Consider the following 72,089-nt stretch of genomic DNA (forward strand, 5'->3'; position numbering starts at 1 on the left):
GTTAGGTATATTTATTATTACCTTTTCTTTCAAATCTTTTTTAGAAAAAATCTTAGATTACATGTCAGAGAAAGAACACAACAAATATAACATATATGTGCATCAACTTAAACACAACATTTAACAAGAAAAGAAAACATCATTACATCAAATTATATTCACTATACACAGCAAAGCATCTATATCTATTTCAGACTGTTCCAAAAGGCGAGTTACAATTTTCTAGCCTCTTTAACCATCAGTGATTTGGAATCTCAGGAACAGTAGTAGACAAAGTCACAGTTAAACAGGAGATATCACGACACATTAATTCTACGAGTCAGTGATTATTGATATTATTAAATTGTTATCTCCTTTCTTGCCGACGCGTTTCGAACTCCATACAACAGTTATGGGTTCTCCTCAGGGCCTTGTCACTTCTATCTGCATGTGTGTAAAACATATGATGATGAGGCATTATCTTATGTCGATGACATCTATCTTACAGATGATGACTTGGACAGGCACTTGACCAGGGTGAACACCATAATACTTGGATTCGCCTCTGAAGGGTACAAATTCAACTTTAAAAAATCAAGAATTGCCCACCTCAACGTCCTATTCTTGGGATACAAACTTTCAAGTGAAGGCAAAAGCCTGGCAGCAAGCATTTTAGAAAAATGTGCGCTGCTCACACCTCCAAAAACGCAGAAAAACTTACAGTCAGTTCTAGGATTCCTGAATTTCTGAAGAACTTACATTCTAAATTACGCAGAAAGGGTTAAACCTCTCAGCGAATTAATCAAACCTGATTTCAAACAAACTAATTGGACTCAAAAACACACAGATATTTTGCGTTCAGTGCAAACAGACATGTTAGCAACAACCCATTTACAGACACACATAAACCAACGCAACCTTGTAATCCGAATCATTCCAGGGAGATGCAGATTCACGTACCTAACCTTTAATGAAGGTGAAAAGGTGCCATTAGCTTACAAATCACACTTGTAAACACAAGATGAAATTAAATTCACTTCAACAGAAAAAATTCTGACAGCGGTTTAAACTGCAGTAGCAAAAGAGAGAGCCCTCGCACAGGGTAAAAGTCGTTACTCCTGTACCTGCCTTAGAGGCAGTGACAAAAGCAAGCATTCCAAATGCAAAAGCTCTACATCCAAGATGGATACAATGGGTTAATTCTCTTGCTGCAACAGACGTTGAATACGTTTTTGACCCCTACTTGAAGACACAAGAATTTCTCCAATACGAACAAAAATGTCCTCCGCCCACTGATATTCTGCCTCTAGAACATTATGGATATATAATTTATACAGACGGATCAGCACAGCCCGCAATTGGGGGAAAACAAGCTTATAGTGCGGCGTGCGCGATTGTTAAAGGTCGCTGGCACAATGGTAAATTCAGACCTATGGTCACAAAAACTCAATCTCTCGGAGACTGTACAGCTCAGCGAGCTAAGCACCAAGTTTTAAAAATGGCGCTAGAAAATACCGATCGCGAATTCCCCACACTCATAGTGTGCGATTCGTATTACTGCGTTCAATCTTACAATGAATATTTGCAGAACTGGGTTCAAAATGGTTTTAAAGACGCAAAGGTGGCACAATCAAGCATAAAATGCTTTGGGAACAAGTAGCTCTTTTACAGAAAGAACTACAAAAGACTCACGTGATCCATACACTGAGTCATCAGCGTGATGGCGTTCACGTTGAAGGGAATTCCTTGGCTGATGAAGCCGCAAAGGCAGCTGTGCAAACGGCTTCTGTAGCTACAATCACTTGTGCAAAAACAAGAATAGATGGCGAAACGATGCTAGCTGTCAATGCCACAAGCAAAGGCAGTGGAGCAGCATTACCTCTAAACTATCCACTCGAATATTCATACATAAATGATGCCAACTCCGTTCCTTTTGCTCGAATCCCTGAAGTGGGGAATACAGTAATCCCAAACAGGAATTGGAGAGGTGCTTTGATTCAGGAAGCACATATGGGAGAGGGTCTGATACATCAAGGGATCTCTAAATCTCTACTAGAATTACAAGAGATGTACTGGTGGCCAGGGATGAATGCCCACATTTACGAATTTGGAATTAATTACGATGTCTGCTACAGAGATCACAGCTTGAAGCGCCACCAGATTCCTGACTACAGTGTAGCCAGCCCAGTACAGACACCATTGTTAGATAGCATTAGACTGTCCATGCTCAGACATCCCTATGGCCAAAAGCAGTCCCACAAGTATTAGGACAAGATTCATTTGGATGTGGCCTCAGCGCTCAGCTGACGCCCGAACTGAAATAAAAGATTTGCGAGCCTTTATCGGCACATACGCAATCGGCACGCTACATTCTGACCAGGGTCGTGCTTTTAGCTCTCTGGCTTACAAGGAAGTCATGGCCAGCTTGGGTGTTGCATTGCGGTACTCAAGTCCATTCCATCCTGAGGGAAATTTGGTTGTGGAAAGAAAAAACCGAGACATAAAGCAATCTATAACAGCAAGGGTATTAGGTTCGGGTGACGGGTGGGTCAAACATCTAATAAGTGTCCAACGTAGTCTTAATAACTTGCCAAGAAATTCTCTTGGTGGAATCACTCCATATGAAATCCTTTTTGGTACTAGAATGATGGTCGAAGACCTCGATCATCATACTTCAGTGGTAGAACTAAAACCATTTGATTTCAATGACTGTTTGGCTGTTTTACAGGACTTAAATGAAACAAGAGGAAGTCTAAGCAACACAATACAAAAGCCAACGACCACTGAAGAAAACCACCTTTCCCAGCAAGACCTGTCTGGATTCCAAAGATTGGGGATCTGGTCAGAGAGAAAATAGTTGAAAAGAAGGAATTTGGGCCTTCTTACAGAAAACCAGTAGCTGTACTAGCAGTCCACGGGTTAAGAACAGTGTCACTGCCGCCCCTTGCTGGAAGAAAGGAGAACCCATCCTTATCGATTGACCTGGTAAAACCACACCATGTGGGTGATAATAAGTAGTAGGCCCAGTGGACCCCAAAGATGTAGCAGACGACCAAATCTTGCTACCATCCAAGAGGTTCAAACTGAAAGACTCATCACCTTTGAGGAATCTGTAGTGAGAAAAGAAGGACTATTAATGGAACTTGTGCCTCTTGAAACCCAAATTCTTGAAACCCAAATAACAGTTTGTCAAGAAACTCCCGTCTACAATGATGTAGCATCTGACTATACTAACATGTCAAGGGAACAAGCAGCTCCAGCGATTTCAAATAATCAGAATATAATACTAACCTTTGACAGAACTGCCTCTGGCTATTTCATTAACTTTGATACCTTTTCTGAGGATCCCAGTGAGCCTGAAACAACACCAAAAAACAAAACTTTCAAGGAACAAGTACCAGAACTTTTCACCAGCTTACAAATACATATCTGGTTTCACCATGGGTTGAATTTTGGATTGTGTTAGGTGTACTTTTTCTCCTACTATGCCTCATTCTTGTTTTAAGTTTGGGAATGCTGATAGATGGAAAATATAGTAAAATGGACACAGCAAGTAAGAACATCAACTTCAATCATCAACCACACAATCATCTCATCGTGAACAAAGAGACCTGTCATCAGTAAACATCACAGCTGTTCCTCTACCTGGTGGTATAGCTTGGGATAGAACTGATTATGACATTTACGGCCCTGTCGAGCTGCTGAAGATTCCACACTAATTTAAGGTTTCCTTGAGTGATTTTGTTTCACCAAGTACATTTTCTGATGATTGGGACTTTGAAACTGTTAATAACATGATGGCAGACTTAGAAATGTCAGCAAAATTTGCAAAACATGAATACTAAGATGCGTCATCAAATTATGAAGAAATGTATTATTTTAATCATTTTGGTCATTATTATTTGCACAAATCTGCAAACCCCAGAAATGTTTTAACTTATAATCAATTGAAACATTGTCCAACGCCACCAAAGGGTAGCTCAAAAACATTTCATGAAAAATGTCCATACTTCTCAGGTTTTAATGTCACAAATCCAGAAACATTTTACTTTAAAAATGTTAATAAGACACTAATTAAATGTATGTTGACCAATACTAAGCAAAATTATTCTGCTGCCTTTTATGCTCAATTGTCCACATTAGGTTTTGACTTTTGGAAAGACAAAATTGAGACAAAAACTGTCTGGGGCACAAAAGAATGGCAGGTACAAGGTTTATAAGCATTATTCAGAGCCTGTATCATCCCAGAACAAATAATGTTCTTAAATGAAACTGTTCAACAGACATCTTGTCTTGGCCTGGCTAAGATAAAAGATTTAAACAAACCGTCCATACCTAAGCCCACACCTGATAGTAATGGAACTACAGCTGAGGAGGTAGCCATAAATTATATTTTACAACAAAACAGAAATAATCCTGATTGGAAAAAATGGTTAATCTGGCCCACAGACACGGATAACTGTCAAGATAGATTCCTGAACAAGACACAATGTTTTAAAGTAACTAGGCCAGATCCAGGATATGTCCAGAGACAGCATCCAGGGATAATAACAACTTACAGTGAAGGAAAACTGTGCCTTGAGTGGCTATAAAAATCTGCGCTCCCAGATATAAAACAACACTTAACTTTATTTAAAGTCCGGTAACGGCTCATGCATTGTGTTGCCCCCAACGGCTACCTATCCTGATGACGGCATTCATTGAGGTCTCACCGGCAGTTCCAGCTGAGGGTAAAATACGCGGACCAACAGGCACACAGGTAGCATCTACTGCGAACATTGCTAATGCGACTGACGCTGCCGGCGATGCTTCTCATCTGTGTACGATTGATCTACTTAATGAAGTGGTTCAACTTTCATCTACTGTGGTAGACGATTTCTTTGCCAGCCTAGACAATTTAATGTTTCTCCTGACACCGAGAGTAACTCTTGAAGTTAGCACACAGTGTTCTTTCAAATCTGAAATTCGACCTTTGCTTTTTCAAAACAAAAACTTCTAACTTTGGAACTCTATTTTTCTACGATTTGATTTGACTTTTTCCAAAACAATGAGCTTTGGCACAAAGCAATCTGCTTAAAGTAGAACTATTCTTAGAGAACAAGAATTCTTTGAATACTTCCTAGAAACAATATTGACCTTATCAAGAAACCAAAACAGTTTATATATTCTGCTATGGGATGGTCTCGACCTTTTTTCTGTATTTAGAGCCATTTCATGAATTTAATTTTCATGATTCATTCAGCCAGCATTGCCAATATCATACTATATGCTTGAAATGAAATCATTGCTTTTAAATGCGTTCAGTACAAATGCTCATTTTCGTGTGCAACCATTTAAAATGCATTTTTGTATATTTTTGGGTGGGATTGTAAACACATGCTTTAGAATATGTTTTAGTGGTTGAAATTAGTAATATTGAACATAATAAAGTGGAGTGGGTGTTGTATAGCATTTTAGGACCCTAGTGTAATTTTCTCGATTCATGCCATTATATAGGTATAAATCACCATATCCTTATATAGGCATAGAAACCATAACCATATTTAGACATAGCTCATTCAGTCCAAATACGGCATGGCTACTTCCACTAGTTCCGAAAATCCACAACGATTTCTTGGAAAACTCGGCTTCATCCGCTAGGGACTTCCCCTTGCTTGAATATTGATTTGTCCAAGTATTCATGGAGTTTTCAAAGAACTGAGACTCTTTGATGACGTTATTATGTCCACTTTTATGTCAAACTCGGCACCTCAAGGCCCACACTTGCCATAGCAAACACACGGTGGTTTGGAGCAGTTCGACTATCTACTGGCCCGACGCATCCTGCTACAGTAAGTGCCGAAGGAAGCCGACCCTCCAGCAAACACACCGAGAGAGACGCTGTCTTTTCTCTTGCCGAAAAATCCAGCTCCAGTGTTTCCAAGCTACTCTTGCAGGTTGTTGGGAAATCTAGTCCTGAGATTGGCCTCCTTCATTCTAAACCAAGGTACGGAGCTGATTAGACCCTAAGAGAAATCTTGGATAGATTCTTGGCAAAGAATACTAAATTTATGCTACACCTCACTTACTTCTTCCCCCGTACCAGACTTAGGTTAGGTACATCGGGGTAGACGTATTTTAGAAGCACCAGTTGAGTACTTTTTAGCCTTTGTTATTTATGTATGTATTTATCTATGGTCTAGGAATCATACAATGCTTTTACAGTATTATTTTATAATACTATTCTTACTGTACGCATTATACTTTACAGCCGGTATTACGATTGTAGCAGTTCATTTCTTCTGTTGAGAAAGAAGACTGTTCAATAAATACTTTTATATAAAACGCCCGACTATCTATTTCTCTGCACCTCTGGTGAAACGAAACATGCACGAATGACTGAGTGTTGGACAGGCCACATGACGGGCCGCTCTCCCCCGGCTCGACCAGGCCCGAGCCCAGTCACGCAAGCACCACACACCACCATTGCACGCCCTACGTCCCCTCAGGGACCCCTGCCCTCGAACATGATAACCTCGTGGGTCCGATCCACTGCCGGCCCATGCACCCAGCCCGGGCCGCCATCTTGGACGCCTCGCCACGAGGCCGCCTGGCCCCCGATCGACCTCAACCCTGGGCCTAGCCCAGCCTCAGACAATCCGGCACCACCCTCCACCCAGGAGGTGAGCGGGCTACTTGGCAAGTCAATGGGAGAGAGAGGTGCCGATGGCTCTCCCCCCGCCCAGTGCCGCTCGCCCATCGCCTCCCCGGGCGCTGGCTCCACCCCCCTGCTGGGTGTCTGGACTCCCTCATCCCGGACCTCCCGACCTCCAAGTGCGAGGGTCCGGACATCAAAGCACGCCAGCCCTATAACTGGGACAGCTCCAGAGCAGGAAGTCAGTTGTATCTTGGAGTCGAGAGACGTAAGAGGAACTCATCCTGGACGGACTACTGGCGCTGCCGTAGCTCTGTCCTGTGCACCATCGTCCTGCCTGTTGGCGCTGCCACAGCCGTCGTAACCTTCATTCTTCACCGTCGTCCGGATCTGCTGGCGAGGCCGCGGACCGTTGTAACCATCATCTTCATCGGGACCTGCTTGGCTTCTCCACGGCCCGTCGACCATCCTTCATCCATCTCGGGACCTGCTTGGCTCCTCCACGGCCCGATCAGCAACCACGCCGAGCTCGAGGATTGAGAGCTATTTAACTCATTGGTAACTAAGACTGTCCCGCTACCCTTTCTCCTCAACCAGAGATCAGAACCGAGGGGACCCCTGAGTCCAGACCTCCTTGTATCATAGCGACGTAACCTAAGAATTGCATATAAAGTCTCGTTAACCTTCAATCTTGTGTGGTGTCCGTCTGTGGGGGGGAAGTTACTTACCTGTACAGTCGTTGGAGACGGCTCTCCCTGGAGACCTCTCCCCGTAATCTCGGCCGACCCTCCCGGTCCGTCTAACATTGGTGGCAGCGGTGGGATCCGAATCACCGCATAACGTACAGAGAGTAGCTCACCCCACAACGAACAACAATGTCGACTAAAGAGAGCGGATCAACTGAGAAGTTCCAAATGGAAAAACTAGAGGAATACAGCCATCGTGAACTAAAGCAGTTCTGCATCGAACTAGGTATCGCTACCACCGGACTAAGTACCAAGGACGATTTTAAGCATGCCCTAGAATCTTGGGCAGAGACCGGGGATGTCGAAACCCCTGAGCAAAGCACCGCGAAAAATACCAACACGGCCCCTGAGGGGCAAAGAACCAGTCTCTCGCAAGACGAGATCCAAGAAAGAGAAAAAGCCCGACTACACGAACTCGAAATGGCCCGACTCAAGATGGACATAGAACTCAAATTGGCCGAGCAAAAAATAAACTTAGAGCACCTTCGCCTCCGAGAAGAAAGAGAGGAGAAACAGAGGCAAAGGGAGCTCGAGGAAAAAAGACTAACGTACGAGCACGAACGGAACCTAGCCGAGATCAACCTGCGCAAACAAAATAAAGAGTTAGGGGTGCCCGACAGACCGTCCACCCCAGGGACCGCGGAGAAAAAAGTGCACATCCCCAAGGATGTGGTCCGAGAATATTTTCGAGAAGACGACATCCAGCAATGGTTTAAGGCCTATGAAATCGCGATGACTGCGCACCGGATCGATAGAACCGACTGGGGAGCCGGCCTATGGGGCAAATTCCTCAATGAGGGCCGCGATACTCTGTTACAGCTCCCAGACCACCAGATGACCTCCTACGACCATATGAAAGCGGCCCTCCTCACCCGCTATGGCCTCACGCCCGAGATGTACCGTCAGAGGTTCCGAGACTGCACACGCATTCCAGGTACAACTTGGGTGGACTATGTAACGTACTTTAGCCGAGCCTTCGAAGGCTGGATCAGAGGGAACAACGTCACGACCTACGAGCAGCTGTTCAATCTGATGGTATGGGAGCATCTGTCCAACAATTGCTTCATTGAACTACGCCAACACCTCCTCGACAGCAAGTTAACCGATCCCCGGCAGCTCGCAGCCGAAGCTGACCGGTGGGAGATCACCAGAGTGGGCCGGAATGGGTCCTACGAGCAGAACAGGAACAACAATGGTCACTACCGACCCAGAGGAGGAGGAGGGGGCCAAGGACGAGGAAGAGACAATACTCCGGCCGCCCCCGCTACCAGCACCACCCCCCCGGCCAACCGGGGCAGCACCCCGGCGCGACCGGGATACAGAGCCAATGTTACATGTCACCGATGCCAACGAGTCGGCCACTATGCAAACGACCCAAGCTGCCCGCAGTATCAGAGTCCAAGACCCCGCCAGGTGGCCGCCGCGGCACTAGGGGAAGAACAGATCTCCGAGGAACAAGAAACAGGCGAGCAAGAGTATCAAGAGTGGGAGCCAGCCGCCATGACTCTCGCGTGCTTAGGGGGAAGAGACATGGTCCCGCGGGTCCCCCTACCCGCTAACACCCAGAAGTACAGCCAATGGGTGAGCATCAATGGACAACGGGCCGAAGCCCTTCGAGACACCGGGGCCAGTGTGACAGCCGTCCGCTGTCATCTGGTGACCCCAGAACAATATCTACCGAACGTTCTCTGCCCTGTGCGATCAGCCGACAACTCGGAAAGTCTGTGTCGGATGGCCTGCGTCCCCTTTGAGTGGGGAGGGGTCTCCGGCATGTTGAAGGTAACGGTCCGAGACGACGCCCCCGTGGACTGCCTCCTCGGAAATGACCTGGAAAGCTCCCCGTGGGCAGCCGTGGAGCGAAAAGAACACTTGGGGATGTTGGGCGTCCCAGACTGGGCGTGCGTCACCACCCGGTCCATGGCCGCCCGTGCCAACCATCACCCGGAAGAACCAGAATGGCCGGCGCCACCGCCTCCGGTCGCCCCCGCCGAGACCCCCGACCATGGCATCCCCCTCGAACTTGCTCAACCTTCCGACCTCGCTAATCTTGATCAGTGGGCTCAAGAAGGGGGACCCACACAAGAACAATTTCGTCAGGAACAGAAGACCTGTCCCTCCCTTGAGGGACTCCGACAACAAGCGCTCGCCCAAAGCGCCGGGGATACCTCCGGAACTCATTGGGTCTACTGGGACAATGATCTATTGTACAGCGAGCAACGAATCGCCGAGCTGGGGGCCAACCGAGTACTAGTGGTGCCCCTCCGCTTTAGAGACTTCCTGCTAAACCTGGCCCACGATGCCCCCCTGGCAGGGCACCTGGGACAGGATAAAACCTACAGCCGCCTAGTGACCCACTTCTTCTGGCCCAAAATGAGAAACGATGTGCACCAGCATTGCCGATCTTGCCCCACGTGCCAAGCCAGTGGGAAGAGCGGCCGCAAATTAAAGGCTCCCCTGCAACCCTTTCCAGTAGTCACAACCCCATTTGAGAGGGTCGGGATAGACATTGTGGGACCCCTGGACCCGCGTACAAGACAAGGCCATCGCTTCATCCTGGTACTAGTGGACCACGCCACCCGCTACCCTGAGGCTATTCCTCTCCGGACCGTGACAGCCCCAGTGGTCGGCCGGGCCCTGATGGGGATCTTCTCCCGTGTGGGGTTCCCCCGAGAAGTCGTCAGTGACAGAGGCACGAACTTCATTTCTAAATATATGAAGTCCCTCTGGCAACAGTGTGGGGTCACCTACCGCTTCACGACCCCCTATCACCCCCAAGGAAACGGACTTGTTGAGCGGTTCAATCGCACGCTAAAAGGGATGATCGGGGGATTGGAAGAGCCCCTCCGTCGCCAGTGGGACGTGCTGCTGCCGTGCCTCCTCTTCGCCTACCGGGAGGTCCCACAGAAGTCCCTAGGCTTCAGCCCCTTCGAGCTGCTCTATGGGCACCCAGTACGGGGGCCACTCAGCCTGATCAAAGAAGGCTGGGAGATGCCTCCGGCCAAGAGTCCTCCAGATGTCTTCCGGTACCTCCTCACCCTCCGCAACCAGTCCCGGCGGTTCAGAGACCTAGCAAAAGCCAACCTAGAGGCCAGTCAAGAGGACATGAAGAAATGGTATGACCAGAACGCCTCATCCATTGAATTCGAGCCGGGGCAACAGGTCTGGGTAATGTCCCCCACCGAACCGTGCGCTCTCCAAGACAAATGGACGGGACCCTTCAAGGTAATCGAGCGCAAGGGTCCTGCCACCTATCTGATCGATATGGAGTCCGCCCGGAATCCGCTCCGAGTCCTCCACACCAACAGACTGAAACCCCACTTTGCACGAACAGAACTCAGCCTCTTGATGGCCACAGACAATGGGGTTGAAGACGACTCCGAGCCTCTCCCTGACCTCTTGCGGACCCAGGAGCAAGACGGCTCCGTGGATGGGGTCCAACTCTCGGAGACCCTCACCAGAGAACAACGGCAAGAGTGCCAAGCCCTCCTATCACGGTTCGCCAGTCTGTTCTCCCTCACCCCGGGTGTCACTTCCTGGTGTGTGCACGATGTGGACACCGGAGACAGCCCTCCTATCCGCCACCGGGCCTACCGCGTACCTGATCGGGTACGGGCCTGCATCCAGGCGGAAGTAGCTAAGATGCTCACGCTCGGGGTCATCGAGCCCTCAGACAGCCCATGGGCCAGCCCGGTCGTACTGGTCCCCAAAGCAGCCGCCCCCGGGACCACACCAGAACTCCGGTTCTGTGTCGACTACCGGGGTCTGAATGAAGTCACCAGAACGGACGCACACCCCATCCCCCGGGCAGATGAACTGGTCGACCGAATGGGCGCTGCCCGCTACCTCAGCATCTTCGACCTGACGGCAGGTTATTGGCAGATCGGCCTCACACCCCGAGCACAAGAACGCTCTGCCTTCTCCACCCCCGATGGCCACTATCACTTTACGGTCATGCCCTTCGGCATGAAGAACGCCCCAGCGACGTTCCAACGGCTCGTCAATCAGGTCCTGGCGGGGCTCGAAGAGTTCAGCGCCGCCTACCTGGACGACATCGCTGTGTACAGCCACCATTGGACCGAGCACCTCCACCACCTCCAAGCAGTGCTGCAAGCCCTTCAGCGAGCTGGCCTCACGATCAAGGCCAGCAAATGCCAAATTGGACAAGGGTCGGTGACCTACCTCGGACACCAGGTGGGAAGCGGCCTAGTGGCCCCCCTACAGCTGAAAATTGCCGCCATCCAGAACTGGCAACCCCCTATCACTCAAACTGAGGTGCGAGCCTTCCTGGGCCTCACGGGCTACTACCGAAGGTTCGTGAAAGATTATGGTACCATCGTGGGGCCTCTCACCGAACTCACGTCAAAAAATCAGCCCAAGAAGGTGAACTGGACCCCAGAGTGTCAAGCGGCATTCGAACAGTTAAAGGCCGCCATGTGTTCCGCTCCTGTGCTCCAGGCCCCAGACTACAGCCGGGAGTTCGTCGTCCAGACGGACGCCTCCGACCAGGGCATTGGGGCGGTCCTGTCCCAAGTGAACACCGAAGGCCTCGATCAACCGGTGGCCTTCATCAGCCGGAGACTCCTACCCCGGGAACAACGCTGGAGCACCATAGAGAGGGAAGCCTTCGCTGTGGTATGGGCCCTCAAGAAGCTCCGGCCCTACCTTTTTGGCACCCACTTTCGGGTGCAGACTGACCACCGACCCCTGCAGTGGTTGATGCATATGCGGGGGGAAAACCCAAAATTGCTACGCTGGTCCATCTCCTTACAAGGTATGGACTTCACAGTCGAACACCGGCCTGGGTCCGACCACGCCAACGCCGATGGCCTGTCCCGGTTTTTCCGCCTCGACGAAGAGAGTCCCCAAGAGGATGGGTAACTCTCCCCGCCTTCAGCTGGGGGGGACGCATGTTGGACAGGCCACATGACGGGCCGCTCTCCCCCGGCTCGACCAGGCCCGAGCCCAGTCACGCAAGCACCACACACCACCATTGCACGCCCTACGTCCCCTCAGGGACCCCTGCCCTCGAACATGATAACCTCGTGGGTCCGATCCACTGCCGGCCCATGCACCCAGCCCGGGCCGCCATCTTGGACGCCTCGCCACGAGGCCGCCTGGCCCCCGATCGACCTCAACCCTGGGCCTAGCCCAGCCTCAGACAATCCGGCACCACCCTCCACCCAGGAGGTGAGCGGGCTACTTGGCAAGTCAATGGGAGAGAGAGGTGCCGATGGCTCTCCCCCCGCCCAGTGCCGCTCGCCCATCGCCTCCCCGGGCGCTGGCTCCACCCCCCTGCTGGGTGTCTGGACTCCCTCATCCCGGACCTCCCGACCTCCAAGTGCGAGGGTCCGGACATCAAAGCACGCCAGCCCTATAACTGGGACAGCTCCAGAGCAGGAAGTCAGTTGTATCTTGGAGTCGAGAGACGTAAGAGGAACTCATCCTGGACGGACTACTGGCGCTGCCGTAGCTCTGTCCTGTGCACCATCGTCCTGCCTGTTGGCGCTGCCACAGCCGTCGTAACCTTCATTCTTCACCGTCGTCCGGATCTGCTGGCGAGGCCGCGGACCGTTGTAACCATCATCTTCATCGGGACCTGCTTGGCTTCTCCACGGCCCGTCGACCATCCTTCATCCATCTCGGGACCTGCTTGGCTCCTCCACGGCCCGATCAGCAACCACGCCGAGCTCGAGGATTGAGAGCTATTTAACTCATTGGTAACTAAGACTGTCCCGCTACCCTTTCTCCTCAACCAGAGATCAGAACCGAGGGGACCCCTGAGTCCAGACCTCCTTGTATCATAGCGACGTAACCTAAGAATTGCATATAAAGTCTCGTTAACCTTCAATCTTGTGTGGTGTCCGTCTGTGGGGGGGAAGTTACTTACCTGTACAGTCGTTGGAGACGGCTCTCCCTGGAGACCTCTCCCCGTAATCTCGGCCGACCCTCCCGGTCCGTCTAACACTGAGTAAAATATCTATCTATTGTTTCCACAACTCTGAAGATCAGTTTTATCTTGGGGAAACAAAGTTGTCATGTTTATGCGGTTGTCAGAAACTAAATTCCTTCTTGTGAACTTGAGAAAGTTTCTAGTGACCTCTGAGCTAGCTCGCACTCACAACTAAGTTTAATATATTCGATAGCAACCTAGTAGACATAAGTCCTACGTCACATCTACAGGATATAATATTCCAATGCGTATAGCCTATTGGGAATATAGGAACTACACTACAATGACAGTCCTTATTCAGTAATGTATCTATGAGTTGTAGGTTTCCAAGGACGATATAGTTCACAGGATTGGTCTGGGAGAATCTGCTAATATTGCAGCTTGTAACGTAAAAATGGAAAGGACAATGGAACTTCTGATGGTGTGAATAAGGGGTTTTACCAAGGAAAATGTGTGAAGTTAACTGGTGTCAGGTAATCAACTCCGCTTACACCACTGTGGTGGTGCCTTTGTTATGGAAGCAAGCTCGGATGGTCCCATTGCTGAAAAAACCTTCACTGGACCGACAAAACCGGAAAGCTTCCGGCCTACATCTATACTGCCTTGGGCTGCTAAAGTTTCTGAGGCCCACACCAATAACATCCTCTTGGGCTTTTTGAACAACACTGGCGTCTTGGATTGTTCCCAGAATGGTTACAGCCCTGGCCACAGTACTGAGACTGCCCTCTTAGCTGTGAACGAACACCCGCGGACCATTCTGGATGAGGGACAGACTGCGGCCCATATACTGCTCGATCTAAGTGCCGATTTTGATACGGTCTCTAACCGGATCCTCTTACGACGCCTAGAAGCTGGGGTGGTAGGTCTGGCCTTGGATTGGTTTTGATCTTTTCTGTCTGACGAACATTCCAGGTCACTGCCCCCCCTTCCTCTCCCGCGCCCATTCCATCAAGCAGGGGGTCCATCAGGGCTCGGCATTGAGCCCCGTACTGTTCAATCTGTACGTTCAACCCCTGGCTGCGGTGGCGAGGGACCATGGCTTGACCATGGTCTTGTATGCTGATGACACGCAGCTGGTGGTGGCTCTCTCCGATGATTCTATGTGGGGCGCTACCAAATTTAGGAGCGGCATAACGGCGGTCGCACAATGGATGACCACCAACTGCCTTCAGCTTAATGCTAGTAAGTCAGAAGTGTTGCTGGTGGGGAGAGATACAGGGCTCTGGAGTACAGCATGGTGCCGGTGACCTTGGGCAGAGCCCCCACCACTAAGTCAGTTGTGAAAAATATTGGGGTCTGGCTTGATTCTAATCTTGGGTCCCAGGAACATACTAAGAAGGTTGCAGGCACTTGTTCCGGCCTACTCCGGGGACTGAGGCCCATGTTGGGTTTCTTTGATCCACTCACCCTCCAGCTAACAGTTCAGGCGACTTTTTTGTCCAGGCTTGACTATTCTAACTCACTCATGCTAGGCGCCAATAAGGCACAAGTGACTCGTTTTCAACAAATCCAGAATGCAGCCGCGCAAATCCTGTTGAGACTCCCTAGAACATGTTCTGTGACGGGTGCAATGCTTCGCCTGCATTGGTTTCCCATGGCTAAAAGGATTGAATTCAAAACGCTACGCCTGACTTTCAAAATACTAAAGTTGGCATCCCCTGAGATTCTGTCCAATCTACTGGTTTGATATGTGCCCGCCAGCCAGCTTCGCTCTGTTGAGCAATACTTGGCTACGGTCCCCCGAGTGAAGCGCCTCAGAGCGGAGGGCCGTTACTTCCGGTACCTTGCTGCTAAACTATGGAATTCCCTCCCTATTCAGATCCGTCGCATGGATTGCTTGCTGTCCTTTCGTAAGGCCACCAAAACCTACTTGTTCGCCATGGTTTAGTCTCTAGCCTTCTTCTGACACTGCTATCAGCACCGTGACACCTCTTCGCTGAGGCAGCTGTGCGCTATATAAGAATACTTAACATAACATAACTCCCTTCATCTCTCAGTCAACAAATAAAAGACCCATCGGAAAATTAATGGTAAGACGTTGGCCCAGCGCTGGATCATCAGCCTCAAGTCTTGTAATGAAGACCCACATCCCACATATAACTGAGAATCCCTTGAGCACTACATTCTACATATTGGGATATGCTCATGCACCAACATGAACTGTACTTCAGAGACTCAGGCATACATGCAGTGGGCGAATTGGTCGGCATCAAAGGGGCACGGCGTGCCCATGCTTTTTTTTATTTAAAGAAAATAGTTCCTCTGCTTTCTTAACCGTCCTAGATGGTTAATTCCAATCGCTGAAATGCTTCTGCTTAAGTGGAAGGTTGAGAGTCTCCTGTGCTGTGAAACCAAGTGAAGGGAAGACAGCTAAACTAACCTTCTTGCCAGGGTGCCTGCTTACCTGAAAGAAATGTAAATGTGCACCACGGGTCAATCTGCAAATGCAAAGGGAGCTCGCCATTGGCTTTAATTAATGGAATCCCTTGATGCTTTCTGATGACAGATTTATTCTTTTTGAGTGGTATTGGGAAGGAGTTACCAGCTGAGCTGCTAAGTGTGCTTATTAAAAGGGCATAACACAGGCCCCCTGCTCCACAAGGGTGTGTGTTACTCTCTGAACAATTCTCCACTGCTCCAATTAGGAATCAATTCCATGGCTCTCTGGTTACAGACACAGACCTCTGCAGTGAATTTACTAATAGAGGTTTCATAATGTAGGAGAGTGCATTTCCCTTTGATTAGCTTAACGTGCATTTATTTTACTTTTAAGCTATGCATTATTTTATATAGTTACCTGAAGGTGAAAGACATAAAAAAAAGTTACAGAATATGTTGTTTTTATTCACGCCTGCCTCCCCGCCCCCCCTCCCCCCCTCCTATTGTGGACAGCATCCGAGTTCCCTTACTTTTTTTGATGCACTTCCATTGCCAGCATTTTAGAAGAGGTAAGTGGAAATTAAAAAAATATATATCGGAGAACATCATTCTCAGCCTTTACAACCAGCGTTTCAGAGGCGCGGGCTTTTAAGGGTTACTTTCATTTCTTTTGGGTCGGTCTATGTTACAAGTCTTCACGCCAAACGCCAGGGAGACACGGTTGCGTCGCTGCCCCGTGGAGATGACCCGATCCGCTGACACTGCGTCACAGGTCGAGACTGCGCGCGCTCCTTCTGTGGGCGGGGCCGCCTGGGCTTCAGCCGTCAGCTCTCGTCAGGTGGGCGTGTCCCAGCCAACCGAAACAGCGCTCGATTTTTTTTCATTATTTTCAAAAAAAGCTGAGGAGGTAAAAAAAAACGGCTTCTGAAGGCAAGGAGCGGTGACTGCGGCAGCTGATCCTGACAGCAACTTGTGACAGCTGGAGAAGGTGAACTGGAGCTGGGCAGAGATCGAGAGACTGCAGGGGCTCGGGCGGGAGAGGGTCGCATGGGTGGATGGCTGCGGCAAAAGCATGTCGCCCCGTGTGCTGCTGTCATAGCCCGGATTGTGATGCGGATCAGAGAGCTGTCAGACCGGTGACAGGGGATGCCGCCGACATCTGCAGCCGTAGCCTGTCACAGCAGTCCCGGGGATCTCCTGCCAGGGAAAGGCTGCTCCGAGGGGACTCTCCAGTACGATGCATGGTGGGTCTGCTGCCAGGGACAACCTTCTCCGGCTTGGACTCTTCAGTGCGATGCTTCGGAGGTCCCATCTGAGAAGTGGTGTGCTTTACCTGGAAATGAAGGTCGCACGAGGGTCAATGGAGCCCTGTGGTGCACCGGCTCACTATCACACCCTCCAGCCGTCCCTGAGGGGTGAGGGGGGAGACAGCGAGGGTGGCTGTCACTGTCTCCGCGACTCCAGGGCACCTCAGACCATGCCAGAGAGGAAGGACACCTGTGACTTTAGTCACCTCAGCCCAGGCTAGAAGGGAAGGACAGCTGCTTTTTTGAAAAATAACGGTGAGGCGGAAGAGACTGGCAGCCAGCGCGGCAGTCCGGATTGGGCGGGAAGACGGGAGCCCGTCGTTGGCACTGCTTACCAGGCTCCCCGGTGTGCCCAGGCGGCGAGCTGCCTCTTCTACCCCCTCAGCAGTGTCGCCGACACACCGATATCGCTATCTTCACAGACGCCGTGCACAACATTAGGGCTGCAGATCATGGCACAGGCTGGCAAAGCCCAGCGCCCAAACCCCTTGCGAGGACACCTGCGTTCACCATCAGTGGCATACGGCCACGGCGAGAAGTGTAATCGCTACAGGAGCGACACCTGCTCCCATCTGACATCTGAGCCGCGCTCACCGTTGTAACGCGGGTCCGATCTGCTTGAATTCTCAGCTGAAGCGCATAGGATTGGGGCAATATTCGAGTGGTCACAGCATGAACCTGTCCAACTTTAGAAAAAAAAAATATATATACGTTTGATTCTTCCACTGAGCTGAGCCTCTGCTGACGGTTAAGGATCGCTGCCCACTGACTCAGTGACACTGCTTTTCACAACTGACACTGGGACACATCGAGGCTGGGAGAACTTGTCTTGAGATGATCGGCGCAGATTTGGTGAACTCCGAGTGCAGTTTTTGCTGCGGCACCGGGCTGCGGGACCACCGGCTGGCTTGTGACATGCAGAGATTGACAGGCATACCTAGCTCATATTGATTCTTAAGTCCCAAACTGCGCGTCAGATGCCATTTCCTCAGATTTGGGAACGTGTCTTTCCAGTGCACGGGGGTTTTGCCTGTGTGCTCGGGGTGGTTCTTCTTCACAAAGAAAGGAACTTCCAGAGAGGATCTATTCGAGCAATGTCATCATATCTTGAACGTTACTGAGCAAACTGCAGATCGTAATCCGCAGACAGCGTGTTGGCGCAGTGAGCCCCGTCCCCTCGGTCTGCCTCGGTACACTTGCCCCTCACTTGCAGTCTGAGGTGCCCAGGTACGCACCGGAAGCGGCGGCACTGCACTCGGCCGGTGTGCCCCTCTGACAGCGCCTGTCTGGGCCCCGCGGGTCACGTGTCCGGGCCGGGGCGGCTCCCTGGCAGCGGCTCCTTACGAGTATTTACTAGCCGCGGCAGTGGCGAGCCTCCAGAGCCGGAGCAGCCCTCTGCGCCATGCCTCGCTAGCGGCTGAGATGGCCGAGCCGCTGGGGGACGAGCTGAGCTCGGCCGCAGCCCTCGGGGACCTCCAGCGGGTCCGCGGCCTCCTGCAGGACGGGGCCAGTGCCGACGCCAGGAACAGCTTCAACAGGACGGCGCTGCAGGTGGGTGCGAGGTGCGTCACCGGAGGGATGGGGGCGGGGGCGCCTGAGGGCCCGGACTGCGGGGTTCCCTCAGGGGGCTGAGGAGAAGGAGAGGGTTCACCTGGGGGTCGGTGCTGCATAAGACCGGGAGAGCGGGGGTCACCTGTGGGCCGACGTCTGCAGTAACCCGTCTGGGGGTTCAAGGAGGTGGTTAACCCATGGACTCGAAGCTTCAGAAGCCAAGGAACCTGTCTAGAGGGGCTGTTTTGAAGGGGAGGGTGCCCATCTGATGGCTGGGGCTTGCAGAGCTGTAGCCCCCCACCAGCGTCCAGGTATCCCACTATCTGGCGCTGTATGACGTACGTAAATGGAAAGGGCACCCCTTGTCCATGGATAGCTGACTCCAATATTGTCACCTGTCACCCACACATTATGTATCACTGCGAGTGTGTGTTCCACTGAGGTTAGCCCCCCGGCCCCCACCCCTCCGATGGACAAGGGTGGGCCTACTGTAACTGCGCAGTGGCATGGCTGCGAAATTCAGCGCCTCCTGCCAGGCAAACACACGAGATATTATGTTATTATTCAAAAGACGAAAGAGCAGAAAAAAAGGCAAATCTATGCCCTGACCCGCCGCACTGTTGATAGCAACAGTGCGGCGGGTCAGGGCATAGATTTGCCCTTTTTTCTGCTTTATCACTGGTGCCATAGGGTTTAGGCACTCTACCCGACCTGCACGCTAATGAGTATCATTATTCATATCGGTTTGAACATTTGGAAACTGGACAAACATGGAGTGCTCCTCACACCCCCTAATTTGTGATTATTCAAAAGACCACACGGTCACTGTTTTTAACAGGACACATATAAGTGCACTGTACCAACACGATTTCCTTCCCCCTTTATATTACATGTCATTTCCATACATAATGGTAGACGAGGTAATAAAACAGCAAAAGAACACACAATTAAAAACAACAGTACATCACATTTGTATTGTAACCTTTAGGGGAGTGGGGTGGCAGACGTAGCTGTCGCAGTAAAGATGCGGAGCCGCAACCCAAGCTCATATCCCTAAAGCCGATGAAGTTAAACAGATCAACAATTGTCTGGTGTGTAGTTATCCATCCCATGGACTGGATTAACTAGAAATGCAAACTTGGAGCCATCTTGTATTACGTACTGCAAATAGAAGATATTTTATTTCTTAACATAGTATCTAACTTTTAATGAACTACTCGTTCATGAGCTATGATTATAGTATACCTATATAACTTCTCATATTTGCATGCACTGCTTTTTCACGACCTTTGTTTTCCTTAGGATACCAGTTTTTTTCAGGAAAGTGTCCAAATTAAACAATTAGGGCGACATTAATGCGTACACTTCACAAAGAGTGACACATTGTAAGCGAAACCCTTTATTTTAGGACAGCTGCACACCCCATGCGCTCCATTTCGTCTACGTGCCATCTAGAAATTGTAAACCGCGCTGGCTACGGATTAGAGAAATAATCTAGATTTTCATTAACTATTCTTCGATGCTTGACTCCTTCCTCGGGTGATATTTTGGAGGCTAGGTAGAGGGAAGTGATTGGGGATTCTCGTACAGGTCATGCCAAGTCTAGAGCACAGATCATGGCGGCGAGTGATAATCGTCCTATTGGCGGCAGGATGCAGGGTGTGGAAGCAACCTGCGCTCCCACATCCGATGGCGAGAGCATGCACCGGGGAGGCGAGCCAACAGGCCTTTACACGAGTAATTGACCGGCACATAATCGGAGCACGTGTGTGTGCCCGTCCACAGGTCCAAGCAGTGTGGAGGGTTTCACCTCCCATGGTGTATTATGGTCAACAACTTAATTACTCGTCGTAATTCTTAAACGATTGGGAAGTAACTGAGGAGCCACCCCTTTCCGAAAGAGGTCTTTTCTCCATGATGTGCCCACTGTACCACAGGACGAGGCCCTCTGCCTTTATTTTAAACTGTGTTGAAGACTGAGAAATATATATATATGACACACATCGTTGTCTAACGGATTTTAAATATAGGCGCAGCCTCGATTCTCATACTGACGTTGTACAGCTCTGCGTGCCCCCTAAAACGTACATGCATCTGATGTTACAGTTTATTGAATAACCCTGCCCTGGATTTGGCTTACTTTTTTTTCTGCAGGCTAGACTCCTCCTACATACACACGCAACAAAATAAACAACTGGGTATGCACAGAATTGGCGTTACAGTGTCTCCCCGGAGGCCGGTGACTATCCGATACATTTATTGTAAAATGTAAAAGTGTTTCCAAACGAAAGACAGCGAGTGGGACTGATGTGGGAGGAGCAGATCCGTCAGATCTCTCTATGGCTGACCGAATGCACTAAAACACGTCCACTCAACAAGTGATGTTTCAAAGCAAAGGACAGCTTCCTTTTAACGCTAGATAAATCAGTAGAGAACTAATTGAGGTTCTTACCACTGAGATATATATAGGTTCTGTTTTGCTCCTAAAATCGTGTTATCAATCACTCGCACATACCAGCCACTCTTCCACCCACACGCCGAAACGTGATGCGTCACTGTCGCCTCATGCAAACCTCCGTCTTTCCATACATGCCACCCGTTTACCTGCTGAATACATTTTACCCTGAGAAGTGCGCATGTTTTAGTTCATTCCGGCTGAGCAAAGTCTCTGTGCGCTCCACCATGAACCGAGGCCATATCAATAAACTAGAACTTGCTTCACAGTAGCACAGTTTCCAACCAGTTTGTGAGGTAAATAGGTCGATGCACAGAACTGTATAAAATATTCACCCTGTCTTTGAATACATACTCCCACGTTTCAGGAAATACATCTAAGAATTGCACAGGGAACGACAGTAAGAGGATGTTACCTACTGCACAAATAGATTGTCATGAATTCTATACACACTGTGTTTTCAAAAAATAACATTTCTGATCACAAGTTTGGGTTTATGTTGTCATTCGCTGAAGTGTGCATTAATTGTGATGTTGTGATATGTAAAACATTTCTTAGACAACTGTAACAAGGGAAAATAGCTACAAACCATGTGTTGGCAAATACCTAACCATTTTAAGAGCTCATATTCAAACTGCAGTGAAGATGGTGGATTGGTATGGTGCCTCATTTGACGAAAAAGCTGTTTTTTTAACCACATACAGTGAAAATGATGGCACTACCATTTTATTACAAATTTAATAAACGTGGTGGATGAGTATATATATATATATATATATATATATATATATATATATATATATATATATATATATATATATACACTATTCCAACAAATAATTTTGTCAGTTCCTAGCATGTTTAAACGAGGGTTTGCCTGTTTCCTGTTTTTTTTTAAGTATGTTTTAATAGTGTTAGATGTCAATTACCGATTTATTTATTGAAGTAATTAATATTACATGAATTTTACACTTTTTTTCAGCCAATAAAATGGTATGCACACTGTAGAATGCTGTCGCTAACAGGTCCATTGGTGCTTCGGTGGACTTCTCACCCTCTTTCCTACTACCACCTCTGCTCTCCTTGTAAAAGTCGCTGGGCTCTTCAAGACCATTATTAAACCCTGATAAATATAGTAACAGTTATTTAGGTCTATATTTATAAAGAAGTGAGGTATTTCTTGGTTGAATTAGGGAACTAAGCCATAATTATGACGGCATTCCCCTGCCAACGAGATGTTGAAACCGCTGCTGTAAGCATTATAGACATTTCAAGACTAAACTCTCACTACATTTTTGAGGCCTCGTTTGAGGTTTGGCCACTGCACAAAACCACATAACATAACCTGTAAACTCCACGGTTCCTTTACTCTGTGTACAGCATTTGAAACAAGTTATTTTGTTATTTTACACACGTTTTGTAATAACTGTACTGCCATTTTAATATTTAAAAGGATATGACGGACTGTATGAGTCAGCAGACGCTGTAATATACGTTTCGTTCATTTGCTTGATGAAGGAATAGGCTGCATGGATGCTGCTTGGTTTGCTCATGGCATAAGCCGTGCACACCATTTTACGGACAATTATATAACTAGATTAAAGCATGCTTTTATTTATTATGATGCAAATGTAATTGTTTGTGGCTGAGCTACACTGTAGGGGAAATAGCACTCCAAGTTGAAGTACCAAATGAAAATCGTTCCATGGCTGTCTAAAAAGTACCCCTTTCAGATGAATATAGACATTTTTTCTAAAGTTCACATTCACTCACACCTGAATATTTTTTGCCAGTCCCCCAAAATGTTGGCTAATGAGGCAAACGTGATTATCGTGAGTACATACATGTTAAGGCAAGTATAACATTATTGTGTACATTTTATGCTGTAATCTAAATAATAATCTATAGCAAACTTCAATGCAAATAAATACAAGTTTGGCAAGAAGATAGATCTTGGATTGGAATATGGCCCTTTGTGGTGTGGTGTAAATGTTTTCAGACTCTTTTGAAAGAAGAGAGTTTAAAGTTGTAGAGATAGCTGATGGGACTTAGAAGTGAGTGTACTTTTACTCTGACTTCAGACATCTCAAAAGTGAGCTGAGGTTTACTCCAGTGGTCATAGCCGAGTTCAACACCCAAATCACGGCTGTAGGGTCTCCGGCCGAAATCCCAAAAGAACATATTTTTTCATTCGTGTGGTTGCAATGCGAGCGACCCTTCCATCGACTATTAAACCCATAAAACCTTATTCAAGAGCCAACAAATGATGTCCAGCAGGAAGGGTTTACCTCCTCCCCCTCCCTCGTGAAATATGTGAAGACTTTGTTTGTGTGTGTCAGAATCAAGCAGAATCTCTGGCAAAATGGGCGCTAAAACGTGGTTTATGTGACGAAACCTAAGAACCGTCTCTGCAATTGGCCAACTGTTGTGTCGTCTCCCTCCCCACCCAATTTCCAGAACGGGCACCAACTGTCAATCTGCAGCAGAGAAGCTTGGGTTTAGGGGGTTCGGGAGGAGGTATCCAATGTCAGAAGTTTCCATGTGTACGGCGTAACTTGATTTTACTGCCTCATATACTACTTATAGGCCGAGAGGGTGGCAGTATGGCAATATCAATCAATCAATCAATCAGGGTATTGTAAGCGCGCTACTCACCAGTGGGGCTCTCAAGGCGCTGAAGGGGGGGTCATTTAAATTGAGACAGCTTCATTGGACCATGCTTACCCAATGTATGTTCTACATTTTTTAAGGGTTTTCACCCATTGTTCCGCGTACTGTACCAATGCACAGATACAGTACATGAAGTAAAACGTTTCCTTCTGCTTTAGAAAATGCTTTTCAATATTACTTTATTAAAAAAAATAAAACGCTGGGACTTGCCAGGTGCACCACAGAATGGTCCCAGACACTATTATGACGCAGTGCCACCATGGTGAAGGTAGGGCGTGCAGCAGCCTGCACGAGCTGTCACGCTGGCACCCGCATAGCGCCTACACTCGTCTTCTTGTTTAGACCACGCGCCCTGGTCTTAAAAAAAGGGTGTGTGTCTGTGTAACTGTAAATGCAATTTATGATTTGCTTCAGACTGACATGTCGAACCCTAATCAAGCTCATGTTTTTTTTTGGTACATTCTCCTTAATACAAGAGGCACGATTTAATACGGACGGACACCCTTCATTTTCTTAGCTATTTTAAATATTAACCCACGCAACCATGAGATGTTGACCTCAGTTTTATATTTCCAACTCAAACGAGCCGTAAAAAGGAAGGGATAGGTATTTTTGAAACATGAAGAGGTGCTCCAGTCCTTGCTGTTCTTTGGCTTTTTTGGTGTGTAATGTTGTAATGGCAGACCGGTTTGCACTCTATACAGCATTTATAGGTGCGCACATGAACTTTAATTAGGCTAAGTTGAGTGGTAGTAGCTTGGCGGTGCCGTCTAAGTCATGAGTACGAATTTCAGTAAAGCAGGCTCAGCCTTTCCGCCTTCTAAGGACGGTGAATTGATTACCAATTAATAGGCTAACGGTAACGCCTGTTATGGCAAGCACCTAGGAACTACAGAAATGCGGTACTGAGCGCTACATGAAAGCACTTTAATATTGGGACTTTTGTCTTTTCAGATATGTTAGCAGTAAATAAGTCTATACTTTTTGTGTTTTGTGAGACATGCCCAGATCATTAAATCTTTCTTATTTTCCCAAGGTCATGAAGCTCGGAGTCCCAGAAATCGCCGAAATCCTTCTGCACAGTGGTGCTGACCCCAACCTGATGGACCCCACCGGTTTTGTCGTCCTCCACGATGCGGCCAGAGAGGGCTTTGCGGATACGGTCCGGACTCTACTGCTCTTTGGAGCCGACGCCAAAGCAAGGGACAGGGAGGGGAACCTGCCGTTGCACCTGGCCGCCATGGAGGGCCACCTGGAGGTGGTGGCCTGCCTCCTGAAGCACACGGACAGCACGCTGACACAGAACGGGCAGGGCCACACGGCCTACGACCTGGCCAGGGCCCACAAGCGGGAGGACGTGGTGAAGTGGATGGAGGAGAACCCCCGAGCCTAAGGCAGCCATCGCTGCCCAGTTCACGTTTCACATTTCATTAAATGCAGCAATACTGTGACAGGTTAGCTGTGCACATGGGCCACAGCAGCCTTGGCTTCGCCTCATCTGTAGGTCTACGGCTCTACGCTATAACCCTTGCCTCTTCGCTATCTATACCGCCTTCCAAGCGTGCTTTTTATTCCTCTCTCGCATTTTTTACTTTTCAAAGCCGACTGTTTCATTTGTTTTATCTAAATAAGCAAAACATTAAACATACTGTGATGCGCATCCCTCAGTTGTACCAGTCAGGCCCACAAGAGCCACTGGTTTATGACACTATCAGGAGCTGTAGAAACAGGCTAGTCCGCATTCGAAATATCCCACCCAATGTTGCATTTGCGTACTCGGAAAATGAAGGCTGGAGACCCCACTGCAATTTGAAGAAATAAAAGGGAGGAGCATGTAATATACACTGTATATACGAATACAATGTTTAGTTCAGGTAGGGGGATGCATATTTCTGCTGTACTGAGTTGTGTAAATATTCCCGTCTCCTCGGAATAAATCACGAATTTGTCTCAGTGTAAAAAGTTGTGTCTGTTAGAGAGACTGACAAAGCAAGATGTTGGAAATAACTGTTTAAATCTGTATGTAGCAGTTCCAGGAGATTCGGAAACGACGTGTCTATCCTATACAATAAAAGGGTCGCAATCTACTATTTAAAATAAAACCCCTGTGTGTCTCTTTAATATATATTGTTAGGTGTTTGTCAAAATGTATAGTCAAATATGATGTTGGGATTTAAATTATATTTAAGCCTCAAAGCAGATCAAGGTCATGCCAAGGATTCCGCTTTTTGTTCAACAAACACCGAATGGACGAAGATAATTAAACAATTGCTAAAATGGTGTGCTTTTTTTAAACGCATGTGGTTCCAGTGCCTTTCTTTTCACTTAGGCGATATTGTGTAATCCGGTCATCACACATACGCAAACAGCATGAAGAGAGCAGGCTAGCACACCTACGAGAGCCCATGTGGCACATATGAGGGAATGAAACTACTTATGTATATAATCGTATTTTGTAATTTAAATACTTAAACATTTCCCTTAGAGGAGCAGCACAGAAGGTAACCACCACCGATCGTTTTCACGAAGTATGTATGGGACAGTCACGTCTTCTATTCTTTCACGGGCCAGGCGACGGAATTGAATTATTGAAGCACCATCTCTATTTCAGTGTGGCATCGCTCAATATTAGAACTATAAATGTGGGTGCACGTGGTCAGCTGCCCCAGAGTAGTGTCCGACTGACGTGACGTGTGCATCTCGAGCCCTCCCTACACGCCCTGACGTCACCCAATGGTCACCATCCTATAATCACATCGACTTTAACTCTGGCTAGTAAAATGCAGCAACTTTACACTCATGTTAGGTTTTAACACCACCACCACCGTAAAAAAAAAAAATCGCCCTAGATGGTTTATTGAATTCAACGCTAGTGTAGTAGGTGCGTGACCAATTCAATCAATCAATCAATCAGTCATTTGTAAAGCGCACTACATACCCGGGAGGGTCTCAAGGCGCGGGGGGGGGGGGGGGGGCACTACTGATCGAACAGCCAGGTCTTGAGCATCCTCCTGAAGGTCAGCAGGTCTTGGGTCTGTCGTAGGCTCAGCGGGAAGGTGTTCCATGACTTGGCGGCGAGGTGGGAGAAGTATCTGGTGGTTGTTCTTCGGATGCGTGGGTCGGTGGGTAGTGAGAGGTCGGCGGAGAGCAGCTGGCTGTTGGGGATGTAGAAGGAGAGCCGTCTGTTGAGGTAAGCTGGGCCGGTCTTGTGGAGTGCCTTGGGTGCGTGGATGAGGTGCTTGAAGGATATCCTCTTGCTGACGGGAGCCAGTGTAGGTCCCTCAAGTGGCGGGTGATGTGGCTGTAGCGTGGTACGTCGAGGATTAGTCGTGCCAAGGTGTTATGGATGCGTTGTATGAACAACAGGAGGGGACAGAAAAAAGGACAATATTTATTGGGGTCCAGTGTACCTGTCCTAAGAACATGTAACCAAGAAGTTGTACAAAGTTCCCCTGGGAATAATACCAATTTTGTAACGGAGTCTCTCTCTCTGAATTGATTTGTGAGATCGACAGTCAGGGAACCAGGCAGGTCCCTTGTCGGAACTAAGAAACCTCACACAACTCATAAGCTGGATGACATGTTTCATTCAGCCCTATGGTTGTCTTGTCTCATCATCGGTTTCCTGCCCCCAACGTCAAGCTGGCGCTGCAATGCCTGACGGGTAACAGCGGGTGTTACACTTTTGTGGAGATCTTTTGTTCCTTGCCGTGGTTTGAGAGCGTGTGAGGGACCTAGGAAAGTGAAGTAGTGAGCAAGGTGTGTTAAAAAAGGTTGGTTAATCCACTAAGTATCCTTTATTCGTGTGGTTAACCGCCTTATTAAAAAGTAAAATGAGGGGTACCGAGAACCAAAGTTAAATTAGTATGGCCTCATTCAACCCTCATATGTGGTCAACATGTTTCATGCCCTAAAGGATATTCTTCAGGACCGGATAGTGCTCATAAACTAGTCAGGGGCCCAAGATGGGCTAAAAGTGTATACAGTATACAACCTGGTGGGTCAATAACCAGAACAGGCTGGCGGTCCTGCGACAAAGTCAGACCTAGGGGTATAAAAGAAAGTTTTATTCACAAAATAGTACACGCTAATTTCTTGCATGTCACAACCTTCCAAAGTCTAGGCATATCACCCGGGCATCAGTGATCATCCAGGTGCTCAGAGGTCTAGAGGTGAACCCATGAGGGGGAGAGAGAGAGAGAGAGAGAGAGAGAGAGAGAGAGAGAGAGAGAGAGAGAGAGAGAGAGAGAGAGAGAGAGAGAGAGAGAGAGACTCAATTTGCTTATTAGATATATGACGACCAAATAGTTTTGGTTGCTAACTCTGACTAGAGGTCTGTTTCCTTATGTTACTACAGATTTCGTTGGTTAATATAGCGTTGATGAGGGGCCATTCTCACCCAGTGTAGGGTGGGGAAAGAAATAGAATAGGATTGAATTAAACTAATAGATAGCAGGGATGGTATCTTACCCTAGCAATACATATGTAAGTCCACGCAGCTTGTTCTTGTGGGACCTGGGCTTCGAGGTAATTACCTGCAAGGTGAACAAGTAAGGGGTCAGACACCCCGGTCGGGGTCAGGTAGGTATGTAGGGCCGACCAGCAGCCCATATGAAGTCCTGTCCCACCAGACTGCAATGCTCAGTAAGGCATACCGCTCGCCATGAGTCGCGACGCCGCCTGCAGGTGCCGCACGAAACACCAGGACCGTAGTCCACCTCAGCTAGGGACCATCGGTATAGGGGGGGCCCGCACCATCAAGATTGGAGCACATATGTGTGATGGGTTCAACCCCCCGGGGGAGAATAGAGAATAGAGTTTTGGAAAAGGGACTTGGTTTCGTTCCTACTCTCACTCCAGACAACTTTCAGGAAATGATCGAAATCAAACAACTCCTCAGAAAGATACGCCTGCAAGCTTTCTTTGATGACAAACCCGAACCAGAGAGTCCAGATACAGGACTACGGAAACCCTCCACCTTCACTCCCACAGATGGGATGGTTCCTCCGGAGATCCTGTATTAACCTGTATTAATGCTGAGTAAGTCAGCAGGTGTGCGATTTTCCTAATTTTGCGAAGTTGATAAACACTAGAGGATATCACGGCACCCACCTATCCGCGAAGCGAGAGGTCAACGTTGATTGTGACCCCTAAACATTTCACAGAGGATGATGGGGTAGGGGGGGGGGGCAAGTTCTGCCGTCCAAAAATGCATACCCCAACTGTTCTTGCTGTTCCCAGGCAAAACCAACCCCGTTTTGCCTGGGTTGAGTTTCAAGTGGTTCACATCCATCCAACGCTGGATGGGAAGCATAGTAGATTAGAACTCACTGGTGGCATTAGGGGAGCCAAGAGGAAATATAATCTGGAGATCGTCCGCATAGTTAAAGACAGTGATATTCCTGTCTTTAAGTGAATGAATCAATGGTCTCAGATATAGATTGAAAAGCAGTGGGGACAGGGAGGAACCCTGTGGAACCCCACAGGTGGAGGAGAGTTTGGGGGCAGTGAAATTCCCAAGCCTTACTGCTTGAGTGCGGTCCGTAAGTAAGGATTCGATCCATCCAAGTGCGGGACCACTCAGGCCAGCTTGTTCGACACGGTTCAACAAGATGGTGTGGTTGACCATGTCGAACGCGGCCGACAGATCGAGGAGCACCAGTGCTTGATGGTCATCCCTGTCAGCATTAGCTCTAAGGGTGTCCAGCACTGCGAGGATCACAGCCTCCGTAGAATGTGCTGAACGTAACCCGGCTTGATTTGGCTCTAGATAGTTCGAACATTCAATGAAGCTAGACACACGTCTAGCTACATGGGCCTCTAGTATTTTAGCCAGAAAAGGGAGGAGAGAAATAGGGCGGTAGTTGACAGGGTTGCTAGGGTCCGCCCCAGGTTTCTTTATAAGAGGGACTACCGTTGCATGCTTGAAAGCACTAACGGCCACATGCATCAATGTTCTCGTTTGCGAATCCCTAATTGCGAAAATTAAGGAATCGCAATTAAGAATTCGCAAACGGCAATGCATCAAGAAATCGCAATTTTTTTTGCGATTTCTTAATTTTCCTTAATTGCGATTCACAATTTGCGAATCGCAATTAAGGAATCCCTTTCCATTGATTCCTATTTGCCTAGAGGCCCATAGGAATGAATGTGAAGGCATTCTCATTTTGCGATTCGCAATTAAGGAATCGCAAAATGAGAATGCAATTTCAAGGGAGCAGGGGGGGTCCAAAGGACCCCCCCCCTGCACCCCTGAAATGTACCTTTAAGTACTTTTTTCACACACACATGCCCCAAGGGCATGTGTGTGTTTAAAATGAAACTCTCAAAAATGCACTTTTGTGCATTTTTGAGAGTTTTCGCAAATTACCATGAAGGTTGACTTCATGGTAATTTACCACTTCCTATTTGCGATTTCGCAATTTTTTAAAAATCATGCATTGCATTTAAGAAATCGCAAAATTGCGATTTCTTAAATGCCATCGCAATTTAAGAAATCGCAATTAAATTGCGATTTCTTAAATTGCGAAATAGCAAAAACCTTGATGCATCCCAAAAAAGGGATTTGCATTCGCAAACGGTCGATTTTTGCGATTCACACCGTTTGCGAATGCAAAAACCCTTGATGCATGTGCCCGTAGGAACCTTGCCTTGGGCTAGATATTCATTAAGGAAAAGGAGCACACTCTGAGGCAAGACAGTGAATATCTCTTTTGAGACGTGCGGGGGACAGCAGTCATCAGGTGATCCCGATTTGACACGAATCATAAGTTCAGATAATGTTTTAGGACAGATGGGATGAAGGGTGTCTAATGTGCAATGATTATTAGAAATATCATCCAGTGGTTCCCAGTTGATAGTATTGGGGAGGCTAGCTTTAATGGAAATGATCTTGTCCAGAAAGAAAACATTCAGAGAATTACAGAGTTCTTGGGTGGGGTCTGGCTAGGCAAAGTTCTAGTGTCATTACATAAGTTGTTCACAATATTAAAGATTTCTTTAGGTTTGTTGTGAGCATTAATTAATTTTGTGGAGAAATAAGCCGTTTTAGGGTTCAAAATGGCTTTTTTAATATTCTCTACGGGCAATAGCAAATTGTTCCCTGTCTTCAATTGAGTATCTTAATCTCCATTTTCTCTCGAATTGGCGTAACTCAAGTCTTTGTTTTTTGAGGTCCGTAGTGTACCATTTGTGCGCCTCAGAGTGGCGAGCACAAGAGAATTTGACGATAGGGGCATGAGTGTTACTAGCTGATAATAGCCACTTTGTGATTTTGCTCTCCATGAAGTTAACATCCCGACAGAAGGTGGGAACATAGTTCACCAAAGTTTTGATGAAATCCGGTTTGTTTAAAGATCTCCACATCCTGGTTTTGCCACCCACCAGGGGGGTGGACTTTTTGTGACTGCTAGAAATAATTGTGAACTGTATCAGATGATGATCTGACCAAATACAGGGGGAAATAAGCGGAATGAAAAGTGAAACATTGTAGGTCCAGATGTGATCTAAAATATTTCCCTTTACATGAGTGGGGCTATTTAAATGCTGGACTAAATTCAGATTAGAAAGAAGTTCAAATAATTCAGCTGCATGAGGTCCCCCAGAGACGTAATTAAACCAATAGTTCAAGTTCCCAACCAGGAGCACCCTAGCGTAATCTATCACTAAAGTGGACATTTGTTCACTCAGGGACAAAGGAAAGGTAGGCATTGCCTGGGGTGGGCCATAGATAAGAACCTGTGTCTGTGTCCAGTTTTATAACCAGATTCTCTACCTCCGGGAGTATGAGAGAAGTCATGGTGGTAAATTGAAAGTTTTTATTAATTATGGCAGCAACACCTCCGCCCACCTTACCAGGCACCCGATTTACTGACAAGATGTAATAGTCGGAAGGGAGAGCTGCTAAAATATCGGGCAAAGAGTCCTGGGTAAGCCAGGTTTCAGTGATGAGAAGGACATCCGGTTTGTCCGAGGTAAGTAACAGAAAAATGTCGATTTGATGTTTTTTGCGGAGGCCGGTTTGCTTAGTAGTTATGGTTTTGATAGCTACAGGAGAGTGTGAGATAGGGGCAGTGGGAAAAGCGTGCTCTGCTGCGCGCGTTCTACACATGAGGCAATCTTATACTGAGGTAGGGCAGAGGGGGCGTGTCTCACTCTACCGCTCCGCCCTCCACTCAAACAGCAATCAGCTGCGGTGGACCGGGGTCGGAGCAGGAGGCGTGCGGCGAAGTAATGAGCCCAAACAGCTTCTATCGGCGAGTGCACAAGTATTTAAAATGACTTAATAAAGTTTAAATAAAGCTTTTAAAAGGTGGGGAGAGCAGCGCACAATACAGGGCGCAGCCAGCAGTAACTCGACAAGCAAGCTTCAATACACTACAATACAATAACTAGCGGAGATGAACAAACCTAATGCCTACCACTGGCCACCAGGGATGAGGCGCGGGTGGTAGCCTGCGGGTGGAGGAGGGCCTCAAACTTCCTCAGCAGCGGCAGCTGGGGCAGGGACACACAGGCAGTGCTATGCGGAGGGTGTGCGACCTACCAGGTAGGGGCAAGGGTCACTCTGACACTGTTCACGAAATATATAGACTATGGATGACAAGACAATAACCGAGTTATTAATCCAGTACAGCCAATATGTTTTGGAATGTTAAAAAGGCTCTGTCACCTTAACCCATTGCTGTCTATGCTGGTACATCTGAGAGCAAAATCCATGGGAAGGGCCTGCGGTCACGAGTCCCCTACCTCTAAACACATCTGGATAAGACTCCAGTGAAAGAGCATTCTCTCCTTGAGGGGCATGAGCACCCCATCTCTAGACACATCTGATAGAACATCTATAGAAAGGGTCGGAGTGGGCCAGGGGTCTCCAAACCGGTCCTGGAGACTATGTGTGGTGTTGGTGAGGGGGTATTTTGAATAAATGCGAGTGTATTGTGGGGTTTGGGAAATAGTGATAGTTAAAAAGAACCTGGCTCGTGGGGGTGACTAAAAATTATTTAATAAGCCCTCGGGCTGGTGCTGTTAAAAATGAGGGTGGGAGGTCACTACGCTGACAATGTGCGTTACCTCCTTTTTGTGTGCGTCGACATGTTTCGGTGCCAGAAGCACCTTCTTCAGGACGGGGTGCACAAATCCCCACCTTTCTCACGTTTCTCTAACTAATACCAACATTTTCTAATAAAAGTGAGGAAAAATTACAGTGCAGGTAAAAGTAATCACTATTTCCAAACCCCACAATACACTCACATTTATTCAAAATACCCCCTCACCAACACCACACATAGTCTAACAAGTGCTCCCACTTCTCCGTAGGTCGCAGCACGCCGTACCCCGTAGAGGGGTACGATGACCCCAATGATGAAGCATGACACCAAGGGGCCTGTTGTTGTGTGAGGGGACCTAAAAACATAAAGGTGTTCCCTACTGTGGAGGAGACACCCTTACACTGAAATTACCCCAAGGGTCATCCACTCATTTTTCAAGTGGTATTGGTAACCAAGAAAGACAATCAGCTACCACATTATCTTTACCAGGAACATATATCATCTTATAAATGTACTCCTTCATCCCCATGGATATTCCAGCTAACCTGGCAGAGGCTACGGCAGTTCCTTCACTAGAAAGGATAAGTACCAACGGTCGATGGTCTGTGCGAATGGTTACAGGTTTACCCCACACGAAAGCCCGAAAATGCTCTAGGACCCACGCACAAGCCAATACTTCCCTCTCTATAATGGGGTACTTACTCTCTGGTGGTGACAGTGCTCTAGAAGCAATCAGTCGTCAACAAACATTCTAAATTCGGGTCAAAACTGGATAGTGCATTTACGGCCTGTAAATCATACTTGATTTGTGAAAATTCATTCTCATATTCCTTGGGCCACACAAATTTTGCATTCTTTTTCAGAAAAGATCGAATGTTGTACATTTTTGAAGCAACATTGTTAAAAAATTTGGCACAGTACTCAGCCATCCCCAGGAACGATCTTATTTCCTCCTTTGAAGTGGGTGCAGGTGATCTTATTATGCTCTTCACCAAAGCAGGCTTTGGCATAACACCATCTTCACTTATAATATGCCCCAAATATGCCACACTTCTTTGATCAAATTTACATTTTGACAACTCTACAGTCAACCCTGCTGATTGTAATATCCCACAAACTCTTTTTAACTTGGAATCATGCTCATCCTTAGTAGCTAATACCAACAAGCACTGGCGTTGCCAATAGGTCTCGCAGTAGGAAAGTTTGAGCTATTGGTTGTGTAAATGACAAAGCCCTTTATGTATTCTAAATGATAACAACAGTGAAAGGCATTGTTATTTGCCATTGTAATAGTTCCACCTGTCGTACTGCGCGATCTATTGGCAACGTGAGTGTTGTTCGTGTGTGAGTGGCGTTGTGTGTGTGAGTGGCGTTGCGTGTGTGAGTGGCGTTGCGTGTGTGGCGTTGCGTGTGTGAGTGGCGTTGCGTGTGTGAGTGGCGTTGCGTGTGTGAGTGGCATTGCGTGTGTGAGTGGCGTTGCGTGTGTGAGAGGTGTTGCCTGTGTGTGAGGCGTTGGCTGTGTGATTTGTGTTGCCTGTGTGAGTGGCGTTGCCTGTGTGAGTGGCGTTGGCAGTGTGAGTGGCGTTGCATGTGTGAGTGGCGTTGCATGTGGCAGTGGCGTTGCATGTGTGCGTAGTTGAGTGGCGTTGCGTAGTTGAGTGGTGTTGCGTTGTTTAGTGGCGTTGCATGTGTGAGTGGTGTTGCATGTGTGAGTGGCGTTGCATGTGTGAGTGTCGTTGCGTAGTTGAGTGTCGTTGCGTAGTTGAGTGGTGTTGCGTTGTTTAGTGGCGTTGCATGTGTGAGTGGTGTTGCATGTGTGAGTGGCGTTGCATGTGTGAGTGTCGTTGCGTAGTTGAGTGTCGTTGCGTAGTTGAGTGGCGTTGCATAGTTGAGTGGCATTGCGTAGTTGAGTGGCGTTGCGTAGTTGAGTGTCTTTTAGTAGATGAGTGGCGTTGCGTAGATGAGGGTGAGGTGTTGAGGGTGAGTAAGGATGAGTGAGAGTGAGGGTGAGTGAGGTGTTGAGGGTGAGTGAGGAGTTGAGGGTGAGTGAGGTGTTGAGGGTGAGTGATGGTGAGGTGTTGAGGGTGAGGTGTTGAGGGTGATTGAGGTGTTGAGGGTGAGTGCGGGTGAGGAGTTGAGGTGGAGGCGTTGAGGGTGAGTGAGGGTGAGTGTGAGGTATTGTCATTGAGTGTGAGTGAGTGTAAGTGAGGGGGTGTGAGGGTGATGGGGGGTGATGGTGAGGGTGTGTGAGCGTGAGGGTGTGTGAGTCTGAGTGTGAGTTATTGTCATTGAGTGTGTGTGAGTGTGAGTGAGGGGGTGTGAGTGTGTGAGTGTGAGGGTGAGGAGTTGAGGGTGAGTGCGTGTGAGGGTGACTGTGGAGTTGAGGGTGAGTGAGGTGTTGAGGGTGAGTGAGGTGTTGAGGGTGAGTGAGGTGTTGAGGGTGAGTGAGGTGTTGAGGGTGAGTGCGGGTGAGGAGTTGAGGTGGAGGCGTTGAGGGTGAGTGTGAGGTATTGTCATTGAGTGTGAGTGAGTGTGAGTGAGGGGGTGTGAGGGTGATGGGGGGTGATGGTGAGGGTGTGTGAGCGTGAGGGTGTGTGAGTCTGAGTGTGAGTTATTGTCATTGAGTGTGTGTGAGTGTGAGTGAGGGGGTGTGAGTGTGTGAGTGTGAGGGTGAGGAGTTGAGGGTGAGTGCGTGTGAGGGTGACTGTGGAGTTGAGGGTGAGTGAGGTGTTGAGGGTGAGTGAGGTGTTGAGGGTGAGTGAGGTGTTGAGGGTGATTGAGGGGTTGAGGGTGAGTGAGAGTGAGTGAGCGTGAGGGTGAGTGAGGGTGAGTGTGAGTTTGGGTGAGGTGTTGAGGGTGGGTGAGGGTGAGGCGTTGAGGGTGAGTGAGGATGAGTGAGGGTGAGTGAGGAGTGAGTGTGAGTTAGGGTGAGGGGTTGAGGGTGGGTGAGGGTGAGGGGTTGAGGGTGAGTGAGGATGAGTGAGGATGAGTGAGGGTGAGTGAGGGTGAGTGAGGGTGAGTGAGGGTGAGTGAGGGGTTGAGGGTGAGTGAGGGTGAGTGAGGGTGAGTGAGTGAGGGTGAGTGAGGGTGAGGGGGAGGGGTTGAGGGTGAGTGAGGGTGAGGGGTTGAGGGTGAGTGAGGGTGAGTGGGGGGTTGAGGGTGAGCCACAAAACACAATGAACTGAGGCACTCATAAATAGATTACTGCTCTGACAAAACCGAAAATAAAAATGAAACCACTGCTGCTTCAGGGCAGCAACTGCTGCATATATTTAGTAAGGGTCCTTCCAAAACGAAAAGCAAAATTGCAAGTGCCGATCCTACTGCCAATGGAATGCATTTTCAAAATAAACGGGAAACAGCGGCAATGGCGCCGACCCACTAAAATTAACAGGCAGCGATGGGTGGGTGGTAGTGGTGGTGGGGATGGCACAAGGAATTTAAGTGACAGAAACGGGCACAAAAGTTCACTTTGTTAAAACAAGTTGCCGTGCACGTTGGCGTCGTGTTCTACAACCCACAAATGATTCAAATCTTTAACTCTCAATCTTGTATGTGGACGTCACCAGACAACCGAAGACATTACAAATATTGTTGTAAAAAACTGGGTTGCATGCAGTAAATTATTGAAGTTGTACTTTATGTCACGTCAGTAATCCTTTATATTGCTTGTGAACCTCAAACTTGTGCCGCACTTTAAATTGCAAAACCGCACGTCAATCGCAGTGTGTGGTCCATTGTGTGTATCTGCATGGTGCTGTGAAGGAGCCCAGTCACCCAGAAGCTCATTTACATAGCACTCTGCACACGTAGCTTTCCCTCCAGGTATCGTCACCCTAGGGTATCGCCTAGTTTAAAGCAAGGTAAGAGACTTACTGGCACTAACCTTCACTGAGGCCCTAGAACCTTCTGGAGCGGTTTACACGCGGAGCTGCACGTTTCGACAGACATCACGCACTGTAGAATGTCCGACGTGGGAAAGGATGGGCGTGGGTTAGGTCACGGGTAGCCTGCCGTGACCTAATTACCACAAACTGGGTCATGCAGTGTTGATTCAGGAATGCATGCCTGCTTGATGCACCAGATATCCAGGAACGAACCGACGACGGGAACGCATAGCGCGATTGGAAGAGATCAGCGGCCTGCATCGCGACAGTGAGCAGCGGCTTCCAGTACACAGCGGGCTGGGCGGAAGTGCAGGTGAAGAGGGCTTAACAGACCGGAAGGAGGCCCTGGCAAAATCACCCCTGGAAGCTCACATTACAGACTCGGCCAGAGGAGTCCCGGACGGCACATACCACGCAGCGGGGATCAGACAAACAAGCTCCCAGGACGCTGCACTGCACAATAACTGATAAGGGGGCAGGATAAACGGAAAAACAGGCGATCAATAAACTGGGACCTGGGAAGCCAAAACGAGCACTCGGACAGGAGAAACGCGACGTGCACCAGAAACAAAAAAATGAAACGCCGGATGGGGGCGGGAAAGCCTGGTGGGAGGCGTGAATGCGCGAGGGGAGGCAGGCGGATTGGGAGAGAAGCCTGATGGGGGCGGGAGAGCCTGGTGGGTGGGCGTGAATGAGGGGAGGACTGGGCTGGGCTTGCATGCGGATTGGGAGAGAAGCCTGATGGGGGCGGGAGAGCCTGGTGGGTGGGCGTGAATGAGGGGAGGACTGGGCTGGGCTTGCATGCGGATTGGGAGAGAAGCCTGATGGGGGCGGGAGAGCCTGGTGGGTGGGCGTGAATGAGGGGAGGACTGGGCTGGGCTTGCATGCGATGCGCGTGCATGTTGACGGGCACTGCATGAAAACCGCGGGCTGAAAGCCCTTTGGTTTGAAGAGAAAATAGCCGACTTGAATTCTCCCCATTTCCCATTCCTGCGGAATGGTAAAGGCTCGACCTAAAAATGGGAATGGCTCTAATCAGTAAGGCTGAGCCCAATACGACCTAATGACAAAAGAAGGTGCCAGTACTGATAATGATTCAAAATTGACTTAAATTAAAAGTCAATTTTGAATCATTATCAGTCCTGGCACATTCTTTTGTTATTACATCCTTAGTAGCAGCTGCAATCAGAATGTCATCCTGAAAGAAACCAACTCCTTCCATCTCTCCAAAATGTCTATGCATTAATCTCTGAAATACAGCCGCAGCTGACCCCAAACCAAACGGCATACGTCTAAAACGGTAACACCCAAAAGGTGTAATGAAAGCCGGAAGGCTTCTTGATTCTGGCTCCAACTCCACCTGATGATATGCTGCAGAGAGGTCAATAGTCGAAAACCAAGTTGCCCCTCTCAAAGTAGAGACCATTTTATTAATTTTTGGAAAAGGGAATTTCTCCATCACAATATTATTATTTAGGTGGCGTAAATCAATACATAGACGAATCTTACCATTGGGTTTTCGAGCTACGACCACCGGAGAAATCCATTCTGATGTTTCAATTTCCTCTATAACACTCTTACGTAACAACCCTTGTAATTCATTTTATCTTCCTCTCTGATTAACATAGGGATTGGTCTCACTTTGTGAACCTTAGGTTCCGCATTGCTTTTAAGGACAATCTTGTGCTCAAACCCCTTCAAAGTACCCAAATCCTTTCCAAAAACCTTTGGAAACTCTTTACCCAAATCATCTCCCAGCTTACTTCCCTCATCCATTATAAGCACCTTCTCTTTACTGTTCGGGTCTAAGATTATATTTAAATTTTTCTGGTCAAACCACCCCAGAACTGATGGTCCCACCTTGGCTCCATACAACTTACCCCTCGTAGATCTTCCAATAAAATGGAAAGTGAGCCATCTGAAACCTAACATATCTATTTTCTCTCCAGTATAACTTACAGGATTAATATCCGACATATTTAGTTGATCTCCTATCTGATTCACAAACTTCTTCTTCCATACATCTTCATTTATAATCGTGTATGGAGACCCTGAATCTGCATACAGACTTACATTCACTCCTCCTAAGGACACCTCACAAATAGGTTTCCCCTCCATTGAATTCCCGTTAATGTTTATCACAAAATTCCCTCTAGCATTTTTCACACAACTCTCATCCCCAGCAAAGTCCTCCTCATCACACCCTTCTTCGTTCTAAATGCATTTTACATTTGTTTTTCTGCGACACATTTTACAAAAATGTCCCATGAGACCACATATCCCACATTTCTTTCTCAAAGCCGGGCACATTTTACTAAACGCTAAGGGGCCCATTAGGATGGCAGGCAGATTGCCCCCGCCGGCGGTAGCTACCGGCGGGGGCAATCCGCCCGCCATCCTCAACAAAATGCCCCCGTCACATTAGGATGGCTGGCGGGTCCGCGGCGGACGGAAAGTCCGCCCACCGCATTTCCGCCGGTCGCGAAGTCGACTGGCGAAAAAAAGTGCTTTCCTATGGTGGCGGTGTCTGCGAGACACCGCTAACCATATTAGGATGAGGGCGGGAGGGTGCCTTTCCATGGCGGCGTTGTCGCCACGGAAAGGCAAGCAGTCTTTCAGTTTGGGGGCCCGTTGCGGGCCCCCAGGATGATGGGGGAGGGGGAGGCACATGGGGGGTACCTATGGTACCCTCCTACATGTGCATGCACAACATGGCAGGCACCGCGCGGTGCCTGCCACGTTGTGCATGCACATGCACAACAAGTATTTTTAGCATTGTGGCGGGCGGTGCTGAAAGCACCGCCCGCCACAATGTTAAAAATGCAGGATGCGCCCGCCACTGTGGTGGGCGCATCCTATTACCCCCCACGGGACCCCCGCCCTTATGGTGGGCGGTCCCATTATCTGATAGGATAGCGGGCGGACAAAGTCCGCCCGTCATCCTAATGGCCCCCTATGTGTTCTTTACTATCACATCGATAGCACCTCCCCTCTTCAGGTCTCTTATCTCTTCCTTGACTTTTTGAATTTTGAACACTCCATTTCCCCTGACTCGGTTGAAAGTGATTTTGTTATGAATGACTCTTAATTTTATTCTGTATTTTAAACACAGCTCCACTTGTTTTGTCTCCATCTTTTTCTGTTTCTTTTTTTTTTAAAAGCTTTATTTTCCAGTTTTGCAAAAAAAGACATAACAATAAAAATACGATGTGGTGGAAGGACTTGACATTTGTGCAAGGTCTATAAAACATCAAATAATAACAAAAATATATAACCGACTGACAAAAGGCAATGTGATACCTAAAATATTGACAAAAAATAATGCGATACATAAAATAGGACTACAAAAATAATATGATGTGACCTAGGACAGTATACATAGCCAAAAGCAATTACAAAATACAGTGTGCATATTTTGCAAACAATTCCCCAACATCTCAGTCTAGGCATCTTTAGAGAGGTATCCCACACCTGTAGGGGTAAAGCCGGCTTGCACCTGAGAGTCCCGTGCTGTCTGGAGCCGGGAGATGTAATCCCTATATGGGCCCCAAATGTCGATTGGCCTGGAAGAGCTGGGAAGTAGAGTACTGAATTCCTCGCAGTTCACATTACAGAACGCGAGGCTATTTAACCAGGAGCGGAGCGTGGGGTCGTGCTTACTGCCCCACAACAGTGCAATCTTTCGTTGGCCAAAAGGAAGCCAAGTGCGGCTAGCCTGCAAACCCTCCTGGGGAAGTTAACTACATACCCCAGTAACGCAATCTCGGGTGTAGGGAGGAGTTCAATGGATAATATGTTGCCCAATGTGGAGTGGACTTCTAACCAATACTGGCGTATTTTAGGACAGGTCCAGGGTAGGTGTGCAGAATCAGAAAAGGGTGCCAAACATTTCCTACAGTGATGTGGCCTAGACTTGTCGATTCTGTGTGCGTAGGCAGGAGTGAAATACATCCGGCGGAGGAATTTAAACTGGAGCAACTTATGGCGACTGTTCAAAGAGACGTCAGTTGTGGCCCTACAACAATGTTCCCACTGATCATCGAAGATCAACCCCCCTAGGTCCGCCTCCCAAGCAGCACGAATCTTTGAGTCATCAAAGGGTCGAAGTGTCCCGCACTGTCTATATAATTTGGATATCAAATGTGAACCACCCGGGTTCTGAATTAGCAAAGTGAGGGGAGGGGTCTCAACCGGGGCCACAGGAAAGGAAGGGAACCCGCCTCTCAGAGCAGAGCGCACCAGTAAGGATAAATGTGTCCATAAAGGAGTACTCACTAAATCGGGCCTCCTCCGTCAACGAGAATACATGTCTGTCCGGGAACAAGTCCCCGAGGGTGCGTATATTGAATTTCCCCAAAGTGCGTTCGACCAAGGTTTCCCCGGTGATCGGAAGAAGGGAGGAGTTCGGCAAGGGTAAGGCAGGGGAATATAAGAGGCCTAGCACTAAAAGTCTGCGTAGTCTGATCCAAGCCCAGCACGTGGTGGAGACAGTCTGGATATCGCGGGGGTCACGAGGGGGAAACCGCTGGGAAGGAGTGTAAGAAGCTGTCGAGGGAGCACCAGATCCACCTCTGGCTTCAAATACGGGATGTGCACGTCCGGACGGAACCAGACATATGCGTAGCAACACTGCAAGACTAAATAATACAAATAAAAATCTGGGACACCACGCCCTCCTCTGTCCATTGGCAAAGTCAGGACCTCACAGCTGACACGGGGTGTCTTGTCCCCCCAAATCAGGCGTAACAGGATAGAGCGAAGCTGCATAAAAAAGGCCTTGGTTAGGGGGACTGGAATAATATGAAAATAATACAAAAAACGGGGCAGAAGTACCATTTTAATGATAGCGATTCTACCTGCCATGGACAGGGGCAAACGGAGCCACTTCGTGACCTGTGATTCTAATGCTCCAATCGCGGTGCCATAATTAAGGCGGATTACAGAGGCGCTGTCAAGGTAAATGTGGACGCCCAGATACTTAACTGAATCATCACACCACTCTAACAGGAACTCGCACTGCCAGGGTATGGTGCTGGCTGTAAGAGGGAAAATAACCGACTTGTGCCAATTGATATGGAGCCCGGAAAACTCGCTGAATCGCGTGATTTCCCGAATCAACGGGGACAGATTGACTTGGGGCATGCGGCATAGAGCACTCTGTCGTCTGCGTACATTGAGAGCAGTGAGGACCTGTGGGAAATTGCAGACCGCGGTGTAGGTGATTTTCCTGGAATTGTCGAGCTAAGGGATCCATGGCTAAAATAAATAAATAGAAGAGGGGACAAAGGGCAGCCCTGTCTGGTGCTTTTCAGCGTCAAGTAAAATCGCGGCGGCAGGAGTGGAAGGCTCAATATGGTGCAATACTGTAAATAACGTCAGAAGATTAAGGGAGGTGGACCTGCGAGGAACAAAGCCCGACTGTACAGGGGAAATAATAAATTCCATCAATAGTGATAATCTAATGGCTATGACTTTGGCCAGGATTTTGTAATCCAAATTCAGCAGGGACAGTGGCCTGTACGAGCCGCAGAGTATGGGATCTTTCCCGGGTTTGGGCAATAAAATGATCACTGCTTCCCAAAATGTCGGGATTAGGATCCCCACCTCAAGGGCCTAGGCATAGACCTCCACCAAGCCTGGTACTAATATGTCTTTATATACTTTATAAAAATCAGCAGAAAAGCCGTCAAGGCCAGGAGCAGAGGATGCGCGCAAGGCATCAATCGCTTCGACAATACTATCGGAGGTGATGGAGGTCAAAAGAAACTCCTGCATGTAACGCTCCAAATAAACCAGAGACACCTTGGATAAGTAGGCCTCTTAGTTGCTGGGTTCACCAGAGAGGTGAGTGGTGTAGAGGGATTTATAATAGGTGAGGAATAACTCGCCGACCTCAGGGGTGGAATGTTCCGGGGAGCCATCAAGTCCAGTCATGGAGTTGATATATGTGGGGCCTCGAGGGGGGCGTAACGTGTTGGCCAAGAGCCGGCACGAACGCTCACCCTCTCCGTACCGGCGCGCAACGCAGTGTTTATTGAGTGTCTATCCGCGGCGTGTCTAAACTCAATGCATAGTTCCAGCCCCTGAGCGGCAAGAGACTCAGAGGGAGCGGTAAGTATTTCTCAGTCTATAGCAGCAATATCTTTCTCGACCCGGTCTAAAGTGGAGCGCAGATCGCGAAGGATTACAGCATGCTTCGAGATGCAGACCCCTCTGATATCCCCTTTGAAGCCTTCCCATAAGACTGCCCATGTGTCAACAGAACTGGTGTTTGGTCAAAATAGTCTTCGATCGCCTGCCCGACTTCCTCTCTAAAAACGGGGTCCATCAAGGCACGGCCGGGGAATCTCCACTGTTTCTCAAAACCACCCGCACTGGGAATGTGTAACTGAAGGATCACCGGGGAATGATCAGAAAGAGTGCGGGGAAGTGTCAGGACTGTCCTCATCCAGCCAGCAACCCCAGGTGAGACCAGCCAATAATCATTTCCAGTCCAGGTATTGTGGAACCCAGAATAGTGAGTGAAAGCGGGATGCTGTGTGTGCAGATGGGACTCCACATCAACCAAGGAGTACTATGCGCAAATCTCCCGAAGGGCTAGCCGGGCATGGAATTTGGAGTTAGGAGAAGAAGCAGTGCTGCCTCTGGAGAGGTTCATCAGGAGGTTAAAGTCCCCACCCAGAATCAAGAGTCCGGTGTCAATAGAGAGGAGGCGTGCCAATAAGGAATGAAAAAAGGAGGGGGAGTCAGTGTTCGGGCCATATACACATACCATACATAAGGTTATGTCCCATCAGCAGAGCAGTGATTATTAAGAACCAGCTATCTGGGTCTTGGTGCGTGGTGTAGTGTGCAAACGGAACTCTTTTATGTACGAAAATGGTAACACCACTCGAAAACCTGTTAAAATTGTAAAAGAACCTGTGTGGGCCCCACCCTGAAGCCATCAAAGCACTCTCTTTACCCGACAAGTGGGTCTCTTGCATAAAAAAGATGTCTATTTTATGTCGGGCTACATAGTTCAGAACCTGTCGGCGTTTCCTAGTATTGTTCAGAACGCGCACATTCCACGTTAACAGTGAAAGCCCGGAAGGACCGGGTACATTCCCTAACTGTACCATCTAAACTCCATCGAAATTAAGAAATCTGTGCATGAATGTATCACATCACATAAAACAAACATCATCACCTGCAAACTGGAAAAACCATCGGTAAACGAAAAATAAACCCCCCACCACCCTCCACCCAACCTCTTACTCCCCAAGAAGAGGCAAACCCAAACATAGCGAACCATAAAGCAAACCATAGAGGTATTCGCCATCAGTCGGGCAAATTAGCAATCAAACATTATATAAAGCAGAAAGCGTGAAAAAATGGAAAAAAAGCCAATGTCAATAGGATACAATGGATGAGCGTATCAAAATGAACAACATTTAGCCAGTCCCCGGCTGGGAGAAGAGGTCCATGCTGGACTGCGACGCCTGCAGTGGCGGAGAGGCAGATCTAGACCCCGCCGTCGCAGTGTTTTGATCTTTCTTGTAGTCGCAAAAGAACTCCTGCGCATCATTCGGAGTGTTGAAGATCCTTGGCCCGCCGTTAATGTCCACCTTAAGCCAAGCTGCATACAACATGCCGTAGCGGAGTCCCAGATTTTTAAGCATTGCCTTGACACTCTGATATTTTCGTGTTCATGTCGGCCAGCTTCCTGTCTAGGTATTCAAACCGGGCATCCAGAGCCTTAAAACTCACTCTCATTTCAGCCAGCATGGCAGCGGCCAGGGGGGCCGAGTCAGTAGCGTCCTGAGGGGGTATGGCCTCTCTGGCCATGTCAGTCGTGGCAACAGACGCAGCTCCCGGCGTCTTATCAAATTGGAGCTTGGATTGCCTAGGGTCCTTCTTAACCATTGTAGCTAACACAGTGAGCAAGGATCGATATGTTATAGACTAGCAGGTAAGTTACAAAGGGAGCTACGTGAGGTGGAACAAGGAGGAACAGCCAAGCCAGGCAGGCGAAGGTGGGTGCGCAAAGATATGATCTTGCAAGGTGCGGAGGATAGCCACCAGTTGTGACCAATAGAGCGCCGGGATCAAGGCGACACCCAGAAGCAGGTCTCATAGTAAAGTGGACACAGCCGGCCAACAAGGCGGAGGACAAATAGCAAGCAGGGGTTGTATAATGTAGCCAGGAGCCAGGGGCCGTATGTGGGACAAGGGCCGCGTCAACCAGACGGCCCGGACAGGAGGCCAAGGTGGGCACGACGTGCAAAAGCACCGGCGTGACAGCAGCAGGAAGGCAGGGTCACAACTCGCCCGTCTGAAATAGAGATACCAGGTGGTCACCGGCCCAATCAGGAGCTCAGGCGCCTCCAGAGGAGCCCCAAACCGGGAAGGGAGGGAGCCAGAAATGCCCCACACCTCGCCAGTAGTAAGGCACCCCCGTGGGCCGAGGGAGGGGTCCAGTCACCCACCGCCACAAGCCCGCCACAATTACCCGACCCCACCCAGGCCCCAGATCTTTCCCTGCGCGGCCGACCTACAGGGCCCCGGCGTCACGCAGCGCGGGAGGCCCGAAGGCCCAACTCCGCCCTAGCTGCGAGGCCAGGTAGGGGAGCGGCGGCCGAGGAGCAGGCCACAGGAGCACACCCCGGGCGGGCAGAGACGGACAGAGCGGCAAGGCAGGGGGCAGCTAGGGGCGCAGACTCACCTCGTCCCCGGCAGCGCCGTGCTCGGGGGAAGTAGTCCGCAACTGGGTCCCGGCATCACCAGGCAGCGGCGTCGCCTCCAGCAGGGCCTCAACGCAGAAACTGGTCCCCCATCACATCGCGGAGGTCCCCAGGCACTGGAAGACGGTGTCAGCACGGGTAGATGCACACCTGCATCAGGATGGGAGCAGGTGCAGTCGCCCGACCAGCGGAGCTTCAGTCGGATGGGGCCATCTTGGTCACCTCTGTGGCCACGCCCCATCTTTTTCGGTTTCTTTAATAACAGACGCACATCTACCTGACATTTCAGATTTCCTTATTATTGCTAAACCATCCTCCAAAGGTACATCTCCATTCACCCAAAGGCGGTCTTGTATAGGCGAATTGTTATTATGCATAACTAATTGGTCTCTAATCAAATCATCATGTAAAATTCCAAATTTGCAGTCTATGGCTAATTTTTTTAAGTCATCGAGCCATTCATCTACCATTTCATCTTTATTCTGTTGCCTCTGAAATAATTTATGTCTTATTACTCCAATGCATACTTTAGGAGCAAAATATCTGTCCATATCCTTGTGCATGTTTTCAAAAACATCTAAATTGGCATCCTCAATCTTATTCATTCTGGAATGTGTTTTCAAACCAATGGGTCCTAAAGAAGGCAGAAGAATCCTTTTTTTTTGTTCCGCTTTCATCTTGCCTTGTTCATCTATTGCAGCTATATAATTTCCAGTCTACCCACTTGATGCTAGGTTGTGAGCCCGTAGCCCAGAAAGGTTGTGGATTGATTATTGAAAAATTCAGTTGTGCCATGCTCCCTCTCTGTACTTCAGTATTATGATCACCTTGTTCCATTTAAATATAATTGCACAAACTTAAAAAACGAATTTAATTAAACTCCACTGTGCAAAACACCTCTTTTTTTTTTATTCTTCCTTTAAAGTCACTCGTATAATGCTCCTAAAAGAAATTCCTTTAAAGATTACTAAAACCCGACAATCTCACCTGCTTTCCACCTTCGATAAACAGTTCCGCCTCAAAATGCTCACCGTATATTAGTATAACTCCTCTTCTTAATTTTCCACCAGTTGTCGATAAAATATGTATTTCGAAATCCTATATATATATATATATATATATATATATTTATTTTTTTATTTTTTAAGTTTGAAAAGCTTTATTGAGTTGAAGAAATCAATGTAAAACATCAGTACAATAGTACAAATAAAGAGCAATAGGAATTAAAATAATTGTGGAGAATAATGTGCCAATAAACAAGAAAGGCCCCAAAAGGGGAAAACGCTATACAAAGAAAAAATGCTTTTATAACTTTTCATTTTGTGGGGAAGGAAGAGAGAAAGAAAGAGGGAAGAAAGGGAAAAAATGGGGGGATGGAAGGGGAACAGCAATAGAAAAATGTATGGTAAGAGAAATAAAGAGGTATGAAATACAGAGAAGTTAACAGTAATAATAATAACAGTAATACTAAATATAACAATAACATGTGATCAAGAGGCACTTTTAGATAAAAAGTCTGTTAAAGGGGACCAAAGTAAATCACGTTTTATCAACAATGGAATAGAAGAAGCACATGCACGATCTAGTCTATGATGATGGACATTAGAAGCATCGACCGATCAGAACCCCCGTCCGAGCGCACGAGAGTCCAAAGACGAAGTGTTTATATAATAAAATATTCTCATCCAGCACATGTGCCGGCGTCACTGCATCAAGTGCATATTTACTACAAAGAAACTGAGCCCGAGTTTTGACATTTTCTGCGGGAACACGATCAGAGAAATAGGATGTTGCCCTGAAAAATTTATAAATAATAATCGTCGGACATCTGAGAGTCAGACTACTGGAATAAAGATTCTAAGGACTCGTTTCTATCGTCAATTGACCAGACTCACTAAAATCAACATGTGACTAAGTGCGTAGAAAGTCATCTTGCAGAAATAAATCAGGTTATATCACTTTTTCTATTTATATAAAATGTACGAATGACGGTCACCTGACGAAGGCCATGGGCCGAAACGCGCGTAGTTCCATTCAACCGCATTGCCTTCACCAATTATTCCAACGACTGAATATCTCGTATATCACTGGGTTAATTTGTTTTTGAAATTGTGGTTATGTAATTTTTCTGTTTTCACTTATTGTCCTTGTACGTCTTTAGTTATAAATAACCAATTTCTTGTTTGTGTTTCAACATTATGTATTATATACAAATGTTTTTTAAATGTGGAAAATGAAATAAATAAGTAAATGAAATTTATACAAAGGATAAAAATAATAAACAAATATACTATAATCAAAATAAAAAGATTGAAGAATTTTTGTATAACTCGCTGTTTCAGCACACATTTATTTGAATGTTGTGGAGGGTCTATTATTTTGTTCAGATTCTGATCTAGGGATTATCTATGCCCTTGGAGTTTGCTACACTTTTTTTCTCTACATAGTTTACCTTCCCTACGAGTAGCTAACTGAGTACATTGTAGGGGCCCCCCTTTTTCCCATCGAGCAAATTGCACCAAGCATTATAAACCACGTTTGTAGTGTCTTTCCAATTAGTTGTTATAATTTGAAAAGCGATAGCTATGCAAAGATCAATAAATTTACGAGTATGGAGTGGGACATCCCAAACTGGGGCCAAACCACCCAGGAATACAGAAGAAATAACAAAGGAAACATTAGTAGATAAAATCTTATTAAGTGTAGACCAAATGTGGGACCACATAAGTTGGACCTTAGGACAAAGAAAAAACATGTGAACAAAGTCAACAGGAGTGCATGAACAGGACCAACACTTCTTAGTGTCTAACAATTTAAGTTTAAACAAATCACAGGGAGTATAAAATAATCTATTATAAAAAAAATAAAGGGTTTGTGTGGTACTAGCGGAACGAGAGGTGGAATGAAGTTTGGACAAAATAGAGTCCCAGGTAAGTGAGGGGAAAGTTTGATTGAGGTCCGATTCCCAGATAAGTTCAAGATTAGTTTTAGGCCTGTCAATAAGTGAGGGAGAAATAATTTATAAATAGCAGAGGCCTTAAGGGGAACCTGAAAGTTAGGTGGAGAGGCAAGGAGGGGAGGTGAAGAGGATGAAGGAGTATTGTGTAGGATAATAGTGGATAGTGTGGGCAGAAGTTCATGAAAGTGTGGAAAGGTTAATAAGGAATTGTCGGAAATAAGATGTTGGTAAGTGAGAATTCCTTTGTCAATCCATTCCTTCCAAAAGAGCGCACGATTGCGTAATTTAAGAGATACCAAAGTATATATTTTATTTTAAAAATAAAACTAAGCTCCGATGAACGCTCGCATTCACTTGGAAATTGTCCTTCCTAAAATGGCTTCTACGCAAGGTCACGCTACGTGACCCTGCGCACTGACGTATTCCCCGTATCGACGCTTCTGTACTCGCGCTTGCTCACTGACGCTCTCCTTCAACTCGCGCGTCAGCACTCTCACGCTGTGCTTGCATCCTGAATCCCCTTCCTGCTTGTAAAATGCCGCGTGGTCGATCTCAACCAACCGCCACAATCTCCAGGTCTAAGGTAAACAGGCTCTTCTTACCTTCAAACCTTCCGATCTCGCTTGAAGTGTAGAACCATATATTACCAGACTGAGTTGTTGTATTGACGGTTCTCAACTCCTCAATATCTTTGGTTGATGTATCGATTTCCAATTAATCCAATAACCCCCCAAAAAATATTCCTCCAAATAAAAAAAAAATTGTTTGCTGTTTCCCTCGTCGCCACGTTGTAGACGGAGGACGTTGAGACGGAGGCTAGTGTTGATAAAATACCTTTAATGGTCAAAATACAAAGTACAGGAAAAGCAGGCGAGCGCCAGGTAATCAGCTAACAGTCTCAGGTCCAGGCAATAACTGCTATGCCCTGGATCATACCACACGACTATACATTCTAAATTCTAAATAAAGGCATAATGCACTATTAAATAATAACAACTCTAAACATAATAAGAGCAATACACAACACCGTTGAACATAATAAAACGTGGTAACCAGGCATCATCCTCATAGAGCTGCGATAAGGTATAGGATCTATTTATTTGACGTCTTCCTCGCTAATTGGATTTGATAAGTAAGTAATTCTCACAGAGACTAAGTGTCTGGAAGGAATAGTAAGGTGATACAATTGTTAAGGAATTTAAAAATGATTAAACAATGTATAACTATTTGTAATTAGGAATGAGTAGAATAATGTATACACATGTTTTTCTTTAAATTCTACCAGGGAGTGGTGGGTGGGATAATGTTAGCCTCTGTTGTCTTTAATGAAATTAAGATTTTCTCTGTATGTTTATTGGAGAATCCACATTTCATTACAAAACCGGAGGCTACCATTATGTATGTTTAAAGCTTTTTATTGCTACATTGCTTGTGGTTCCACAGGTTTAAGGTAGAATTTAACAAAGGTGGAAGCATTTGACCAGTCTGCTGATCTTAGAATATCAGAAAGGGATCCACCACCCCAAAATACCTTACTGGCCATTGCGCCACGAGATGAGTGTGCACCAAACTTGGATAAGTCTATCCCTGCTTCTAACATGGCTGTTCTTACCCATCTTGAAATTGTAGCAGAAGAGACTGCCTTATAGGGTTTCTACAGCCCTGCTGAAGGTGATGGAACATCTTAGAGACAAGCTGGACCAGGGGGCAGAGCAATTATTACTTTATTTGATCTGTCAGCAGCATTCAACACAGTATGCCTTTACTCCCTTTGCAATAATCCAGCGAGTCCTACAGAAGTTGAGGAAGGAACAATGTTCAATAATCCTAATAACACCCCTCTGGCCGTCACACCCTTGGTTTCCAAAAACCTTGGAATTAGCTTACGAAATTTCCTTTCTACTCCCAGCTTCACAAGGCCTCCTAAGAGACATAGTTGGTTTGGAACACCCCTTACTCCAGAACGGGACTTTTAACCTTCTTGCCTGGAAAGTGTCAGGAAAGCCCATGAAATCACTGACCTTTTGGCCAAAGCTTCTTCTCTCATCCAAGAATCTTGGGCCCCCGGTACGCACTATAGATACAACAGCATCTGGAAAAGATGGGTTCGTTGGTGCTTGGAAAGGAACCTGTATTCCGTGGAGGTTCCTATTGTGCATTTAGTTCAATATTATATAGAATTATAAAAAGCATTAGGCTTAAAAGACAACCTAAACCTAAATACGGAACACTACGGAACCTGAAATTATTACGTGACCTATTTTGTAACTGGCCCAAAAACAGTCTGCTAGATAATAAAAAGCTCTTCATAAAACTAGCTTCTTTCCTATGCCTAATATCCTGTCGGAGAGTATCGGATGTTGAAGCACTAGAAATAACTAATAGAAATTATCAAAAGAACCAAAACTATGTCTGACATGATTTTTTACCCAAGTTTCGATGCTACCAAAAAGTTGTGTGTGGTAGATTGTATGAAGAAGTATGATGTAAGGATGAACAAACATTGCACCATTGGTGTAAACCAGCTTCTTATTTCCTTTGTTAAACCCTTCAAACCCATCTCCTCTTCCTCTATTGCATATCCCTGAATCCCTTTCCAAGGTGGAAGAAAGGCATTCACTGCCAGAGCACCCGGGTCTGGCATCCAGCTGAAGTAATTGTGTAGTCAGTTTGCTCACAAAGAGATCATCATCTAAGGGACCCCAAAGGTAATCTAGTCTTCTGAAGATGTTCAAGTTCAGTTTCCAGTCGGTGTGATCTACTAGGACTTTCGGATTCCAATCCGCACAAACATTATTTTTTCCTGGAAGGTATTCTGCTCTTAATGATATTTTGTGTTCCAGACAGAACATCCATAGCTTTTTTGCTAGGTTGGAGAGGTCTGGCGACTTGGTGCCCACTAGGCGATTTGTGTAGGCTATGGCTGACATGTTGTCCATCTTGAGAATGACTGATCTGCCCTGAAGGAATTGATTGAAAACAATTAGGTCATACAATCCGGCGGTCAACTCCAAAAACATTATGTGGTGTGTACTCTCCAAATAGGACCATAAGCCTTCGTGTTCTGATTCTGAAAGCAAGCACCCCAGCTATGAAGGCTGACATCTGATTCCAGGACAAATTCCGGGGAAATACCAAACATGGCTTTGCCATTCCATGCGTCCCGATTGTCTAACCACCAATTGATTTCATAAAGCTTTATTAGATTTGTAAAGACAGAATCATAAAAGCATACAGTTTAAAAACAGCATAATAAAATGCCATTGACATATATAAATAGATACATTAAAAATAGCTAAGAAGTAATACAGTACTCGGGACAATTACTCACAAAAACAGAATAAATTTATGTTAAAAACAGGTAATAATATTTGCTAATCTAGTTATTTACCAGTTGTTCTAAGATTGCATTGAGGTCCTGACCCTGACAACCGATTTTAAATAAGTAGATACAACTTTAATGACATATGCATTTTCTAGGGTTTTCAGTTTGTAATAGGCCACTCTGCAGGTTCGTATGTCCCAAAACTTCAGTAGGGGTTTCAAGAAAGTTTTCCTCGGGAGCAGATAGAACCTGCAGAATAATATGCAGTGGATGTTAGACTGGAGTGAGATGTTATCACACGGGCAGTTTTCTGTTTTTCTGGTCCAGTTGTTACATTGTGGGAAAGTGACTAATCTAAATAAAGTATCGGTACGAAGGCAGGTCAAGAGCATACGGGTGAAGGGGGATGGTTCTAAGGTTAAATACTGTTGTACCCCTTCAGTGTTAATGGTCAATTGATGTTCTACGACCATACGCTTACCCTTTTCTACAGACCATCTATTGCTATCCAAGTGCTGTAAGATCAATTTTTTAAGAGTAGCTCTGGGCAATGTGTTCATGGTTGCCAGATTAGAAAATAATTCCGGGTGCCCAATGTCATTGAGCGTATTTCTCACGTATTTAAGCTACTTTATATTATCGTGTGGGAACAAAATAGGGCTGGCTCTAATCAGCAAGGCTGAGCCTATATAACAAATAACAAAGGGGAGTGCCAGTGCTGATACTATGAACTTTGGATTAGGATTAATCCTCCACAAACAGAAAATTAGATTCCAGAAAGGGAACTGCTGTTTAGTCGCAATTTTATTTGTAGAAAATCAACAATATGTTATAAAATTCATCTTTACATTAGAGAAGAAAACATTGGGAGAAAATCAAGATGAAAGCGGACACATAAAAATACATTCAATTAAAGTAATCCACCATTCACAACTGCAATCATGTCACATGTTTTCTTCTCTAATGTAAAGATGAATTTTATAACATATTGTTGATTTTCTACAAATAAAATTGCGACTAAACAGCAGTTCCCTTTCTGGAATCTAATTTTCTGTTTGTGAAGGATTAATCCTAATCCAAAGTTTATAGTATCAGCACTGGCACTCCCCTTTGTTATTTGTACTTTATATTATCAGCACCAGCCAAGCTGAGACAATCTTTTATAACTTCTCTGTTCAAGCTAGTCTCCTGTTTCGCCCAGACATTATGCCACAGTAAGATAGGTGAAGAATTGATGGTGTCCATGATATATGTAAGACCTAGTTCACTGTGGGCCACATGTGTTGCTGTGCCCAGAGGGACAGCCAATAGATAATGAAGGAAGAAGTTCTCGGAGCGTTGCAGACTACCTGCATGCTCTATCCCCCAGATGCCGGCTCCATAAGTGCCAGTTGATATGCATTTGGCTTTGTAGATCCGTAAAAGTGCCCTAACTGGCCTTCTTCACAATTGTTTCGCAAAATTAATCAGTGCGCCCGTAGCTCTAGAGAAGGATAGGCCCCTTGCCATTATGGCTGCCTGTCAAGTGCCCCTTCTATCTAAGTTGATGCCAAGGTATGAAAACCTATCTGTGTTCTCCACTTTTCTACCGTCCAGGAAAATTGGGCAGTGTTTCTTTCTAGTCCCAATTCCACAGGACATGGTAAAAGTTTTGGAGATATTTACATGTAGGCCTCTATTTTTCATAAACTCATTGAACTTCCCTACTGCCCTTTGTAGACCCATCCTTGTTTGCGACATTATAGCGGCATCGTCCGCATATAATAATATGGGTATTGGGATCCCATTGATGGTAGGGTAGTCGTGTTATGCTCCGTTAAGATGTTGACCAACTGCATTTATGTATAGGGTAAAGAGCAGAGGTGCTAGGATGCACCCCTGTCTTACTCCTCTGCGGATCTGGAACTTATCAAAGCACTCACCCCCCCTTCCATATCTGACTTGTGCACCTGCCCCCCTGTAGAGTTCTTTTATAAACAAGAAGATGTGTTTATCTAAGCCGATCTCAGAAAATATTGCCCAGAGCAACTCATGGTCTACGCAATCAAATGCGGAACTTAAGTCCACAAAGGTAACAAAGAGGTTTCCTTTTTTTGCCTGAGTATATTTGGCTATTATTAGGCCTTGTTCTATGGTTCCTTTGCCTGCTCTAAAACCATATTGTAAATTTGAAATTACATCGTGCTCTTCTGTCCACTCTTGTATTCTGTTTAAAATAATCCTCCCGGCAACCTTCATCAGGGCATCGAGTAGTGAAATTGGGCGGTAACAGGAAGGGTCATTCCTGTCACCTTTCTTGAAAATCGGCACTACAATAGCCTCTGGCCAGGTTGAGATAAAGGCGAAGGTATTTAAAGAGTTTAGCACGTTAGTGAGCAAGGGTGCCCATAGACCAATCATTGATTTGCATACATCTATGGGGACACAGTCCGGGCCGGTAGCCTTCCTCGAAGGGCTTTCCTTCAATGCCATGAGAACTTCCTCGCATTCAAATATGATGCCTAACGGAAATTAACTAGATATTTTTTGCCCTGTGGATACACCATAGTCAGTTCTCTGTATGTTCCCAGAATCCATAGGTTCCGCTTTATTGTATAAGCTGCTGAAATGTGTGACCCAGGTGTCACCAGGTATTACTAGATCTATTTTAGCAGCCTGCTTACTTTGCAGGAAAGGGGCATTTACTGCCTTCCAAAAGGCTATGTTGTCCCTCCTGTCGGTTGCCTCCTGAAGTGCCAGTCATGCATCCTTTTTAAGTTGTTTTTTCCTGCTTAATAAAGCAACACGGTAAGCATGCCTGGCTATCTGGATTTTTACCTGTGATCTTGGTATAATATGTAAGGCCTCTTTTATTGCTTTAAGTGCGTTAGTGCAGCTCTCATTAAACCAGCCTTGTCTGTTTTGAGAAGCATGTCTAGGTGCCCTTGTTAAAAATCTTTTTAACTCTAATGAGATTTTAATAAACGAGTTAATAACTATCTGGTGCTCGTTTTTAGTCGAGTTCTGTCTTGGCTCCTGTATCTAGACAAATCGTTTCTCCGTACCATAAGCCTGACCGAAAGGCTCTGCCCTCGGCCTTTGGAGGGCTTGATAGTTTAAAGAACCCAGAAAAATAGCTTGGATGGAGGATGAAAGGAAGCCTAGGAGTCTGGCTAGTTCTCTTAAGGTTAACAGGTCTTGTTTTAGAATGTGTTGTATCTCTCTTCGAATCTTGCTTATCTTTTTCGGAGGGAGTAACAATATAGACTTCATGGCATCTACTGTGAAGCCCAGGAACTCTAGAGACCTTGAAAGAGTCATGATTGATTTTTCTCTATGTATAATAAAACCTGCACTCTCTATTAAGCTTACAGTAGTATTTAAGTCTTTCAGTATTTGAGAGTGGTCTTGAGACAGAAGGAGAATGTTGTCTAGGTAAATTATGAGGCTGATTCCTCTTCATCTCAGGACTGAGGGGATGGAACTCATAACTTTGGTGAAGCACCAGGGGGCAGAGGATAGACTAAAGGGAAGAGCTTGGAATTGGTATAGGTGATTGTTCCAAGCGAATTGGAGGAAGGACTGGGATTCTGGCGCCATTGAATTTGTAAAGTAGGCTGTCAGGATTATGGTTCCGAACGGGACGCTGTCCGCGCAATGCGTATCATTTGGCACCTTAATCAACCGGAACTACTTATCCCGGAGGGCCAAGTGGTTACGCGACGCAACAACGCTAACCACGCAATTCCCGGAAGTAAAACAATGAAGCCACGGCTGTCGGCGCCGATAATTCTTACCAAGCTGGGGTAAGAGGTTTGCAGAGAACGGTAATCCGACACAACCGTGAGTAACAGCTATTGTGAAGAGGTTTGCCTGGATTTTCTCGGAGAGGTTCAGGCTGTGTTTTTCCTTTACAGGTAGGAGGGTAGACATACAGGGGTCTCTTGTTATATAACTCGTGGTATGCAGGCTTGAGAAGAAAAGATAAGAAAGTGGACATTATTGTAAACATATTATTTCTGTCGTTTCAGATCTCCCTCCCCGCTGTCCCCTTCCTTTCCCACGCTCACGGGACCATTCTGCTAGTCTGTGGTTATCAAGTCAGACAGCGGGATTGTTAGGAGGGTGTGGGTAAAGGGCTTTCAACACAGCCCTGAGGAGTAGTGCGACGGAGCCTGACATAGGCGTCCTTTAGGTCTAGTTTTACTAACCAGTCTTTTTCTAAGCACATGTCCCTGAGGAAATGGATACCTTCCATCTTGAAATGTCTATAGGTGAGAGGTTTGTTCAGTTCCCTGAGATTTATTACAGGTCTTCAGCCTTTGTTCTTCTTCTGCACCAAAATAATATTTTGCTCGGGAAATTCATACGTTCCCACTTGACCTCTACAATTGCCCCTTTCTCCAACTTTGGGGGTCATTAGGATGGCGGACGGAAAATCACCCCGACCGCCATTGAGGCAAAAAACAACAGCCCGCCGGGACCACGGATAACCCGGCAGTCAAATTATGATCAACCGCCAAAAAAGACTGACTGCGGTGGTAGTGGGCTAACAAAAACCGTCCGACGCTTGCGGTCACATTTAAAAAATGACCGCTGCGGTCGGAAAAGCAGCGGAAAAGCTACACCCTGCCGCAAGCATAGCGGAGACACCGCATGGGAAATGATGATTTCCCCGATGGTCCCGCATTACAAACCGCTGTTTCTGACCGCCGTGGTCGCACACTGCAGTGAATGGGAGAGACAGCGGAAGAGCTGCAGCATAGCCACTTCCGCGGACTGTACATGAAAAACATGGCGGATGAAGCAAAAACACTGCAACAATGCCTAACTGAGCACAAATCAAAGTACCAATGCCCCTCAAATACACAAAATACATACCAATGTAAAAAAAAAAAATACTCCCAGGACAACACCCACAATACACCTCACAGCAAAGGCACAATTGGACACACCTGCACAGCTGAGTATAAATACAGGTCCTTCACTGACCACAATTCTTTGAAACACTCCAGAAGAGAAGGGCATACACCAGATCTGAGAGGAGAGGCAAAATAACACAGCACACACACATCACCATCACCACCACCACCCCAGCACCAAAAACTCCCCAGCACACAACACATCTCCCACCTCAACACCACACCCACCACACGTACCCTTGGACCCACAAACACTGCAAACACCAACCACCATGGCAGCACAGAAAATGCCAAAATTCAGAGAGGGTGAGTTGACAGGCATGGTCAATGAGATAGTGAGAGTGGATCACAACTGTTTGGTAGCCTGGTCCAACAGACACCATTAGCCACAAGGACACAAATGTGGGAAAGGATAGTACAAAGGGTCAATGCAGTAGGGACCACCCCAAGATTCAAGAAGGAGATCATGAAGCGGTGGCATGATCTCACGAGGGTTGTCAAAGAGAAGAGGAGCAAGAACTGGGAGCTGGCGAACGTGACTGGCAGTGGCCCTCCCATCCCACAGAAAACATTCACACTATGGGAGGAGAAGGTGCATGCCATACTGCATCCTGAGAGTCTCACAGGAATATCCAGGGGAACGGAGGCTGGTAAGTACAAACAAATGCCAAACAACACACTGATAAGTACTTCCTTTCACAACCCAAACACCATTGCACTGTTCACCCTCACCTAACAGGTAGCCAGCCATCTTCACTGTGAGGCCTGTTTGGGGGAGGCCTGCATGCCCCTTAGCAGCATGGAGGCCTCACCCACCCTGGAGCATGTGTCAGCCATTGCACTGTTCACCCTCAACTAACAGGTAGCTAGCCATCTTGTATTGGAGGACTGTGTGGGGTGGGAGGCCTGTATCACTATTCCCAGCATGCCCCCTTTCCCACACCCCAGCAGCATGGAGGCCTCCCCCACCCAGGAGCATGTGTCAGCCATTGCACTGTTCATCAAACAGACTCACAGGTAGGTAGCCCTCTTGTATTGGAGGACTGTGTGGGGGTGGAAGGCCTGTATGACTACTTTCAGCATGCCCCCTGTCCCACACCCCAGCAGCTTGGAGTCCTCCCCCACCCTGCAGCATGTGTCAGCCATTGCACTGTTCACCCTCACCGAACAGGTAGGTAGCCATCTTGTATTGGAGGACTGTGTGGGGGTGGGAGGCCTGTAACACTACTCCCAGCATGCCCCCTGTCCCACACCCCAGCAGCTTGGAGGCCTCCCCCACCCAGGAGCATGTGTCAGCCGTTGCACTGTTCACCCTCACCGAACAGGTAGGTAGCCATCTTATATTGGAGGATTGTGTGGGGGTGGGAGGCCTGTATCACTACTCCCATCATGCCCCCTGTCCCACACCCCAGCAGCTTGGAGGCCTCTCCCACCCTGGAGCATGTGTCAGCCATTGCACTGTTCATCAAACAGACTCAAGGGTAGGTAGCCATCTTGTATTGGAGGACTGTGTGGGGGTGGGAGGCCTGTATCACTACTCCCAGTATGCCCCCTGTCCCACACCCCGCAGCTTGGAGGCCTCTCCCACCCTGGAGCATGTGTCAGCCATTGCACTGTTCATCAAACAGACTCACAGGTAGGTAGCCCTCTTGTATTGGAGGACTGTGTGGGGGTGGAAGGCCTGTATGACTACTTTCAGCATGCCCCCTGTCCCACACCCCAGCAGCTTGGAGTCCTCCCCCACCCTGCAGCATGTGTCAGCCATTGCACTGTTCACCCTCACCGAACAGGTAGGTAGCCATCTTGTATTGGAGGACTGTGTGGGGGTGGGAGGCCTGTAACACTACTCCCAGCATGCCCCCTGTCCCACACCCCAGCAGCTTGGAGGCCTCCCCCACCCAGGAGCATGTGTCAGCCGTTGCACTGTTCACCCTCACCGAACAGGTAGGTAGCCATCTTATATTGGAGGATTGTGTGGGGGTGGGAGGCCTGTATCACTACTCCCATCATGCCCCCTGTCCCACACCCCGCAGCTTGGAGGCCTCTCCCACCCTGGAGCATGTGTCAGCCATTGCACTGTTCATCAAACAGACTCACAGGTAGGTAGCCATCTTGTATTGGAGGACTGTGTGGGGGTGGGAGGCCTGTATCACTACTCCCAGTATGCCCCCTGTCCCACACCCCGCAGCTTGGAGGCCTCTCCCACCCTGGAGCATGTGTCAGCCATTGCACTGTTCATCAAACAGACTCACAAGTAGGTAGCCATCTTGTATTGGAGGACTGTGTGGGGGTGGGAGGCCTGTATCACTACTCCCAGTATGCCCCCTGTCCCACACCCCGCAGCTTGGAGGCCTCTCCCACCCTGGAGCATGTGTCAGCCATTGCACTGTTCACCCTCACCGAAAAGGTAGGTAGCCATCTTGTATTGGAGGACTGTGTGGGGGTGGGAGGCCTAAATAAACCATGAACAGGGTAACAACCCGCTCTAGTGTGCACTGTACCTATTGAACTATTGTTCCCAATTTTCAACCAATGAATAATAACAAAAAATGATGATAATAGTACTGCCAAAACATTATTGTATTTCATAACACTATTCACATAATCTTTCTTTTTGCAACAATTGTATTTGCTTTTGAGTTATATGTTTTACCATCACATATACCATTGATTCAAATTATTAAACAATACTTCTTCTTATTACAAATCATTATCAATTCATTACACTTATTCAACTCAATAATTTTAAGATGCTTCCATAGTTGCTAATGAACCATGTTTAGTCTCTGGCCCAATGCATTTCTGAACCGTGTTCCTTCCTCAGGGGCAGTATTCTGCAAATAAAGATTTTCAATTACTTTACATATGTACATTCAAGATAACTAGTATTTAAACTGATGTTCTAGTCTGGGGGTCCCGATATTAATCACTGATATTCTGACAATATCATAGAGTGCAGTTATATTTACATAATCATAAGAATTCGATATATTGTGTAAAGAGTAAGCATGGGCGGAAAATCCGTTACGCTCGCGGATTTTGCGGATTTTCGGTAAATTCGCAATCCGCGAGATTCGCGAATTTCCCGCAAAATCCGCAAATTCGCACGCAGCGGATTTTTTTTCTTTGCGGTGTAAATTCGCAATTGCGAACATGTAGGTGCGGCGGGCAGCAACAATCTCGCACTCGCGAAATTACAAAAATTGCAATTCCGCTCAAGAAATCTACTAGCAAGCAGCATAGACCTTCTGAAAATGATTATTTTTATCAGAATAACTCCTCAGGTTGACATTTGCCTGCACTTTTTTAGATTTGAGGCCTTTTGATTTTCTTTGGATAACTTTTGGATTAGAAATCAACTTTCTCATATAAGCTTGGTGGGGCATTAAAGTTGCTGTAATGCTGCTCTGCAGAAAAACGAGTTTTGCAAAAGTGAAAGCAGGTTCAAAAGTTCAAACTCATCATTAGTAACCGTTCCCTGTAGTGCTTCCTGACAAGGGCCCCTCCAGAGTTCAGTTGCTAGTTGCAACAATTGTATGACCCTGCTCTGACCCTCACAGCAGGCTCATAGAATAGCTACAAGTAGGCCACAAAGGTCCTGGAAAAAAAAATTGAACTGCAACAGAAAGCAAATTACAGATAAGGATGCAGGTGCCAGACTGGAATTTTAAAACAGTGACACATTAATAAATCAACCCCAAATTAATTCATGTCAGTTGAAGCAGGCAGGTGTGCTTGCTTTTTCCCCCCATAATCTACAGTGATGATGAACCAGAGGGTGGCATAAGGCATTGATGTACCAGAGGGTGGCATGGGTAAAACAGAGGGTGGCAGGGGTGAAACAGAGAGTGCTGGGAACCTGTGATGATGAACCAGACGTAGAAACAACATAATCGTGACCGTTGCGAGCCGACATGTAAGTTCGCAAATGCGAACTGGTACAAAACCCTCGCGAACTGGCAGAAATACTTGCGAACTGGCAGAATTCCTTGCGAACAAAAAAAGCATTCAGGTGGTTCAAAAGTTCAAACTCATCATTAGTAACCATTCCCTGTAGTGCTTCCTGACAAGGGCCCCTCCAGAGTTCAGTTGCTAGTTGCAACAATTGTATGACCCTGCTCTGACCCTCACAGCAGGCTCATAGAATAGCTACAAGTAGGCCACAAAGGTCCTGGAAAAAAAATTGCACTGCAACAGAAAGCAAATTACAGATAAGGATGCAGGTGCCAGACTGGAATTTTAAAACAGTGACACATTAATAAATCAACCCCAAATTAATTCATGTCAGTTGAAGCAGGCAGGTGTGCTTGCTTTTTCCCCCCATAATCTACAGTGATGATGAACCAGAGGGTGGCATAAGGCATTGATGTACCAGAGGGTGGCATGGGTAAAACAGAGGGTGGCAGGGGTGAAACAGAGGGTGCTGGGAACCTATGATGATGAACCAGATGTAGAAACAACATAATCGTGACCGTTGCGAGCCGACATGTAAGTTCGCGATTGCGAACTGTTACAAAACCCTCGCGAACTGTCAGAAATCCTTGCGAACTGGCAGAAATCCTTGCGAACACAAAAAAAAAATTCGCCAGAATTCGCGGATTTTGCGGATTGCGAGTTCGCAAATTCGCAAAATTTGCGAACGCCAGATTCGCAAAATTCGCCCATGCTTAGTAAAGAGACCTATGGTCTCATCATTTCATTACCATTTAAAGTCAGTCACAAACATTTCTGTTGTCTCCTTACTTCTGTACATATTTATGAACAAATACCCATGATCACTTTACGATTTCATTAAACTTTGTAATTCTCTCGCGTGTCTTCCGTACCACCCATCAGAACTGTCTTTTTTAAACAAACATCATCTTATAAATACACATGGTTGGGTACGTACTCATATGGAATCTTACATTCAACTGATAACAATGCCTTGTGCCTAGGGGTGCTCATGTGAACTTTCCTGTTATTTTCTAACACTCACCACCGTTTCAATGTAACTGTCTCTTCGCCGTATGCGTTTTAATGTGTGTAGGAGGAGTCAATGATCCCTCAGTATCTGAAAACTAGATACATAATTGCCATGAGTATACTATCTGGAATTATCATTATGTATGCGGCAAGTTTATTCATCTATTCCTCACTCACCAGTTAGTCGTGTGTACAGTGAAACTTCCTCTAAGGGAAGTGTTGCTCGAGGCGTGGGGCTCTTATTAGATATCATCCGATGCTAAAAACAAACGAGAAACCGCTTACTAAATTGAGTTGTATATACCATGTCATCATGTTTATCCTGTGTATGTTGCCGTCTTAACTTACTATAAGCCTGTCTCACTGTGTCCTCAATCTCTTAACAAACGCTGTTGACTCCACTCTCAGTCAATGTCATCCGTTGCTAAAAATAAAATAAACGTGAAGCCGCTTACTAAATTGCGATGTGTGTACTATGTTGTCATAACTATCCTGCTACGAATTTCCATCTTACCTTACTATGCGTTGTCCGTGGCCTTTCTCACTGTCCTCAATCATTCAACAAACGCTGCTGACTCCATTACGACTTGTAACCTAACGTGTATGATCATGTGACTAAAGAATGCTGGGAAATGTAGTTCAAGTTAGTTAGTGTGTACCGTGTGTTCCCTTAAGCTAACCTCGGATTAATGTCCAGATACCTATATTGTTAATGGAATGATAATCGTTTCCAACCTTGTTAACAGTTATGCCAATTATAATAGTTTCCTCGATATAAAAAAAACGACCTGTTGCTAACTCCATCTCAGCTTATTAAATTGCTTGTGTTGTCTCATGGCTGAGGAATACTGGGCTATGTAGTGCATTTATCTCAAATAGACCTATATGCTAATCCAAGCTATAGAACTGTGATGTTGGGTACACATTATCTAAGCATTATACTCGTATCTTATACAGCACTGTTAATCACCATGTCTTCGGGTACCATTCCTAATAAATATATCAACATAGTAACAAGCGTATGGTCACTTAAACTTAATTTTGTGCATTACGATATTCAACTGTCAACCATTCATAATCAATATGTCAACATAGTACCAAGCATAAAGTTACATAGATACTATACATTGCGATGTTCAGCTATCTGCCTTAGTTAGTGTCATAATCAAAACATTTTCATGCCCCACTAGTTAGAACATTCTCAAACCAGCAGAGTAAATGTGTTATTATATTCAAATTCGTTATTTGATATGCTTGAACTTGTAGCATTCTGGATTGAATAACACCAAAGTTAACATGTCATGTTATACCATTAGACATATCCCAGAATCTGGCTTAACTTAATCTTTCTCGTAGAGAACGTGGTGTACAGTTGGTTAAATAACACCAAAGTTAACATGTCATGTAAGGTAGCCATCTTGTATTGTAGGACTGTGTGGGAGTGGGAGGCCTGTAACACTACACCCAGCATGCACCCTGTCCCACACCCCAGCAGCTTGGAGGACTCCCCCAGACAGGAGAATGTGTCAGCCATTGCACTGTCCACCCTCACCTAACAGGTAGGTAGCCATCTTGTATTGGAGGACTGTGTGGGGGTGGGAGGCCTGCATCACTACTCCCAGCATGCCCCCTGTCCCACACCCCAGCAGCATGGAGGCATCCCCCTCCCAGGAGCATGTGTCAGCCATTGCACTGTTCATCAAACAGACTCACAGGTAGGTAGCCATCTTGTATTGGAGGACTGTATGGGGGTGGGAGGCCTGTATCACTACTCCCAGCATGCCCCCTGTCCCACACCCCAGCAGGTTGAAGGCCTCCCCCACCCTGGAGCATGTGTCAGCCATTGCACTGTTCACCCTCACCTAACAGGTAGCTAGCCATCTTGTATTGGAGGACTGTGTGGGGGTGAGCGGCCTGTATCACTACTCCCAGCATGCCCCCTGTCCCACACCTCAGCAGCTTGGAGGCCTCCCCACCCTGGAGCATGTGTCAGCCATTGCACGCTTCACCCTCACCTAACAGGTAGGTAGCCATCCTCACAGCTCTAGCTGTTTCTGTCTGGGAGACCTGCAACACTACACAGGGCACTAATTGCTTGCAATTCATTGACACAGGACATGTATGAGTTCATGACGTTGGCATGCACCTTGTAATAACATCCAGTATTGCCTGTAACAAGAATACAAATGTTGTCTCAATTGTGTAGTGTACAGACAGCAGATGACATGCAGCTAACACAATCCCGGCACATCGACCAACACTGACCATTTTCCATCTAATCCACAGGTGATGAAGATCTTGCTGCTGCGGACATCAACCAGCAGAGCCAGTCTCCACCCCCGGTACATGGACTCTCGGATGTAGACTCCCAGGACAGTTTGGAGGATGAGCTCCAGGCCGGCCCATCTGGTGTGGCAACGCCCAACTGGGCCCAAGACCCCATCCTCCCCACCACCACGTCTGCTGCACCAACACCTGCACAGCAGACCACTGCAGTCACTGCCTGTGCCTCCACCGCTGCCACCTCGGACACCACCAACACCACCAGCTCCCTCCCTGTCCAAGGGGATGACCAGGACACACCACCAACTGTAGAGGGCAGGGAGAGTGTGCGAGGAGACACCGTGGCGAGGCAACAGGTCTGTGGCAGCAGGGCAGGTTGGAGGGTCAGGGTAACCCCCAGACATCAGGAGGTTGGCACACCATCCCTGGACCACTTCACCAGAGTCATCGGTGCATATGAACAGGTCCAGGGACAAAGTGGCCGGTCGGACAAACTTTTAAGTGAGCTCATCCTGCTGATGAGGTCCATCGACAGATGTATAGGTCAAATGGTGGACCTCATGGCCCAGCAAGTGGCGTTGCAGACGGACAGGCCTGTGTCCCAACCAATACCTCTGCCCCCTCATGTTGCGCAGCAGGATGACAGTGCACCATCCTCCCCTGTGCCAACAGAGAGGGGCGAGTCCTCTGACGCTGCTGGCCATTCAGCAGGCCCCCCACTGCCAAAAAGATCAAGGGGGTGTCCAAAGAAGAGCCTGGGAGTCTACGGAGGCAAAGCACCTGCCACACGCCAGTCACGGAGCCAGCCCGGATGTCAACCCTCTTCCCCACTGCATTGACTGTTTGGACTGTCCTTCCACACATTTCCTTGGCAATGGCACTTGTCTGTTGGACTGGGTCACCACATCCATGTGGTGTCTACTCTTGCATCTCATCTACCACGACTGTCAATTCACTGCCCATTCACCACCTTCATGTAAATATTCCCGCACACCTCACATGTCCACTTTGCAAATAAAAAACCTGACGCACCAGATCTTGTGCTGTATCGTTTTTAGTGCAATATTTACAGTGTTGACAATGTCCATGATGTGTCCAAAAGATGTACAGTATGTAGGGCAGGATCATTCTGAAGCACCTAGGGAGACGCAATAGAACAACAGTCACTGGTGTCATTGTGGCTTCACAGACAGAACACTACACAAAACATACACAAGAGACTACTGGCATACAAGAAAATGGGCTGCAGGTGTGTACATATGGAGTCAAGCATATGTCCCCAAATGGAACAGCAATGTCACATTTACCACACACAGGTGACTGAACGTGTGCCTGTGACTACCATCCGCAGATAGCCCCGCACAACAACAACCACCACAACTGATAATGTAGAAGTTGAACATCTGTACACACCTTCAAGTGAAGTAGCGGTTGATGAGCTGTTGACGAATGTCCCTCTCCACTGTCCTCATCACTGGACTCAGGTCCTTCGGCAGTTGTGGGCCTTGGTTCCTCTCCATCATCCAGGAGCAGGGGAATCCTCTTGTGAATGGCCAAATTGTGCAGTATACAGCATGCCACAACGATCTTGCAGACCTTCCCAGGCGAGTATGCCAGTGCTCCTCCAGTCCGGTCAAGGCAGCGGAATCTTGACTTGAGTAGCCCAAAAGTCCGCTCAATGACACGTCGGGCCCTGCCATGTCATTGTACATGACGTCAGCCGGGGTCCTGGGATTTCGCACTGGACTCAGCAGCCAGTGTCGACTGGGATATGCTGAGTCACCTAGGAAATAATAACACACATTGCAATGTCACACAGGCTGAGTGCATCATGTCACAAACACACCTCACGCCATATCACAGGTCATACTCACCCATAATGCAAGCACGATCGGGATGCAGGTTAGCCATCGTACGGCACCATGCTGTTCCTCATGACGTAGGAATCATGCGAAGAGCCGGGGAATTTTGCACACACCTGCGAAATCGTCATGTCCGCAAGGCACACCACCTGCACATTTATAGAATGATAATGTTTCAGATTCCTAAAAATATGCTCAGTGGCCTGTGGCGCCACTAGACCTACATGGGTGCAATCAATGACACCTACTACATGTGGTATGTGTCCAAGGGCATAGAAGTAACCCTTCACTCCTGGCAATTCAGCTCCCCTGGGGAAATGTAGGTATTGATTTTTAAATAACACCATGGCTGCAAGAACATCCCGCAGCACCTTGCTAACCATGGGCTGCGAAATCCCTGCAGCGGCAGCCACAGTCTCCTGGAAGGAACCAGTAGCAAAAAAGTGGAGGGCTGCCATCACCTTGTATGTGGGTGTGAAGGCAGTTGGGTAGTGGCGACGAGGCTGCAGGTGGGGCTCCAACTGGTCACAAAGGGTCTTGAGGCTCGCCCTGTTGAGGCGGAATTTACGTATTATCGCAACATCCTCCATGTCCCCCAGCACTGTCAGGTGGCGTATGAGATTTGGCCTCCTCCTAGGTGTGATGTACATGGACACATGTCAATGACAACCATCAAGAAGTTGACCCAGCACATACCGTGGATCATATTACGCAATACATTATAAATTCCATGTGAGATGCGTGACACACAAGGTTACATATTTTCAAATTGGGGACACACCAATCCATTTACTTGAAACATGTCCCACAGACATAACAGAATATCAATGTTAAAAGTACAGTTCTTGAACTGGACATTCCACATATGCACGACTCATCCAGTAACATCCACAAAAGTGTGTGAGAGGACCATGAATGCCTCACACACATCTGCTTTACCTGTCACACCTCAATGCATCATGTGAAGCTGGCGCACATCAAAAGCAAAATGATCACGATAGATGTCAAACTTGTGTGCATGGGCTGATATGGTAGCACAAGTATGGAACAACACCATACAGTGAGACAAGCATTGCCAAGTTCAGCACAGACCCACAGCACAGTGCTTGGTTACACATAATTAAGACCTGCTTAACACTGTCAGCCATCATCAACCATCAAATGCATCAGTGACAATGCTGGCACACAGAGCAATGTGCGTCACACATAGCATGCAACCACCTGTGCCTGATACCAAGAGATGCAATTGTGTGTACAATGATGTGCCACTAAACCTGTTGCTACTGTGTACTGCTGCAGAGTTCACGGTTCAAGTTCCCATTGCATGTGACCAAATTTGCGGAAACTACAGCCTGTCCACGGCGGTGTGACGCCAGCACCACCCCCGTCCAAAAGTGCAGTGGCTATTGGCATAGATTGCTGGCGGTGGGCATGCTGCGCCACACATATGGCGGTATCAACCGCCATATGTGTGGCACAGCATGCCCACCGCCAGCAACCCATGCCAATAGCTACTGCATGTGGACGGGGGTGTGCTGGCGTCACACCGCCGTGGAAAGGCGGTATCGACCGCCATATGTGTGGCGCAGCATGCCCACCGCCAGCAACCCATGCCAATAGCTACTGCACTTGTGGACGGGGGTGGTGCTGGCGTCACACCGCCGTGGACAGGCGGTAGCTGGACACCAGCACTACCCCCGTCCACAAGTGCGGAAGCTATTGGCATGGGTTGCTGGCGGTGGGCATGCACAGTATTATACAAAGCGGTCGCAGCAGTTAGAGCACAATATAAATATATTTACAAAAAACACACAACACAAAAATCAATGTGGTCATTTGATCCACTTCTGAATCCTTTGTATTCGTTCAAAAATAATAATAGATGATGCAGTACAAATCAAGGCATCTAACAATATGTGTCTTATATATGCTCAATGGTTCAGAATTGTCAAAAATCATATATATACAGTGCTCAAGGTGGAGATAGAAGGGAAGGTGGAGATGAGGATAAAGTGATTTAGTGTAGGTGAGGGACCAGGAAAGGTAGTGGTGACATATATACATCAAAAGTTTTCGCTGTATACATTTCCATACATGATCATAACATTCCCATTGTAATACATAGCTCTACAGGACCCTGAGGCAATCTTATATGGTGTCGCTAGAGTTTGTATTGGAATTGTAATCGACGTTTCGACCCCTTCTTGTACAGGATGGTTAGTGTTCCCTGTGGTGGGGTCTTCTTCAGGACTAAGGGAGCACGTGTGGTGGAGACGGGGGACTGAATCCGCTGTGTTCAGTCTTTATGTAGGGGTGTATCAAGAAGCTCTACAGATCAATTGAAGTGTCTTGCGGATAGGCAACAGGGAATGAATCTCCTTGAGGCCGATTGTGAGCATAGAACAATAGGCCTGTGGCGGTGCTCGCTTGCAAGTCCTGGAAACAATCCCTGATATGCTCTACTTACGGTGTCAGACACTGAATGTTGGGTGGGCATGCAGCGCCACACATATGGCGGTTTATACCGCCTGTCTACGGTGGTGCATTGCCTGCAGCAATGGGAGCGATGATTGCGGTGGCATGATGCAGGTTTGAAAATCGCGGAAGGCATGCTCCGCCACCGCAGACGTAAAAGAATATAGTATCCCAACTGGTATTTTTTGAAGGCAGTTAACAAGGATATTCATACAACATTATCCGAAAGGAAGCAAGTAGACTCTATATGATTCTAACATGTGCTTGAGGCATCATTTTATATACAAATATTTACCCAAGGGTAAAAAAAGGAAAGTAATTTGCAGTTATTGCAGCACTGCAGTATACAATTCACAAAAATGGAGAAGAACCCAAATTGTACGTGGTGCACTAGGTGTGACAGTGAAAAACAAGGTAGCGACGCATGTGACAATGTGAAACAGCGTAGGTGGCGCGAGGTGACTGGTGCATAAATATACAGTGAAATATTTGGTTCACGGCGGTTCCAAGTAGATTTAAAGGTTAATTTTTAGTATATTCAATGTAGTGAACCGCTTCGTGTGTTGCACCTGTATTTGCGCTGGAAGGTCGACGGCGTTTCGATCCTAGTTAATTCAGGATCTTCATCAGGACTGGGTCGATGGCAGTGCTGAGGGACGATCAGAAGGAAATGAATCACGGGTCTATGGGCATCAACCGTAAGTCGGGCGTGGCTCTCGATCCATAAATATGCTTCAGGGCCCGCTGATGAGGGGGGCAGGATCTGGAATGGCTTCCTGGTCAGGGTTGGCAGTGATAAGTACTGTCCAGGGGGGTCCAGGAGAGCGGTTAGTTCTATCGAACCGATCCAGTAAGTGATCGGCTTGTGGAGACTAAATCTCGGCAAGAGACAGCCTCGTTGTATGTCCGTAGGGTTCCAAGTAATCACGGCAACAGGGAATGAATCTCCTTGATGGCCGATTGGGAGCATAAAACAATAGGCCTGTGGCGGTGCTCGCTCGCAGGTCCTGGGAACAATCTCTGATATGCTCTACAGACGGTGTCAGACACTGAATGTTCGGTGGGCATGCAGGCCACACATATGGCGGTTCATACTGCGGCGGTGCATCACCGCCATGGGACATTGCCTACAGCCAATGGGAGCGATGATTGCGGTGGCATGAATCAGATTTGAAAATCGCGGAAGGCATGCTCTGCCACCGCTGAGCCGGTCATTGGATGGGTTTGAAAGATGCACCATCGCAGTAGTGCACCCCGGGCCCCTGCGGTGCATCACCGGCATGGGGCATTGACTACAGCCAATGGGAGCGATGATTGCAGTGGCATGATGCAGGTTTGAAAATCACGGAAGGCGTGCTCCGCCACCGCGGAGCCGGTCATTGAATGGGTTTGAATGAGGCAGACCTGGACAACCAATAATTGCAGCTTTGCACCTCACAAAGGAGCCCATGGGGCTATAAATCTGTGGGAGTGAGCCCAACATTTCCACTGCTCACAGAGCCTGCTGCCTGGGACCCTCTCCTGCTGCTGCCTGGGACCCTCTCCTGCTTATGCCTGGGACCCTCTTCTGCTGTTGCCTGGGACCCTTTCCTGCTGCTGCCTGGGACCCTCACCTGCTGCTGCCTGAAATGCCTGCCGCCTGGCACTCATCAACACTCACTTCAACCACAGGTGTCACATGTCCACAGGGATGGCAAGAACAGAGAAGATCCGTGCCAGCCCATTCACAAGTGAGGAACTGGAGGTGCTAGTGGACGAGGTGCTGGCACAGTACCCGAGGCTGTATGGTGGCCCCAATGTAGTGGTAAGTTATCATTGAGTGTGCTGTTGGGCAAGGGGGGGGTCATACATGCTTGGGACTGGTGATGTGTGCAACACACAGAGGGATATCATTGCTTTCATCCTGCATGTGTGTGTGTTTGGCATGTAGCCTGTACGCCCTCATGTTTGCATGCTATGATGACTATTTGGCCCATGCAGAGTGCCCTTGTTCGGTGTCTCCCAGTTTGGGTATTTGTGGGATTCCAATTGGTCGAGACTCTGCATGATGCTACTGTAGTAATAGATGTGGGAACATGACACTGTGCAACTGGTAACTTACCCTACTTTTCTCCCATACCTGCAGCTCAAGGTACACCAGCGTAAGGCAGTGTGGAGGGCCATTGCTGCCAAGGTATGGGCCCTGGAGGTATCCAACATATGATGCACACACTGCCACAAAAGGTGGGAGGACATCAGCCGGCTGGCAAAAAACGTGGAAGAGATGACCTTGGGGCTGCTACCACACACTGGGCGTCTGGCACGGCGAAACTTAACTCCACTGATGTACAGCATATTGACAGTGACTAATCCGGAGTTGGACGCACGTCTGAAGGAGCATATGCAGCAAGGCAGGGGTGAGTATTTGGTGAGGGTGACTTTGCCTGTGAGCCAATGCATGTGTACAGAGCCAGTTGCAGCGGTGTGCCATTGAATGTTTGCGGTGTGGTGCAGTGATGTGTCATGTGAGTGGCTACAGGGATGTGTGCTGGTGTCAGGCATTGTGCCTAACAGAGCATATAAAGGTTGATCATCCATGCTGTGCTTTATCATAGCCAGGTGTGTTGGGATACACATGGTCATTCTGCATTGTGATGGTGTGGGAAATGTATTAGGGGGTGGACAGAAGGGTCCACTATCTGAGTGTGAGTTCATGTATTCCTACTTTTCATGCACCATGAGTGTTGAGGCTCACACTTCTGACTACAAGGTGCCCCTGAGTGGCACATGTTGCGTAGTATGGCCAACTTGGCATTGTGGACTGTCATGTCCTAATAGGTGTCTGTGTTCTCCCATCCGGTTCCCTTGAGGCATGTCAATGTCACAGAGTTTTGGTGCATGATAGTTGTGGGCATGTGAAGTTGTGTGTGGTACACTTCATCCACCGGCAAGGTATTGTGCTGTGTGGCCTCAACATGGCTCAGTCATGGCAGGTAGTCAGTGTTGCAGGCACTTTTGTAGTGTATGTAGTGTGTTGCTGCAATGTTTATGCAGGGTGTGGTGGTCAGCATGCTGATCTGTGCATCCCCTGTATGCATACTTTATTTAGCTTGGTCATGATGATGTAATTTATACAACCCTGCATCTGTCTCACATGCAGTTTCGCCAGTGTGCACTGAGGAACGGGAGCCGGAAACCAGTGGAGGGGAGAGTAGCACTACAGCTGCACTGGAGGCCAGTGACACAGAGCTCACCAACGCATCTGAAGGGGACAGGAGTATGCAGGAGGAATCCGTGGCAGTGACACAGAGTACTTCATCATCTGATGCAAGTGGTGATGCATCCATGTTGTCAGGCACAGGGGATGGGGAGTCTGCTACATCATCTGCCACTCAGCAGCCAGTGCCCAGCCTCCCATCCACTTCCTCTGGTGCTGCCCGTGTCCGTAAGAGGGGATGTCTTACATTCACACCTGGCACCACTGAGCCTGGACCTGTCCCCCCTGATGCCATCAATACTGAGTGTGTAGAGCACCTGCGCCAGCTTTGTGCGGGCCAGACCACCCTGCTCAATGCCTTCAGCGACCATGATAAAAAATTGGGGCAGGTGGTTGCCTACATGGAGGGCATACACTCTGATGTGGGTGGGCTCCACCGTACAGCCCAGGGTTTGTCAGCTGTAGTGACGTCTGCCCTTCAACAGGCACATCCTCAAATTCCTGTTCAGGTGCCTTTGTCCACCCCCCAGTCAGTGACCACATCAGAGGACAGTGACCACGGTTCACATGCATCACAGAGCTGATACAGCAAAAGGAGCCCAAACAGACGCAAGCCAAGCGGTCCCGCCCACAGACACCATCCCCCCAGAAGGACAGAGCCAGCCCAGAATACATAGACAAGAGCCCATCAGGGAAGAGCAAAGCCGAAAAAGCAATGAGGCAGCCATCAGCCTCACAAACCTCTGAAGCATCTCCAGCAAAGGACTCTCCTGTCCCTAAAACTTCACGTAG

General features: G+C 47.4%; 1 protein-coding gene across 2 annotated transcripts; it reads left to right on the forward strand.

Moving 5' to 3' along the window:
• Window positions 1-16,620: 16,620 nt before the first annotated feature.
• Window positions 16,621-25,494, forward strand: CDKN2C (cyclin dependent kinase inhibitor 2C). Of its 2 annotated transcripts, none has more exons than XM_086952416.1 (2): window positions 16,621-18,546; window positions 24,708-25,494. In XM_086952416.1, exons 1-2 carry the CDS (start codon window positions 18,418-18,420, stop codon window positions 25,062-25,064), a joined length of 486 nt encoding a protein of 161 aa, XP_086808542.1. In that variant the 5' UTR covers window positions 16,621-18,417; the 3' UTR covers window positions 25,065-25,494. The 2 variants fall into 2 exon arrangements, with proteins under 2 accessions (XP_086808542.1, XP_086808541.1); XM_086952415.1 differs by having other exon boundaries at window positions 16,626-16,932.
• The last annotated feature ends 46,595 nt before the right edge of the window (window positions 25,495-72,089 follow it).

Source organism: Lissotriton vulgaris, chromosome 1_1, assembly GCF_964263255.1.
Source record: "Lissotriton vulgaris chromosome 1_1, aLisVul1.2, whole genome shotgun sequence".
Lineage (NCBI taxonomy): Eukaryota > Metazoa > Chordata > Amphibia > Caudata > Salamandridae > Lissotriton > Lissotriton vulgaris.

What these genes read in the sequence shown, in the direction of transcription:
- CDKN2C (XM_086952415.1), top strand. Translation starts at nt 16,744, where the DNA reads ATGGCTGCGGCAAAAGCATGTCGCCCCGTGTGCTGCTGTCATAGCCCG. An exon ending in ACTCTCCAGTACGATGCATG is followed by an intron (nt 16,933 to 24,707) that starts GTGGGTCTGCTG and finishes TATTTTCCCAAG; the next exon opens with GTCATGAAGCTCGGAGTCCC.